The 72,089-nt window shown below is 39.8% G+C and overlaps 3 protein-coding genes across 6 annotated transcripts; 2 read left to right on the forward strand and 1 right to left on the reverse strand.

The window, feature by feature from the left end:
* Positions 1-13,379: 13,379 nt before the first annotated feature.
* hey1 (hes-related family bHLH transcription factor with YRPW motif 1) lies at positions 13,380-16,227 on the forward strand. The gene is made up of 5 exons (XM_059350148.1): positions 13,380-13,536; positions 13,713-13,788; positions 13,904-13,987; positions 14,138-14,219; positions 14,548-16,227. The coding sequence occupies exons 1-5, from the start codon at positions 13,451-13,453 to the stop codon at positions 15,207-15,209; spliced, it is 990 nt and encodes a 329-aa protein (XP_059206131.1). The 5' UTR covers positions 13,380-13,450; the 3' UTR covers positions 15,210-16,227.
* A 2,400-nt stretch (positions 16,228-18,627) lies between these two features.
* stmn2b (stathmin 2b) lies at positions 18,628-29,387 on the reverse strand. Its single transcript, XM_059349308.1, has 5 exons — positions 29,238-29,387; positions 22,697-22,792; positions 22,403-22,575; positions 21,568-21,759; positions 18,628-20,412 (listed from the first exon to the last, which is right to left on the reverse strand). The coding sequence occupies exons 1-5, from the start codon at positions 29,254-29,256 to the stop codon at positions 20,353-20,355; spliced, it is 540 nt and encodes a 179-aa protein (XP_059205291.1). The 5' UTR covers positions 29,257-29,387; the 3' UTR covers positions 18,628-20,352.
* A 4,159-nt stretch (positions 29,388-33,546) lies between these two features.
* On the forward strand, positions 33,547-49,803 carry si:dkeyp-120h9.1 (Y+L amino acid transporter 2-like). Of its 4 annotated transcripts, none has more exons than XM_059349305.1 (12): positions 33,547-33,563; positions 37,437-37,816; positions 37,934-38,109; positions 39,028-39,170; positions 40,322-40,447; positions 40,858-41,002; positions 41,635-41,758; positions 42,502-42,605; positions 42,733-42,829; positions 42,951-43,100; positions 44,783-44,966; positions 46,627-49,803. In XM_059349305.1, exons 2-12 carry the CDS (start codon positions 37,688-37,690, stop codon positions 46,719-46,721), a joined length of 1,473 nt encoding a protein of 490 aa, XP_059205288.1. In that variant the 5' UTR covers positions 33,547-33,563; positions 37,437-37,687; the 3' UTR covers positions 46,722-49,803. The 4 variants fall into 4 exon arrangements, with proteins under 4 accessions (XP_059205288.1, XP_059205290.1, XP_059205286.1 ...); XM_059349303.1 differs by lacking the exon at positions 33,547-33,563 and adding an exon at positions 33,607-33,877; XM_059349304.1 differs by lacking the exon at positions 33,547-33,563 and adding an exon at positions 34,322-34,469.
* Positions 49,804-72,089: the final 22,286 nt, after the last annotated feature.

The raw sequence follows: 72,089 nt of genomic DNA on the forward strand, positions 1-72,089 counted from the left end.
GTGTTGGCTGAGACAGGGTCACATTACACGGTTGACTAAGTGTTCATGTACCATACACCATCTTGAGCATGTCAGCATGTGTGTGTGTGTTTATCTTACATCTGTGTGTGCAGGGACGGACAAGTCATGAGTGGAAATGGTTACAAGGTCAATTCAACACTTGTAGACTGTAAAAAAGGAGAAGTTACAGTAAATACATTTCTTTTACAGCCCGGTTCTTGTTTTCATAGTTTCTACCAACATTCCTGTTGGTTATAATTACAGTCCACACATGTTGTGAACAAAACAAATCTCAGCGACTTATTTGGAAGTCAAATGTAAAAATTTATGTTGTTTCTATATGTGACTGTTTTATTCTGTATCTTTGTGCGTGTTGTAACATTTATTTGTCATCTTGTTGCTGTCATGTTTTGACGTTTTCTTTTTAATGTCATGTTTAGCTTAAATATTGTGTCATTTTCCCCAAATATACTATTGATTGAAAAGCCATTATTCTGTCGTGGCTGGTCAATAATAATAAAAAAACTATTATTGGCACAACAAAGGCTTTTCTACCAACAAATCAATAAATGAAGATTTTATCCTTCCTTTTATCCTTCCGGATTTTGTTACCTTTGTACTGAGCCACGCTAGCCGTTTACCCCTGTTTCCAGTCTTTATGCTAAGCTAAGCTATAGATTTAGATTGATACATAGAGTACACACCCGCACAAGCCCCTGCAATGCAGAACTGGTTTAGGGGATAAAACTACTTGGTTAGCTTTAAGAAAAGATTAAAAGATTGTGGTTTTAGTTAAAATAAAAATGTTTATCTACTTGGTTATGTTAAGGAAACAAAAGCACTTGGTTTGAATTTAAGATCATGGTTTGGGTTTATATAACTTCGTTTGTTATGATTATAAATAGAGTAAACAATAAAGTACGTACATTACATATCACAGGACATGAACAGCAGCCTTTTGGGTGAAAGAGACCCACCAACGTGGGTTTTGTCACTTTTTATATTACGTTACCTGACCAGCCATCAAGGCTCCCGATTCTGTGGATCATATATGTTTTGGTGCACTACTTTTCGTACAAACAGAATGCGAGCAGCCTGACAGACACGACAATGCCGTCAACCTTCTAACTCTCTGCTAGGATGAGCAGAACTTTCAAACTAAGTTGATTTCCTTAAAAATCAGCCACATATTTTGACTCTGTGATTCAGGTTAAAGTGCTGTTTGAACAATTTTTTCTCAGTATTTTCTTCAACAATTTAGAAAATATCTCGCTGTAATCACAATGATTTACTGTATGTTATTACGGAGCACAGACAGGAAACTTGGTGTGGGAGTCTCGGGGTGCGGGGGACAGAGGGAAGAGCGCGACCCCAGTGTTAGTGTTGCTACGGCCACAGGGACCCAAAAAAAACAGAGCTGTCAGGAGCGCTCCTGACTGTTAGGCTCCGTGTCAACCCACAGACCAAATAAACAGCAATCAGCGCTGTGCTAACCACTCTGTGACAAAGCACACACACACACACACACTCACACTCACACACTCAGCAAAGCCAAAACTTGGTGAGCGAACCCAAAATGGAATCATAGCAACCACACACAAAGCACAGAGGAGCATGCATGTGTGCACACACACAAATACACACGTGCATGCAAGCACACAAATGCATACACACGTCACTCACAAGTCCAAAAGCAAACAAGCCGGGGAAGTCTGTCTAATTAATGTTTTGAACCTGGCGTCTGAGTGATGTAATGACAACATGTAAGTCAGACTCTCTCAGCCCGGTGAGTGTGTGACTTCCCACAAACCTGGATCTGACTTGTGCGGGCACAAAGCACCAGCATGTCATCTGCAAACCAGTTTCATATATCATCAGCTGTTTTACATTAAGTCATGCTGTTTCATTTCATTTCATAAAGAAAGCATTAATTGGAGGTCTAGAGAGGATTTTCTTTAAAAACGTTAACAGATTATATTGATTTAATAAAATCTACTTTTTCATAAAATGACAGTACGCCCATTTAATTCTGATTACTAAACATAAGGAATAAATGCACATAAAATATAACCATGGATAAAATAACACAATGTATTCCGCAAGTCATTAAAATATTTATTTTTTTTCTTTTTAAAACTTATTTAAAAAATGTATTCTAACATTTTTTTTCTTTATCTTTTTCAGTTTCTTTACATTTAATAACTTAAACCATCTGAAAAAAAGAAATAAATCATAATTTAGATCAACGGTTCAACATATTAGTAGCTTGTGATCAGACGAGGGGTGCTTCATTTTGTAAAACCTTCTAATGAGATAAAAGAAGACAGAAGAGCAGCTATACCAAACTTTAATATTGCGGAATGGAATATGGCCAGATAACACAGTTGAAATCACAATATTAGGAAAGATATTTTCTGTTATTAATCACAATAGAATCTACTTGATAAATTCCAGCATATTGTGTCTTATTGAGCATAAGGAAAGCACGTTGTTGTATTTTAACACATTTCTCCTCCTCTGCCTTCTATCTCTCTAAATGTGCAATTCTTTCCCTGTGGGTCTGTTTGATGTGACACCTTCCATTAGTATCACTGCCCTTCACATCACAACACAACAGAATATCAATTCTTCAAGACATCCATGGCGTTGCTTCAAAGGGATGGAGAATTCTTGACAAATTTTCTCTCTCTCTCTCTTTTTAGCAAACCTCAAGGAATTTGTGAACGGGGTGCGCCTCATTTTCACGCAGGCCCCATATGCAGCGGAGGGATCAGACATCACAAGTCCCGACTAATAGATCTGATTGTTTCGAAATGTCTGTACAAAGCCTCTGGGAGGGAGCAGACAGACAGGAAAAAAAGCTCATGAGATGCCTCTGTGATTGAATAAGCACGAGGAGGGATTGGTTTTGTAGCTGCCATAACGAGCCTGCAGATATGACTGAAGTGGTCGCATCGTAAATAGGCAGAGCAGACAGACAGCGGAGGTTTGGCCTGAGAGCTCTAAGAAGAATAGCAGATGCTGGAGATGAAAGAGCAGCCAGGCCTTCACTGGAGGGGTCTGACTCTCAGATACCGACACACACACACACACACCACATAAAACAACCTCTTCTCATGTGTCTCTTGCTCTCTTTAACATACAACCCCGACTACCCGTTGTTAACTGATTTTAAAGGTGGTTTAATGGGATTAGATTGTGCGGTTTATGCTGCGAAAACACCAATTAGTCAATATACCTCAATCACATAAGATTCATTAGCAGTGGTGGAATGTAACTAAGTACATTTACTCAAGTGCTGTACTTAAAAAGGTAAAATTTTTAGGTACTTTACTTGAGTATTTCTATTCTGTGTAACTTTATACTTCTAGTCTGCTACATTTTGAGGCGAATATTGTACTTTTTACTCCACTACATTTTGCTGATAGCTTTAGTTACCTTTCATAAAACTTAACCCTTTATTAGGCGAAGAACTATATTTGGTAACTTCAGTAGATATCAAAATGGGGTCGAGAAAAAAGTTGCAAATTTACTAGATTAAAGTGGCAAATTTACAAGAAAAAAAGTAGCAGATTTAGAAATTTAAAGTGGCAAATCTGTGCGAAAAAAGTCGCAGATTTACGAGATTTAAAGTGATGCATCTGCGAGAAAAGTTGCTTTTTTTACCCCACTTCTTTCTCATAAATCTGTGACTTTTTTTTCCACGCAGGTTTGCTACTTTAAATCTCTTAAATCTGCAACTTTTTTTCTTGTAGATCTGCCACTTTAATCTAGTAAATTTGCAACTTTTTTCACAAAATATTTTTATTTTTGATATCCGCTGAAGTTACTAAATACGGTTCTTCGCCTGATAAAGGGTTAAAAAGCATGATATTTTTTTTAATTAAACCTCATATGAGTGAAAATGAGCCCTACCTTAAGAAAATGAAAACGCTGCTTACATAAATGCATCACAAATAATAATCAATTATAATAATTAGTAATTTCACAGTGTGGTATTAGTACTTTCACTTAAGTAAGGGGTCTGAATACTTCTTCAACCAACTGTTAGTAATCTGTAGCTTATGATCCCATCGAATGATCTTCTTCAGAAATGTTCCCAGTTGTGTCCATGTTGGCTTAAAAATGAGATTCTTGATCTAGAAAACAGCTGAAACAGAAAGAGCATACTAAGTAGAGGAACTGCAATTTTACTTAAGTCAAAGTACATCATTATTAGGCAATAAGCCACTTAAGGCTGTAGTTTACAGTGATTTTTAAAAAGCTCTTGTCTTTTGTTGGCACCACGCAGAGGAGACAATTCACATTCATGAATCGTCACTGACATGACTCTTCTTGTCTCAAGGTTACTATCAGAGAGTTTCTGTACAGCTGGGATTCCCCAGCAGTGGTTGGTGTAGGTTGGCTCGGTGCTGACAATCATCAGCATGAAGCCAAGGAGAAAGTTTACAACAAAAAAGCTCTCATCATGTTACAGTTATGTTATAACCACATGTCTGCAACTATTTTGCCCCCTTTTCTTTTCCTGCTGGCACTTACCAGCATCATCATTTTTGTTAGAGTAGCTTGATTGGTTTAAAAAAATATATTTTTTAAAGTGTGTTTAAAGATGCTGTATAGGTAGATTTTGTTGTCTTTTGACAGGCTAGCTGTTTCCCCTTAATGCTAGTCTTTATGCTAAGCTACGCTAACTGGCAGCAGGTTCTAGCTTCATATTTACCTGACAGACATGAGGGCAGTGGTGGAAAAGGTATTCAGATCCCTAACTTAAGTAAAGGTACTAATACCACACTGCAGAATTACTATTAAGTAAAAGTCCTGCATTCAAAAACGTACTAAAGTAAATGTACAAAAGTATCAGCATCATAATGTACTTAAAGTATCAAAAGTAAAAGTACTCATTATGCAGAATGTCCCCATTCAGATTGTCATATATACTCTAAATACATTATTTGTATTGATTTATTTATGTAAGCAGCATTTTAATTTAGTAAGAAAGGGGTCATTTTAACTACTTAATATACGGTTATGAGGTTTAATTAAAAAAAAAAAAAAATCACTTTAAATGTATCACATTTTTATGTTAAATCTTGACCTGAACAGTAACTAAAGCTGTCAGCTAAATTCAAGTACCTCAGAATTGTACTTAACTACAGTACTTTTTCTTAATCTATTTAGTTACATTCCACCGCTGCATGAGGGTGGTATCGCTCTTGTCATCTAACTCTTTAAGCAAGAAAGTAAACAAGTGTATTCCCAAAATGTTTTAAAATGAAAGCTCTGTGCCAGCTTTTGCTATTCTAACTATGAGAAATGCTAATTTGGGGGTTTAATTTGCTTCCTTGCTTCTCTCTGAGGAGACAGTGAGGCATAAAATCGCCTCGACCTTTTCCCTCCGCTGCCTTCTGTCAGTCCTGCTGCAGACAGGCATGCAGACAGGGCACCCTGGTCACGGTAAGACAGGCCAACCGCTGAGATCTACCATTTCCGCTGGTGTGTCTCCTGTCGCGGTCGCTCCCCTCCTACACACACACACACACACAGCCACCACACATAAAAATAAATACACACCACTGGTCCCCTCTGGAGAGATCAATTTCACGGGATCACACGGCGAGCTCTGGTTCCCAGGCGCTCCTCACGCGCTCTACAGACGTAGACGGTTCCTTCACACAACCTGACTCCTGACCTGCTGTCATTACCGGGGTCAGAGGACCAGCAACCCCTCGCTGCAGCAGGAGAGGGGGTTGCTCTCTCCCAAGACTCCAAAGATACTGAAGGCAGACTCGTTTTGGGTCTCTCTGTCTTTTTTTCTTGAGGCCAAATGTCAAACGTTAAAACATGTTTCCACTGTTCAGGCTCGTTATCGAATTAGTGAGTAAAGATGAGTGATTAGAAGTTTGTGTGCTGATAGGTGTGTGTGTGTGTGTGTGTGTGTGTGTGTGTGTGTGTGTGTGTGTGACGAATGCATGAAACCGATGTTGTTTTTCGCCTCCCAGTTTCGACATACCTTCATGTCAGGCCCAGGGATCACACTGCAGCCGTATCAAAGGATCAAATTTGGGGCAATGTGAGTCAGTCTTCAGGCACAAGCCGTGAATTTCTTGCACTACTCGTGACTTCTGTCGCATGCCAGAAGGTTATCCCTGTCCTTTATGCTCTTCATTATATAAAATGTCAAAACAGGACAAAATTCCCAGTTTGCCAGGGGCACAAGGCCAGTTTGAAAGTGTGACTGGGTCAAACTTAAAGCGAATAATTACCTCAAGCTGAGATGAAAGTTAAATAACTGCTTTGTTCTCTATGACTTTTCTCTCACTCTCGCCCCGGAGTGGCCACCCACCAGGAGTTTCACCGACTCCAGACGTGAGTCACACCCAAACCCCCACAAAACCAGCCGCTCCGCTTCCCACTTCACCTCCAGATTAGAGTCAGACAGCGCTGATTGTGACATCTGTGAATATTTGCCCGCAGGTACTTCACTCTTTTTGATTTGATTCGACTGGAAGCAACAAATGGGAGTCAAATACCAAGTTCTGCCTGCAATCCACCTGTTGAATTTAGATATCAAATGTACCAGACTGAGGATTAGCAGAGCATTTAGAAGATCAGAGAATGGCAGATGAAGGGGGTGTGTTCAGGTCGCCATGATCCCTGCAACATATGTCCATCAACTCTGCTGTCTGGGAAGTGCTACAGGTGTCTCAGAGCGCTCACGTTCAGACTCAATGTTTTTTCTTTAGTTGCTTAGCAGCTACACTAATACTGACTGCATAGTTCATATGTACAGTATGTTAATTAATATATTAATAAAAATATTATTAATAATAATTAATTAATATACAGCCAGCGCAGCCAAAGCCTGATGTATCTGATTCCTCTTTGCCACAGACCTCCAGTAGTGTCCAAAAACTATGAAAAATTAATTAATTCTTTAATTCATTCATTTAGTGAGTGAGTTAGTTATTATGCATTTACTTATTTACTCATTTATATTATTATATTAACAATTGTTATATATATCTAAATATCTATGTGTGTGTGTGTGTGTGTGTGTGTGTGTGTATACACATATGTATACCTATATATATATATATATACACACACTCCTTATATTATATTTACTTTTGTTTATCTATAAGTTTATAATGAGCAAGACCATTATTTGTCACATGCAAGTATAATAACAATAAAATTAAAAACATAATAAAAATAAACTTTTACAAGAGCAGATGTTATATGGAAAAGGAAAGAAATATTCTAAATGTACATTTTGCAGCTTAGCAGTTATATTCAACACTTCCTCATTAGGTTAATCACAAAAAAATATTTCTTCAGATGGCATTCATTTTCTCTCAAAAGGTATTTACTGTTGCAAATTAGGAGACAGAATTATGCTAAGTTGCTTCACAGAGTACTTCATGAATGAGATTATTATCAGCTAAGCAGTTAAAACTGAACATAAACCAAACTTTGAGTAAAGTTTGAGTTGTTTTAGAAACAAATTCAACTATCCAACTTGTCAAAAAAAAAAATCCAACAGGTGTTTTGGTGCATTGTTTTAATTAATTGTAATCTGATTTTAAAAATAGATTTAGCTAAAAAATAAATTGTACTTGACTAAAATAATATGCTATTTAGAGCACAAAAGGCAAAAAAAAGGACATTTGTTTTGTGTCATCGAGACAGTTTCTGTGTGTTTGTGTGACAGAGGGAGGCCCTCGAACACTTCCCATGGGGAGACAAGACAGAGATGAGTGTCAGTGGGTCAACTCTGACACATCCTTCACTTCCTCAATACACACACACACACACACACACACACACACTGAGAATATGTTCTGTGTGGAGCCAGTGTGAAGGAGAGGACCCCGTTAACAAAACTCACAGGGGAACTGTCAGGATGACAAGAGCAAACAATGAAACCACTTTCAAACCCCCACCCTCCCGAAGGACAATGCTACGGTGTCTCACACACACAGCCCTCACCCCTGCCCCACAAACATCCCACCCTCCTTAAAGACACACATTTATAAACAATGTCTCTCTCTCCCTCAACCCGTTCTCTCTCTGAGGCACAATGGTCGGGTGTCACACACGTCTGGAGCAGAATTAGCCGTCGCTTCCTCTCCCTGTCAGGGGAAACAAAGTTAGCCTTCCTCAGTGGTCCACACAGCTCTATTTATAAACAATAACAAGGCTCGCCCTCCGCAGGGTTTCACCAGAGAGCGGCTCGCCGTATTGTTTGCAAGCAAACGAACATCTGTCTGTGGCTAACCTGCAGACGCTGAAGTGACTCACTGAGGGTCACACCTTCAAAAACTGAAATATCTGGTTTTTAGTAAAGCCAAAGATAAGCATGTAACGAAATATTGACTATTCTCCTGCATAGAATAGCTCTGATTGATCCAAACTCCATTCAGATAACAAGCATATTAAAAGCTATGTGCTGTGATGCAGGCAGACCTGACAAAGCATGAATTCAGACTTTTTGTAGTTATTCCCGCAGTGAAATTCACCAACCTGTGTGCACCTCCAGATCGTTTTAATAACCCAGATACAACGGTTTGATTTTTGCAACGCCTCTTGGACTTTCACAACAGCTACAAAGCAGCAATAGTAGTTATTTTTGGCCATGGTTGATGATGAAAAGAAGCGGTGACGTTGTTTATACCAGCATAACTCGCGCAACTCAAGGCAACAATCTGCTCCATGTCTGGTGGAAACACATCACTAGTGTGTGATGGTGCTGTATTGGCTTACATGATGAACCAAGACTACTGTCTGTTACTGTTTTAATGGGTTTTTCCAAATTATGGTTAGAAGAAAAGAGGTTACTTTGTACAGAAAGTACAGCCCTGAGGGAAGGTTGTGATTTTTTTTTTATTGATTTTTTTTATAAAAGAAACTGAAAATGTATTATACTGTGCAAGAAAAAAGTTGGACATGGGAGAGAACATGCTAGGATGATGTAGAGGAGAGAGGCAGGTTAGAGTAGCTCCGAGTGGCATGCGCTCACAACTAGACCATCATGAGAAATAGGCCATCAGGATTATTTGAAGCAGTTAACAGTTTAGCATGACTTTGTTTGGTTTATGAGTAACTGAGAGTTCCTGAACACAATATCAACACCATTCATCATCGTCGCTCCGTCAACACTGCAGCTTAACTCACTGGAGTCATGTAGATTTTTGCAGGAAATCAAGTCCAAACAAACCGATACAGCTAAACACCTGATGATATGTGGGCCATTGTGTAAATACTGTATGAACAGCAGAAGTAATTACACTTAATGCAGAAAATATGGACAGTGCTGATGTGAATTTATTGGTGAAATCCGCCTTTAAAAGAACATCAAAGCCTGAGTGTGCACACATAACTGCAACCATTTCCTTCTGGTAAGACAGTCTAGACTCAATTTATGTCTGCACTGATGACATGTTATTGCTGAAAAAAATGCTCTTGTGGCTTAGTAATAAACTGAAATTCAAAACCCTTTTCTGATTGTACAGTGGAGGAAACGTATCATTTTTTGGCCAAAATGTTTTAATGGGTTTCCTTTGAACTGACCCTTAACCATGTGTATCAGTGTTCAGTGTTTGAGGATTTGGCAGCTATAGAAGAGAGGGTTTGAGGGACAAAATTACCTTTGAGTTCAGTCAAAGACTGGCAAGGACACGATTCAAGAAAACAAGACAGAGGAAAATATGTGAAAACAGGAAATTAGACATGAGAGAAAAAGAGAAATGAATACAAGAGCATGGAGGTGAACCGTTGCTGTAACCCTGATTATTTTGGCCCAAGGTTTGAGTCGGTTTGGTGGCCTGATTTGCAGCGAGAGAAGAGGAGAGGAGGGTGGCGAGGAGGCGGAGGGTGGGGATTTGATGATGTCGTGTAGCGGGCCCTCACCTTCAAAGGGCGGCCCCTGAAAGGCCCTACTAATCACAACATGTGATGAGACCGGTAGAACAAAGACAGCCGTGCAGAAAATAACAGCGTGGGAACTCTGGGTTAACTTGAAATACAACAAGAGGGCTCAGCCCCACCTCCCCCTCCCACTCCCCCTAGTCACACACACACACACACACGCACACACAGTCAGACACTAATGTGGATGCACACCTGTGTTTATTGTGACAAAGGCTTCAGGTTGCATGAGCTCGGACGTATGTGAACGCAACTCCCATTCCCCATCACACATACACACACACACCGACACACACACACACACCGACACACACACACACACACACACACACACACCAATAATCAGTTCGATGAATGTGGGAGTGCATCTGTTGCCTTGCCTTGTTCAACAACAATAAGATGAAAACAGCCCTAAGTGCTTCCTCTCATTCATATAAACCAAACAAGGCAGCCTCCTCTCTCTCTCTGATGACTATTACGCCTTTGGTTGCTTTCGGCTCACGCTGATAAGGATCGCCATATCGCTGCAGTGTGTGTGTGTGGGTGTGTGCGAGTGAGTGTGTGCTGGTTAGTCATGACTGATCCATAATTAGTGTTGATCTTTATAAGTACAAGATAAAATCAGAAACAGTACATTCCCAGGAGAATGAGCGGCAGCGTATTTGATTTATATTGCAACATTTTTTTCAGTTTAGATGAATCATAGTTGTGTGTTTCCTTATTGCTTGTTTTCGTACAGTAGTGCACAGTTTTGTGCCTTTCAGTTTTGTCGCCTGGAGTGGATAATTCACATGATTTATAAAAAAAAAAAAAACTGACCTTCACTGACATTTTAAAACGTAACTTTTCTGTACTGACGGAAATTTAGATGAAATGTCAGTGTGTGGCCAATACCAACTGGTTTCAGTGAAGATCGACAGTTAACCCCAAATATGTTTTCTCTTATCTGTAGTGCTATTTGACAATCTAGATTGTTTTCACATGAGTTGTCGAGTGTTGGAGATATCGGCCGTACAGATGCCTGTCTTCTCAAATATAATGGAACTAGCACCAAAAAAACACATTTGGAAAAAAACTCAACAGGTTACTCAAGATAATTTACAGACGTTGTTCTGAGCAGTTTCATGTAGAACCTACTTTCTTTCTACCTTTTCTTTTTCTTTAGAAAGCTTTATAGGTGTTGTTAGAAATAATTTTGAGGCTGTTGAATAGAGTCAGGCTGGCTGTTTCCCTCTGTTTCCAGTCTTTGTGCTGGCTCTGTAAATTTACCAATAACAACATGAGGGTCCAATCCCCGTATATAAATATCTACAGCCACCGGCCACTTTATGAGGTGGAGTGTGTACCCAATAACCTGAAATACTCACAACAGCCCGCCTGGCGCCAACAACCATGCCACGTTCAAAGTCACTTAAATCAACTTTCTTCCCCATTCTGATGCTGGCTTTGAACTTCAGCAGGTCATCTTCACAATGGCTGAATGCATTGAGTTGCTGCCATGTGATTGGCTGATTAGATTTTTGTGTGAACAAGCAGTTGAACAGGTGTACCTAATCAAGTGGATTGATAGCTATAGATATAGATATAGATATAGATATAGATATGGGTATTACAGGGGTCCCTCAAGGAAAAATGTTGAGAATAACTGTTTTAAATGGCATGCTTTTACATGTTGACATAAAATAACTTGAGTTATGTAATAGCCTATCTTTTATGATATTATCCTTTTCTTTTGAATGACAGTCTGTTATGTAAATATGCCAGAGTCCAGTCCCTGCAGGAGACCCTCAGCTGCAGAGCTGCAGCTCCACATGCAGTAACATGAGCCCTCCATGTATACAAACACACACCAGCAGCTCTGTCAAATTATTTGGGGAGTGTGACCATTATAGGAGCCACCAGTCTTGTGGTGGTGATGATGTGGAAACTCCAGGAGGACGGCTTTCATTGCATTATGCTCTTTTGTTGAGAGTCCTTGAAGTCCCCACAGCGTCTTTACCGTGCATGAGGTCTCTCTGTGGGGTAAGATTAGACTTGGTGGCTTCCTCTGGTTGCGGCAGTGCTCCCTGTCTCTCCTCCCGGGCTGAGTTAGTATTGGATTACAGGTTCACACGCTCGCTCGCAGACCGCCCGTCGCCCCGACCAATTGCTCCATTCATTCCAGCGCCGGAGACGGCCGCCGGCCTCTGATTGGTTATCAGCGCCCGTTAGGGAACTTTCCCACGGCCAGCGCGTGCTGACAGCCGGCCAGCCACTCCTCATCACCACCGGGACACACACGGGGGAGGAGGGGGCGGGCATGGGTGGGGGCAGTCACGGACCGAAAGTCCATTGGACCGCTGTCAAAGTTTCTCCAGAGATCCTCTATGTGTGAAGAGGAGTCGCTCCATCAAAAGTCTGGCGGTACAGAACCCCGTCGGGCTTCACTGATCAGGGAAAGGGCAACAACAAGCTTGACACATAATAAGCTTTTATCAAACTAATGAATTAAAACGTAGCCAAAGGAATCAAAATAAATGCATGCAACGTTTGTAATGTAACTAACTTTGAATGTGACTGGGCTTCAATGAAGTTAAATGTTATAATACTTAAATTGAGTATTTCCACATTATGCAACGCAATACTTCTACTCTACAAATTGAAAGTATATGTTTATTAAAGTAGATTTTTTATTATTTAAATTATTATTTATTATATAAATTATTATTGAGAATCTGAATATACATTGACTCTAATAATAATTGCATGAATATTTAATAGTAACAGTCATTTATAAAACATACAAATAAAGCTATACAAAATATACTAATAAGAATACTTTGGTATAAATGCATATTTTTTATTAATACAAATCAAAATCAACTAAAACATTATAATATTGTAATAGGTTAAGCAACCCAGCAGTATATTACATCATTCAAACTTCGCAAACTTTGAAAATCAATAATTATAATTAAGCAAGATAGATAGATAGATTGATAGATGGATAGATAGATAGATGTTGCAACAGATTCTTGGGGGGAAAACTGCCACATTCTTCAAGAGATGTGTGTTATTGACAATGAACTTGAAAAAGAGAGACAGCCTAACAGATAATATTTTCAAGAGATTTAGTTATGGGTGGCATGAATAGTTTTGGTGTGTTTGCTCTTAACAAAAATAATGCGTTTTCATAAAAAAGATACCTGAAGCTAGATCTCACTGACAGGAACACTTTTAAATCACTTCCACAGCTTTCAGTTTTGCCCACAGAGTGACTTATCTTCACTTTTCACCTCCTCTTTGACTTGTCAAAGCGCACTTGGATGTGCTTGGACCAACTGCGCTGTCACTCAAACCCACTGCCGCTCTGTGATTGGCTGCTGCGGCCCGAGCCCCCGCCCCTGTTGGCCGGCACCAGCGTTGAAATGACACCGTGGGAAAGCTGAGCGCTTCAAACGGAGGCTCTCTTCGCAAACCTGTGCAGTCGCACGTCTGGAAGACACAACAGGCACACTGAAGGACTTATTGTGGACGAGTCAAAATGAAAAGGAATCACGACTTTAGCTCCTCGGACAGCGAGCTGGATGAGACTATTGAAGTGGAGAAGGAGAGCGCGGATGAGAATGGGTAAGTTATTTAGCCCCTGGAAGTTTATTTTCTAAAGTGGTTCTGGAAAAAAACCGGATAATGGATACATTGCTTGTAACATTGACCTTAATATAGTTATAGTTATGTAAAAAATAAAGAAAATTTAAAAAATCAATGGTATATTAATTGAGCCTCTGTGTTTCGTCTCTTTGAAGGAACATGAGCTCTCCTCTCGGCTCCATGTCTCCCACAACATCCACTCAGGTGCAGGCGAGAAAAAGGCGTCGAGGAGTAAGTACATTTATTTTTATAGAAAAAAAAAATTGTGCAGTATTGAAATCTTGTGAGTGATCTCCATTTGCACATATTCAGAAATTAACCAAATCTATATTTTGTCTTTCCTCAGATAATTGAGAAACGGCGCCGTGACAGAATCAACAACAGCCTCAGTGAGCTCCGCAGGCTGGTCCCCAGCGCCTTTGAGAAACAGGTAAGCAACAGGCAGCACCACTTAACGCCACTTATAGAATAAACAAATGTACTTTATATCTTTTAAATTAAAAAAACATGAACATAGTTTGTCAATATATGCATTTTTGAATGATTTATATATAATTTGCTTCTCTTCTCCACTTTAAAGGGCTCAGCCAAACTGGAGAAAGCAGAGATTTTGCAGATGACTGTTGATCATCTGAAGATGCTTCATGCTGCAGGAGGAAAAGGTATGTCTGGGTCTATTCATTGTTACAGTAAAACACCTTTGATGCAGAGATTAGAGAAAAAAAATGGACATTAAACACTTTAGTGCCCACTTGGTCCTTACTTTTGAAAAACAGAAAAGACTAAATAAACACATAGATGAGTAAAATAAATTATAAACTTAAACTGGTCGGTCTTGTTTTGACTGATTATTTACTCTTTCACACTCTCAGAGCCAGCAGCGTATTGATTCATGTCAGACACAGATCAGTCACTACTGGATAAACTTGTTTTGAAGCAGCTCAGGTGGTTTTTGTTAACTAATCTCCTGTCTTCCTCCTCTCCCCTCAGGTTATTTTGACGCTCATGCCCTGGCGATGGACTACCGTGGTTTGGGTTTCAGGGAGTGCCTGGCTGAGACGGCTCGCTATCTGAGCATAATCGAAGGCTTGGATGGCACCGACCCTCTGCGGATCCGCCTGGTCTCCCACCTCAACAACTACGCCAGTCAAAGAGAGGCTCACTCTGGCCTGAGTCACCTGGCGTGGGGCTCTGCGTTTGGATCCCCTCCCGCCCACCTGACGCACCCCCTCCTCCTGCAGCACCAACAGGGGGCACCGCTGGCACCTTTACCCCGCAGCACCACCAGCAGCCCTCAAACTCCTCTATCATCCACATCCACCTCTTCCGCCTCCTGTTCTTCTTCATCCTCATCAGCTGCAGAGACTCACGTCCCAGGCAGGCGGAGCGGCAGTGCCACCCCTCACTCGGACCAAGGCCCGATCCGGGTGCCCCCCACCAGTGCGACTCCCACCACCGTCCCACACCCTGCCTTGGTCTCCTCATCGGCATCCAAGCTGTCCTCTCCTCTCCTCTCCTCCCTTTCGGCGTTCCCCTTCCCCTTCAGCGCCTTCCCCATCATCTCCCCCACCACCACCCTCAGTGCCCCGGTCCCCACATCCAGTGTGGGCAAACCCTACAGACCCTGGGGAATGGAGATAGGAGCTTTCTGACTGAGATGAAAACACCACAATCCACATATAGACTCACCACCCAGCTGAGCTGGACTTTCAAGGACAAGACTTTTTATTTTCCCAGCTAAGAAAGTACTATTTTTTCTATGATGTTGCAGAGGATACACCTAGCTGTAGGATTTTTATTTTCTTGCTGATGTATTGTGTTTTGTATAGAAGAGAAAAACAGCGAGGAGGGAGACCACGACTAAAAAGCAACAAGAGTGATTTATTGTGATTGATCTCTGTTCCTGCCCACCCCCTTTTAGAAGTTTCACCCACTGTTGTCAGCCTATCAGGAATGGCTTTTCCAGATGGTCAAGCAGTCGCCGCCCGTCAAGTTCCTGGGCGAAAGTGTCCCCCCCTTTGTTTCCCTCTGAGCTGAAACACTCAGTGTTGGTGCCCTGGTTGCATACTGAGAGGGGGTGTGAGTGAGGGGCTTGAGGTGCTTCAGAGTCACCCCCTTTTTACAGCATTTTATGGGGTGGAATAACCGAAACCAGGTGTTTGTTTGACTAAAAACTGGGAACAGAAGTTAGCTACCAGCTTGGTTGAAATAAACATGATTTACCCACAACCTCTGATGTTCATATGGCGCTCCATTGTTCAAACTTGCTCCCCTACTTCCTCGCTACAGTAAATTTTGTCTTGAGGCTTCACATATGTTTTACCACTTTCCACCAGCTGTTCTATTTTTTTTTTTTTAATTCTCATGTAACTTATGCTTGAGTGAGTTTTATCACCTTGTCTACAAGTTATGCTCTTGTACGTATTCAAAGTAGCATTATAATTATCAGGAAGGAGCTTATTTGTATTTGTCACAGTTAAACAAGGCATTACAACCCTGCTTTCCGTCTGATATTTTGGTGTCTCCTGGTGCACCTCACTGTGAGTTTGTATATTTTATGGTTGTACAAAGCACAAGCAAGCACTGACAAATCAGATTTCTCAGCTTTTCAAAGTTGTTGCTGGTGGTAATAACAACTTCCCTGTAATAAAAGAGTTCTGTTAAATCACCTGTGGCTTTATCAGAGTGTTCATTTGCATGTCTGTTTATTCAAGCGTGTGAATGTGTTTTTGCGTGCATGTGTGTTTGCTTTTGTTGTTTGTGTGTGTGTGTGTGTGTGTGTGTGTGTGTGTGTGTGTGTGTGTGTGTGTGTGCACGCCGTACGTGGCGACGCCTGGTATCAGATGAGGCTGCGTGTTTCTCTCAGCAGCCCTCTTGTGTGTGCACAGGAAACCATTAACAAGGAGGGGATATCCTGGACAATAGCAGCCTGGCTGGGCCCATGTGCTGCGTGGGAACTAGAGGAGGAGGAAAGAAGGAGGGAGGGAAGGTTGGAAGAGGATGAAGAAGGAAAGGAAGGAGGGATGAAGCGTAGGGTGGAATATGGAGGGAAAGGGGTGAAGAAAGGAACGGGACAGGGGGATCAAAGGAGAGGGAAGAAGAGAGGGAGTGAAAAACTGTGAGAAAGGAAGTGTGCGGACAGTTTTGTCCCTCTGCCATCGTTTCAGCTCGCACCAGCTGCACCTTCTGTTCTCAGCCCCTGCATGCCGTCACCTCTTCTGCTGCACCAAAAGTTCACTCACTCGCCAAAACATCCCTCGCTCTTTCATCTATTTCTCCAAAATGTACACTCTTCTCTTGCCCCTTTGATCACTCACGTCATTCTCCTTAACCTTTTTCTTTTATTAGTGAGGATGATGCAGGGCCAGGTGGTGATGTAAGCTTCCTTGCAGCCAAAACCACAAGGTCAGTGACATGTTTAGTGGAGACGGCTTGTCTTTGTCTCCCCCTGCTGGTCATAAATGGTGCTTCACCTACTGAGAGCATGGGACAGGACGAAGAGAGTTACACCTAGTGTAAGTGTATTTTATCAGTCTGAAATAAACATTTTATAGAAGCAAAATAACCAAAAATGTGCATGATAAGAACAATGTTTTGCCTGTAGTGTCTTGTCTCAATATCTCTAGTCTTTTATTCTTTATAGTTCTTTTATTTTTATTTATTTCAGAATCAGAATCAGAATCAGAACCCTTAATAGGGCACTCATTGAAATACTAGCAAATTCCAAATTTTAACCTTAGAGAATATTGGAGGGTATTACATACAGCCAGAATGTGTAAAAAAAAAATGCATAGATTTATGAGATTGAAAGTGGTGAATCTGCGAGAAAAAAGTTGCTTTTTCTCCACTTTTTTCGCACAGATTTGCCACTTTAATCTAGTAAATTTGCAACTTTTTTCTCGAAATGTTACCTGAAGTTACCAAATATAGTTCTTTGCCTGATAAAGGGTTAAAGCTGTTGTGTTGTTGATAATGTCACAGTGAGCAGGAAAAGAGCCTGCAGTATCATGTCGTGGTTGTTCGGTCAGCTGTATGCAGGTCTGCTAGTAGCTGTGAGGACTTAAGTGCCTCTAAGTAAAGTTGTGCTATAATAGCACATACATTAGCTGTAAGACAATGTGTAGACAATGTGTTTGATACCTGTGTTGAAACTTTTTGATGTGGATGCAACTTTAAAATTGCTTTTTGTGTTCAATCTTTTCAGTATTCCGTACTGATCTGTATCTCTGAACATTGTAGTATTGTATATGTTTTAGTGTGCTTGGAAGAGAAATAATAAACATGAGCAAGTCTATGCATGTGTCTATGTGCATCATATGATACAACACCATTTCTACATTTTTAGTTGATGTATTTTGCTGCTTTGCACAGTATTTTCATATACTATTAGTTTTATATATGTCAGTCTAAGATCAGGTTTTTAGGTTCAGGATATAATTTAAATCATTAATTGATTTACTCACTTTTTACCAGCATCTCTTTAACCGAGTTGAGTTTAGAGTCTGTATGCACTTGGTACTAATATCTCATAATTGGTGTCTGCCATCTTTTATGCCACAAGAGGGCAGAGCAGCTATCAGGATGTGCTGGGTTTGAGTGGAGGTAAAGAAATGTATGCTTTTTCAACCAAACTTTTAAAAAACAACCTTAAAGCGTAAAAATATTGAAACGTTAGGAGAGATTGCAAAAAAGGTCTTAACACTTTTATTTTAAAACACCTTCTATTAATGATATCCCAGTGTTTTATTTGTGCTGTTCTACTATTTTTTATGTGTTTTGTTTATTTTACTGCCTATATCTTATTTTTAAGTTGCTGTATTTTGTCATATTTTCTTCATGGTACTTTTATTTTCAGTTTTTTCCTTCATTTTGTTAGGCACTTTATAACATTGTTTGAAAGGTACTATAAAAAAAGTGTATAATTTATTTATGAGAGATCGGATGTAGTGATTTTAGATATGGTATCTCCATGATTGAATTTCTAATCTGACATATTGTTCAAGTGGCACCACTTTAATGCAGCACCAGACATTGATCACAGTATCTGAAAGAAGTCACTCTCAAAGCCAGTTTCATTCACTGAACCCCAAATCTTTATTAACCACTGCTTGCTCACAAAGATATACGTGGAGAGGGGGAAACACACAAATGGACAGAGGAGAGAAAGAGAGAGAAAGAGAAAGAGAGAGAGAGGCAGGTAGGATCGTCTCTGTCTGTGATGTACTTGTTGTTACACACTGTAATGGTGTTGGTTTATACTTCACCGGGTCAAAATCTCACGGCACAAACATTCTGTTATCTACCCGCCCTTTCTGCAATACACACACACTCACACACATCTATGGGCCTATGTGTGACCGTCATTCTGATACTTTAATACACTCATGTACACCTTTACAGATGGCAATACTGTGTTCATTAATCATTGTTGCAGCGATACCTTGATATGGCTTAAATATCTTTCTTGTGCCGACCTCGCGGTGGCGTTGACAGTGTCTTGGAGTGAAGTGCAATGATTCCAGTAGGTGCTGATGATGTTGGGCACTACTCAAGCCTCTATTAAGTGGAGAAGTGTATTTGTTTTTTTCTCCAGGTTTAAGATTCACAGTAACAAGTCTGGTGAAGTTTGTTTCTTTTGCACTCCAGATGCACTTTAACCTCTGTTGTGTTGTATAGTACAGTAACGCGTGATTGAAGTGTGATTTGAAGCTTGTTTCTGAGGAATATAAGAGGCCCCCCCCCCCATTGGTTAAGGGATGGTTGGTGAGCTTTCCGGTGCCAGATGGACAGAATTTAGCGAGCTCCTCTTGAGCTCTGCTCTACGATTGGCTAAACGCCTGCCCATGTGGAGAGCGTGTGAGTGAGTGCTTCTACAGTATGTATGAAGATATGTGGAGAGATGGAGAGGTTGCAGACGGAGGGAAGGAGGATGAGGATGGGCTCATTAAATGCTATAGTGTTCTCCTGTGGCACAGTCACCATCTACCTCACAGGAGTGGATGCGCAGTGACGGCTTGCAGTCCTCACAGAAAGCAAACTGTCCCCTTTCCTTCTGCCAACTCTCCTGCTCATGTCCCTCTCTAATTGGAATATTGGCATAAACTGGATGGAAAATCACTCCGACCAAACACAGATCCAATTTTGTTTTCCAGATCTGCAGGGTCAAATGAGTAAGTGCCCACTCGGAGCGCTGAGGGAACGGAGCCAGGATGCGGGCCTTGTGAGGACGCAACCAGTCGCAGCAAACATCAGCTAGCTGGCAAACTCACAACAAACACCTACGCCTGAAATGAGTCTCAGGCTGAAATGAACAAAAAGGAAAAACATGTAAATGAACAAATTATTACATCAATATTTAAGCAAGGAGAGGAAACTTATATAGAAAAAAATGGCACACTGCAATCAATACTTTTGCTGCTTGTATCGTACTGTATATAACAAAAAAAGAAGTATTTACAAAAACCAATACCCACTGTCAATTTGACTTTTTTCTTTTCACCTCATTTGAAACGGAGCAAAAACATTCTTTTTTGGGAAGAGTGGGTGGGAGACATTAATTTTTCTTTTTTTCCTAAATCATTTTTGCTTTTTTTTTTTACACCCCCCAACCCCATTTGATCCTCCCACTGTCTCGGGGTGGCGTCTCAGGCTGTGGTAGTTTCATAGTAGTATGGGGGAGTATGGCGGAGGGGTGGAGAAGGTGGGGACATGTGGGAGAGGGGAGAGGGGTGTTCCTCAGGGTTTGGGGGGTGGTGAGGGGGTTTGGAGGTGGGACGTAGAACCTGTTGGGGTTTCTCACGCTGTCACTTCTTCTCTCAACTCCTTGTTCCTGCGCACCTCCTGAGCACGCCTCTCCTAGGAAAAAAACAGATTGAGGATGTCATGTTTTTTTCTGCTGCCAGGACTTTCTTGACATTTGGTTCTTGCTCGCTTCGCCATTTATCATCTTTGACCTTTAAAGTGAAGACTTCTGCCACCTATTCTCCTCTCTCCCACTCTTCCTTTAATTCTTTGTCTCCCACCTGCCCAGCACATCTTTATCTTTGTCAAACCTAAATCTTCCCCGAAAGGTGCTCCATAAACAGATAAGTGTCTCGGTTTTTTTTACTTCTGATTCTGAATGGCTGGGTTCTGGGTGAGAGTGTGGGCTCTGTCCTGTCAAGATCACACAAAATGAACAGCAGACACCTAAGTGTCTTTTAGTCCAACTGAACACTGAACAAGACATTTTTAAGCAACCAAAATGTTACAGTTAACTTTGATGAAAACTCACTGAAAAACGATCAAAGTTCTATGAAAATGTGATAACAACCTGGCAATCATTAGGTAGCCCCGCCCTTAATTATACCTTGCTTTACTGTCCATTTTTTCTCTAAACGGAACCATAATTTCCAAAATGAACATCATGGTGTATTGAAGAAGATTTGAAACTAGCAATTGAGACCATAAACTCATTAGGAAAATGTTTACTGAGGTAATAAATCAAGTGAGAAGTAGATTCATTTTCTCAATACAAACTGACTTATTTTTATGCAACCAGAGTCGCCCCCTGCTGATCATTAGAAAGAATGCAGGGTTAAGGCACTTTTCAGGCCTAGAGGTTGCTGCTTGAAAACCCTAAATTGCTCCTGATTGCTTAACCTTCTTGCATGGTCAGACACTAATGTATGAATGGGTGAATGTTGGTTTGCTATGTAAAAGTGCTTTGAATGATTGGTAAGACTAGAAAAGTTGACTGCTAAATATTGTTTTATAACAACCAGTTTACACATTAGTAGAAGTCTTAAGGTTATACATTTTAAGTGTTATTTTTTTCAACCTAATCTACAGTAGTAAATTAGTAGTTTGAAATTAGCAAGTAGAAGCTAATTTAGAATGTACTGTTCATATCAACAAAGCTTACTGTACAGACAATAATATTATTATTAAATGATTATTATTATTAAATGAGAGTTAAATGAGGGCAGGTGACTTGGATATTTGCATATATCTAAAACAATGGCTCCTCACCCTCTCCTGCAGGCGCTCCTTCATGGCAGCCAGGTAAGCCATCCGGTTCTCCTCGATTTGCTCCATCTTCACCTGGAGCTTCTCCTCGGCCATGCGGCTGAAGTTGCTGTTCTCCTCCATGGCCTTCAGGAGCACGTCACGCTCATGTTCCCGCTTCTCAGCCAGGGCCCGGAGCACCTGCGCCTCCTGGGACTGAAAGGAAGGAAGGAAGAAGGAAGGACAAGCAGCAGAGGTAATGAGTCAGAGAGTAAGGGTCGATACAGAGACAGTGATTTACTGAACAATGATTGTCTTAAAATTTAAGCATGAGTCAGAGCTGCGTCAACTAATTGGACTCACACTGTAATGTCAAGCATAAGGGAGGTTAGAGAATTTCTTCTACTTCATCACCACCTTCATCTGCTCTTGGCATGTGATTTTAATTTAAATAACAAACTGTATGTTTAACCCACAGTATTGGACATCTGGTGTAAAAAAAAAGGTCAATCTCTGGTATTGATTTGATGATTGATTTGTTGGTGGGTTGCTGGATTTGTCAGCTGCTTGTATTGACTATATTGACATTCAAATCAATAAGATGCAGGAATTAGCCAGTGTCGGATTAGATTTTTTCGTGGCACTTTTGCAGATGCAGTGGTCAATGTGGCATCCAGACATCAAATTAGATATCAAGGGAAATCATGAAGTAACTACAGCATACCAATATTGTTGAGGTCGAATTTGAGTTTTTGGTCAGAAATAGTTTAGTTTGGGTATCACAAATAGCCTTTTTTGGCTCCTAGCAAAGTGATATGTAGCAGCTGGCTGCAGTGAAAATGATTGGAAGCATTCTTACTCTCCTCCGGTCCTCAGCTGCCTCCAGTTTCTTCTGGATGTCGTCCAGGGAAAGGTCCCTCTTTGGGGGGGTGGTGACGCAGTGGGCAGCGTCAGTCACAGGGGAGGGCGGCTTCAGGATGACCTCAAAGGCCTGGCCTGAGGCTCGCTTGTTAATGGGCTTGATGTCCATGTCTGTATATAAAAACAAAAAATAAAGAAAGACAGACAGGAAAACCCTTTGTCACCTCTGTATGACTTTTAACACAACCTTTTTTTTTTATAAAAAAAGATTAAAAAAGAAATCTTCCTTTACCTTCGAAGTCCCCCATGATGTTTTTGCGGGTCTCCGGGTACAGACAAGAGCAGATGAGCGACAGAACTGAAATCTCCTTCATCTTCTCTTTGTAAGCTGTGGAGGAAACATGACTGCGTGTTAACTGACTGTGTGCATGTAAACTCACACGAGTACACACACAACATATCATTAGCCCACTAACATACAAAAAGATGAAACATCATTAACCCACTTCTACCACCACAGGAGGCCCCTGATGTAAACATCCAGATTTTTAGAGGAATAATTATTCATCAAGTCTTCCAAAAATGAAAACCTCATCAAAGGAAGTCTTGTGGAGCTGAGCTGCTCTGGGTTTTGTCTGCTTTTTGTGGCCTTTGTTTTCCCCGAGCCGCGAGGGGAGCAGGATGGATGTGTCCTTTCTTGGCCTGATTTTCCCAACAGCCAAGATGCTGCGGTCCCCACAGGATTCTCCACACATCATTAGCTATGCATTTCATTTTGGTGTATTATTTATTAACATAGTCAGACCAACGCCCTATTGCCTCTCAGCTATACTGTGCCTGACAGTAAACACATCATGCTTTTCAGGTAATTTAGAAAGCAAAGGATTTATGATAGATGTTGCGATCATTTTTTTCTTATCTTTCTTTATCTGTGGCTTTTGGATAGAGGCTAACAGCCGAGGGTTTAGCTTATCAGAATAACACAGCGATATGACTGTCCACCCCTGCTCCGTTAACGGTCCAGAAAGTTAATAACACTGAAGCAGAGCTGGCATCAATCATAGTGGTTGTGTTTGGCAACCTGCACCCTCCTCAATACGAAGGGACAAAGTGCTCAAAAGGGCAGACGGTGAAAAAACAGAAAAGAAAAGAACAGCCAACCTTGTCTAACCTTGTTTTTTTTTTATTCCCTGTATTTTTGGCATCTACTACTGTGAAATGTGAGCCCAGAGTTCAGCAGCAGTCCCAGCAGGGAGAACGGCAAAAATATCTGCAACGCGCTGCAGCTTGTGAAATATTCTGCTTTTGCACATGGCTGCTGTGTTCTGTCAAGGTACACTGCCTCATGGTGGAGATTTGCATGCCGACTGTCATATCTTGGCATAATCCATCACCCAGAGCACAAGGCCTGCAGGGCTGAAGTGTGCCACGTTGATTCATGATTTGCAGCAGGCTACAGTAGCTAAGCCAGAAATGAGATTTAGTGAGAAAGAGCTTCTCCATGGTGGGGTACGGTGTACAGTATGATTAATCCAAATCCTCCTCCTCACTCATATTCTCTGCTCACTCTCTACTCCTCTTCTCCTCTCTGTGTCTCGCTTTCTGCCCTGCAGACTGGCAGACGCCACGGTAATGTGATCAACTCTCAGAAGTAGCTCTCACTACTCTCTGATGGCCTTGTTAACCCTTTCCCTGAGGAGGAAGTGGGAGAGGGTGGGAGCGTGGAAAGGGGCTGAAGAAAGGAATAGAGATAAAGGTGGTAGAGAAACAGACAGTAGCGAGATTTCTGTCAGATGAAAGGAGAAGAGATGGTGGAGGAAGATGGAGAAAATATTTGCCTGTTGGGTTGGGGATTTACAACCATGGCAAACACCTTTCTGATTTAAACAGAAAGCACAGACAGGAGGATTAAAAACCAGTAAAGGGGGCAGCTCCCAGTGGGACTAGCTGCTGCCATCAACTGCCCGAAGGACAGCCTAATGGAAGCAGCCACCTCAGGTGGATGGCACTTTAATTTGTAATTAGCGGACCGCACCATTTCTCCTGACAAGAGGGGTGGGGGGTTGTCACAGGCTCATTAAGTGTCGTGTATATGTTAAGACCCCAGCAGCCATTTTCTCCCACTCACAACCCCACTTGACAGCTGAAGACTCAAACGGTTAACAATTCAGTGGAGCAGGTAATTTGGGTTAAGTGCTCATGGAGCAGATCAGCAGAGATTTCTGTTCAGTGGCTGCCAAGTTCTGGGCGAGGGCCTTTTCTGTGTGCAATAATGTTTTTATTCAGATCTACATTTCTAGTTTAGGACTAGATTAATCTGCCGATTTCACTTCATTGGTTGATTGTTGTGAAGATCCTTTTCAGAATTTCCTAGAGCTCGTAAGAATGTCATTAAATGTCGTGTTTTGTCTGACAAAAACAGTCCAAAACCCAGAGATATTCATTTAAGAATATATCTATAAGAGAAAGCAACAAATCATCATCCTTGAAGAGCTGCAAGCATCAAATATTCACTTTAAAATGACATAGGGTTAATCAATTTGTTTGAGAAGTTTTCTGACGATAGACTCATAAATTAATTAACTGACAAATCGTTGCATCTCTAATCTAGTTTTAGTTCTAATTGTATTACATCATCATTGTCTTGGGTATATTTATATGCATACCTTGGTAATAAATCCCACTTCAAATATATTTTTGTTTGCGTTTTATCACATATATGAGACCTCCAGGAGGGGGCGGTGTGCATTAAGGGTACTCTTGAGGACAAAAACCATAAGAGCCAGTGCTCAGTACTGGTGAGTGTGGGCCCATTTCAGGCACTGGTGAGCTTGTATGAGAGCAAATTTAATTTCTTGGAAGATAAGCAGTCCCTGAAAATTGAAACAGCTCTCTAACTCAGAGCCCTGCAGATATTTCTTTTATAACCCTAATCAGAAATATATGAGAGTCTCTATTGTGCAAAAATATGAAATTGCCTCTGTATTTCTCCTGAGAGAAAAGATTTTTTTCCCTTCAGTAACCGCCTTAGTAATAAGCTCCTTCTCTGTGGATCAGACACATAAAAATGACAAATGATCCAGAATGACGTTCCACAGCTGGAAGTGTCCAAACACCAGTGTCTGTTCAAAGATAATGGCCGAGTTTCAGACACGCTGGGTCAGGTATGATAATCTGAGACTAGACAAAATAATTTCAGACGGACGTGACACCACTTTAATGCTCCCACTCCACTCCAGCAGGCTGGTTTCAACCAGTCAGCTCTGCATCCTCCTCCTGTCCCGACCACAGACACGCAGCCAGCAAACTGCACTTCCTCTTCCAATCCATCAGCCAAACAGTGCAGATCATCAATATCTACTGTACCTCCTCCCCCGCAAGCATCCCTCTTCCCCAGCACCTAGTGCATCCCCGAGCCTCCGTCTCATCTGTTGCTGATGTATTCTCCCTCTCAATCCCAATTTTCTCTCTCTAGCCCTGCGTCTCCTGGGAGCTCCAGCTCTGCGTTAGCACAAACCACCACACCTCTGTTTGGTACCTTTAAGTCTCTCAACCACACTCTTCCTCCCTGCCTTCTTCTTCCCCTAAATGCCCAACCCCCACTATAAAAATTTAAACAGGCAGTGGAGTCACTTTGAGCAAAAAGGCACAAAGTGAACAACATGAAAGATGTTGTTGACAAGGCTTTGAGGAACCCTGTGTATCACAGCATTTACTGCCTTCCTGGGCGCTGTAACCCGTCAGCAGTATGGGCTCGGTACCTGTGCTCGGCATATGCCGGCCCTTTACAGCCGTGCCACTTGGCAACAATATAATCACAAAATTATGAAGGTATTACTGCGGCAAAATTGGCTATTAAATTAAAACAATATGGGACCCAGATGATCAGAGGTAGGTAAAGTCATTTCATTTAGGAGGGGTGGTTTTTCCTAAACCGCACCCTGTATCCATCCAAGGAGATCAGTGCTGCAACTAGACAGATCATTTTCAATAAATCGGTTATAAAATGACCAATAATTGTGAAAATATGAATCTGAGTTGCCTAAAGCCCAGTGTGATGTCTACAAATGTCTTGTTTCGTTTCACAATCTGCATTTTGGTTCATTTTGTAAAAAGAAAATACAAGTAAAGAGGTAAAAAATGAAACACCAACGTAAGGTTTTCATGGCTTTGCATGTTATTTGAAAGTCTCTTCATCAGTTAAGGTGTTAATTGTAAAAAAGAAATCTGAAGATATTTAGTTTATTGTCACATAAAACCAAGAAAAGCAGCAAATCCTCACAATTACAAAGCTGTATCATTGCTTAAACATGACTTAAATGATTAACTGATTATTATTAATCTCAGTCAACTAATTATTACAGCTCCAGATGAGCACATCAATCCCTGTGTGAAATGTTTGAAAATGCCAGAGAATAACATCAAAGTTGCCAAACTAGATTGCTCAGATGTCTGAACTGTCTTATCTGGATGCTGATGAACAGATCAGGAGCATATGGCGTGCCATCACCGCTGGATTGATGTCACCTCTTCCTCTCAGCCTCATTGTAAAGCGCAACAGTCATCTGAACCCGTAATGGGAGTGTGCTGCACTGATCGATGAGACTGAGTGATAAATCAGCATGAATTATGACTCCAGGAGCCTTTTTGTTCTTTATGCACACGGGCCATTACGACAATAGTGATGCAGATGATAAGTGGAGAAATGTAGCCGGATTCGGACGTGACTTGTTGCTTAAAATTGATGTTGAGGAGAAGCTTGTGCCTCTGTACACAAAGGAATTGATTTTTTAGGGAACTGGCTGAATGACCACACCTAATTGGATATGACAAGTGTCCATGATAAGGATCAGGAAAAGTGCTTAGAGGCCTTAATGCACACGGGAGTGGTTCTGAGGATGAGTTTGTTTGTGGGATAGTTGATTTATATTGTTATGTAAAGACTTTTTTCCCCTCCAAGGAATAAAAAAAAATTCACAGACATAAATAAATATGTATATAGGTGTATTTATCTTGTTTTATAGTCTTTAAATAAAGTACAAAATGTTTATTGACCCAAGTATTAGGGTGTGTATTGGCAAGAATCGGGCGATACAATATGTATTGTGATACAGGGGTTACGGTTCAATATATTGTGATATATCGGAATACTGTAACCAAGGTGATATACTAAGATTTTTTGGGAAAACTGCCATGTAAAGAATACATCACCATTTGCTTTTATGGTAGCAATATCCAACATAAAAGCACTGCCTTTTACTCAATAAAACAAAAGTGTGTCGATATTTTCTCACATCCCGACCATGCAGCCTGAGGTGTTTTCGCTCCTCTATCTCAGTGGAGGTGAATTCCACGCGATTCTAAAAATATTTCCGGCACCATCGTGTTTCTGCAAACCAAATGGAGTCGAAATGAACTCAACGACCCGGCGGGTGCTGACTGGCATGATGACTGCTTTCTCCCAGAGTGTCTGCTCCCTGCCCATCCCATTCTGCCTGTCCACAGCTCAAATCGTGGAGGAGAGAAGGGGAGGCGGAGGAGGCAGGGGAGAAGGAGGAGGAGGAGGAGGAGAAGGAGGAGGAGGCGGAGGAGAGGGGAATAAAATATAACAGTCAGGGTTTAGTTGCTGGAGTCCCTCAATGCAGACACCATACAGGACCCCTTACGGCTGTCTGTCTGCATGCCCCTCCATCCATCAGGTGCCTAGTCAACCAGAAAACAAACACACTATCCCCAAGACTGACCAGCCTAAATACACACCCTTTGAAGCAAACACACTCTCCTTAATGTCAGATATTATTATTGGTTTCTTTCTGATGAAGCCTGCTGGTCACATCCACTTTCCCTTCAGAAAGTGGTATGTTCAAACACTCCAATGCACATAAATAAATAAAAAAGGCTTCAAGCCTTGATATGGAAATCCGTAGGATGACACAAATACAAGGCCTTCTACCTGCCATAGCATGCAACCTAATTTTATTTATAACAAATACTGCCACTAAAGCCTCCCTGATAATACAGTTATCGAACATTAAAGACCATATTCACAACCTGCCTAATAGGATTGGGGTCTGGTGACATTAATTTTCATCGCCGGTCGTAAATTCTTCCATCGACTGCAAAGCAATTCTGGAAAAGGATGCTCTTTTTTCTCCTTCTCTCTCTCTCTCTCTCTCTCTCTCTGTCTCTCTCTCTCATTCATGCCTTTAGCGGTCACCCACAAAATTGGTTGAGCAGGCTTTACACTACAGCTACATAGGATGGCCTAGTTTTTATAAAGAGATTTGTCACGGTGAAATATTCACACCCTGGAGAGAGCGGCTGGCTTTGCTTTGAAGGGACCGGAGATGTTGGGTGGGGTCGCTGGCGCTGCATTATGCTGCACGGCTCTGAGTCAGGTGCGGCAGGCAGGCATCGACTCAATGCTGCTATGTGCGGGGATAAAAACGCATTTTCTCTGTTGCTGTGGGTTCATTCTCTCTAATTCGCATGCTTTAAACAGAATTTTAAAAAATGTGCGTCACTGATATGGCAAACTGAAGCCGAAACTAGCTCATATTGATCTGCACAAATGTGGATTATAGGATCAAGCAATAACCACAAAAATGAATCTTAGAGCAAACATTTAAAATCGTAAAAAAAAAAAAAATGCGACATGAATTTTGCAACTTCATTTTAAAGGAGTGACTTGCAGAGGAGTTTGGCCGCTCCCTCTCATCAACCCTCAGCATCCTTTTGTGCCATGGGTGTCGCCACAGCCTCTCAGCATCCTCAAACCTGCGAAGTCGCTGTTATCTCAGAAATAATAAAAAGCATTAAGTGTAAAAACTCACCGATTGCGGTCTTAGCCATTTCTGTACGGTGGTGGAGCCGGAGGGTTGACCGGAGCGGAGGAGTGTGCGTCGGTTGCTGGATGCGGTATCTCGGGGTGAAGGGACTGCTGGTAAGGCACTGAGTCAGCAGAGAGTGGGACTGCCGGTGCGCCTGGTGGTCTGTGAGGAGCTGCGTCAAGACAGCGGGAAATAACTAGAACACAAGCGGAAGTGTGTCGACTTAGCTTTCAGAATAAAAAACAGACTAAACGTGCCATTATGACGGACCGACACAGTTTCGTGTCGATAATACGATCATTACCTGCTCTAATATGATATTGAGCTCCAACGATTAGTCAGTTTTTTTCAATTGACAGGAAATTAATCTACAATTGGGTAACGCTTTATATTAAGGTCCTTGTAATAACCATTAATTAACAAGTAATAAGGCATTGTTCTCGCTTTAGATCCCTTTAGCTGCAAAAAGCATAGTTAACTGTTAAAAAGTGTATAGTTAACTTATAATACATGAGCAATATTTTAATATCAATAAGCAAACAAAAGATTAATAAAGGCATCGCAAAGACATAATGGGTGGGTTATGGGTGTTTGTAATGCTATTATGAAGAATTATAAGATACTCATGAGGCTTTTATTAATGTTCTTATTATACATCTCTTATAGCCTGCTATTAGCTGTATTATAATGCCATTATTAACACTTATATAGGCTTATAAACACACAGTAATGTTAATAAGCATCTAAGGACTTACAAGGGCCTTTTTACTTGTTAATTAATGGTTATTACAAGGACCTTAATATAAAGCGTTACCTACAATTGTTTGCAGAACTCATTATTTTCTAGCAAAATTGCAAATAAAACAAAAAAACTGGTTTGAGTTTCTCAAATGTGAGGATTTTATTTTATTTTTGTTTTTGTTTTTAATGATGTATATAATAATAAATTGAGTCATTGGGTTTTTGACATTTGGTCAAATAAAACGATCAATATGAAAATGTGAACTCAAGCTGTGAGAAAATAAAACTGGTATGTTTTTCGATGTATTTGGCATTTTATGGACCAAACATTTGTTTTAATTGCTTTTGGAGCAAAAAATGAAGAAAATTTAGTTGCTCAAATGTGAGGATTTCATGTTTGTTTGTTTTTAAAGGCCACATGCAATAGTAAACTGAGTCTCTGTGGGTTTGACATTTGGTCAAATAAAACAAGCTATATAAATATATGTTCTTGAGCTGTGAGAAAATATAACTGGAAAAATTCTCAATAGGCTATATTGTGACATTTAATTGACCAAACAATGTATTGAGAAATTTTTAACTGATGGATTCAAGAAAGGGTTAGGATTATGGCAGAAGCTTATTGCCAAAATGATAGAAAAGTATCTGTCGTAGTCGTCTATGACATGTCTATATTGTTTGTATCATGATGATGAAAAAAACAGCAGCCAAATTGCACTAAGGTAATATTTAAACCATTTGGACGATGCTTTATGTTCTGATCTGGGAGCAAAGCTGTAGGGAACCATAGAGCCATTGTATTCCTATAGCATCAGTAATATGTATACAATTTGCAATGTAGTTATTTCATATAGATTATTTGTTAAGTTACCAGAAAACATTACATATCATGATATATAGGTTATTGTAGGCAAGATATGAAATAGCCTATATGGGGATAGAAAATGTTGTCCCTCTGATGTGTTGAAAACAAAGTTTAATTAACATTTAAATCTCTGTTCTGTTTTGTGGTAGCCTAGCTTGCATGTAAATCCCCACAACACACCCAAATATTAGCCTCAATTCTTCTGCACCGTATTTGAAAAAAGGCTTTATTGTGAAATTAATGGAACCGGAAGTCTGAACATAGAATATGATTGGCTTGACGCTGGGTCAGTAATGAGCGTTTATGTGCCTTCTAGAGCATATTAGCTACCACACTCCCCTGACGCGCCTCTCCTAACCAAAGGCCTGACAAATCCCATGTCCCCTTGTAATGGAGAGTTCAGGCCCTCAACAGTGTGGGTGTTTCCCTCTTTGTTTCTGTGGTGATGATCAGATAGAACAGACACACTCTCTGTCCATGGTGCTGAAAGATAAAAAAAAGAAAAAGAAAAAAAAGAAGAAAAAAAAAGACCCTTGACAGGATAACATTTAGATTTTGGATGCTTTATTTAATTTTATGTTTTCCACAAAATTTGATTTGAGGCCTTACAAGCCTTAAAATGCAACAAGAAGCCATTCTTGAGAGAAGCAGAATTATATCTTTTATTATGAAACTTACAGTTAAAGGCTTCTTATAATCCATGGCAACAGTCAAAAGGCCAAATCATCCCAGCTATCACCTCTTTGTAACCGCAGAAAATACTGATGGTCAAATCATAGTCTACCAAATAAGTGGGTGGAATCATAAAAACAACAATCACTAGGTGGCAGCAAATCTCAGGTTATATGAGCTGCAGGGATGCATGGTCCCTCATAGTAGCTCATACAATCATTCATTGTATATCCCACAGACTAAGCTCCATTCAGACAGACATTAATTCATGAGTTTATGTAGTTATCGGCATGTTTAGGCTAGTGTCATTGACATCTATGTAACAGACTGAAACAGGAAGTAGGCCACCACTATATTGTAAGTTATACCGTCTGTAACGGCATGTTCCTTATCATGAGGCATGTGTTTGCATAGATAACAAAACAGTTGGTACTGTTTATTTAAATCGATACACAAATAACAAAATGACCTTATGAATGGTCACTGATTAACCAGAACAGAGGTTTTAGTTGTGGTTTGTTATAATGATGATGATATGCTATGAACATAGCAACAACTAATTATATCACAGGAGAAATACTCTGCTATAAGTAAAGATCCTGCATTGAAAACCTCACTTAAGTAAAAGAACAAAGGTCGAAGCATCGAAATAAGAAACAAAACTAAAATTGCACATATGCTTAAATGGCCTGGTTCATAAAAATATATGCAATTTCAGGGGATTATAATTACTGATGCATTAATTTTGCATCACTAAAGTAGGCCTATTATTAATAAGGTAGCCTGATCCTCGATTATACATCATGATTTATTAGTTCAATTATATGTTTGTATTGTTAAACTTAAACTACAAAGTTACAAGTAACTAATGTTGTGAAACCAATGTAGTGGATGAAAGGCGACAATGTTGGCTTCAAAATGTAGTGGAGTAGGAGCATGACGTACCTCAAAACTTAATCGTAGAGGACACTTCATCAAGTTTTCTTTAATCTATAGAGACATTTGTTATGTTTTCTCTACTAGAAGGGCACCCTAGATTACACTTTATCATATTTTCTTCATTTAAGGGCACCCAAGGGAGCACTTTATCACATTTTCTCTATTGGAAGGGTACCCTAGAGGGCACTTAATCAAATTTTCTCTACAGTTGAAACATCCAAGATGGCACTTTTGTGGTGAACGGGCACATTTAAATAAGCTTCTAGAAACATAAATTGCTTTCCAAAAGGCCACCAAATGTAACACCAGGCTTTAAAAATTAAAGATAAACATGATTAAAATAAAGTGCAGAAGAACACAAGCTGTATAAGCACATGGCAAAAACGGCTTGAGAAAATGTTCTTCTAATCAGGGCCGGTTCTAGGCAGGCATATGAGGGGGCAGTTGGAAATGTGAAGGGGGCATCATGTGGACACATCATGCTCCAGCACTTTTTTCTGTGCTTATAGTAACGATGCTTTCTTCATTGAAAGGGGTCTATGTGTCCAACCCCAACCTGGAGAAGTAGATTACACATTGTCAGGCCTCTACCTTCAGACCTGTCCAGGTGTCCCACCTGAAGACTAGGCTCCTGCTGGTTTAGCTCTTAAGGTCACTGAGGCACGCAAACCCCCTGACCACAATAAGGTGGGCAATCCCTCAGGGGGGAAACTGAAAAATAAAAATAAAATAAATGAATAAAATAAAAATAAAACACCCTTCATCCAGATTCCAACCAACAATCGTGTATGGGGTGTCCCTTTTTCGGCGGATTTTCCCGCTACTGCAGATAATTTTGTCAAATTGTAATGTATATTAATTTTGTGAGTATATTAAAATGTGCTTTCTCAACTTCTAAAATTTGAGGGGGCAAGACATTTATTGAAGGGGGCTCGGTCCCCTCTTGCCCCAGCGTAGAGCCGGCCTCACTAATATATCACTAATATAATGTGTTTTCAGGAGAGATTTCCGCTACAGATTAAATATTAACCGTTGCCAACTCACAGTGGCACACCTGCGTGACCGCATCACTGCGCACATAATTATGTAAAGATCAATGCGCTGACCTGCTGGTATGTATGTGTGTGTGTGTGTGTGTCGGTTGCGGTCCATTGAGTGATAAGAGAAGCCTCCTGATTGGCGTCATCGCTTAAATATAAAGTATTTGATGATAATTCGTGTTTTCTACTGGTTGTGTAGTTATCTGTCAGTGGTTGGTGTCAGCCATCCTTTGGCGGTTGATGATGATGATGATGATGATGATGAGGAGGAGGAGCTAGCTGCAGATGTTGACTGCCTGACTAAACTAACGAGCTAAAGTTGGTGCTTCAGATCTCAAACACGGCACATGAGTTTCTGCTTGCTCCATTGGATAAAATACGGGAAGGTAACTCGTTTATCTTACATTTCATGTGTGGGGTTCAGTTATTCCTCCACTTTTTAATCCCGTTTTAAGCTAGTACCTGGCGTGTAACGTAACGTTGCTAACATCACATAATGTTAGTTCATACTGACGTTAGCATCCACAGCATCAAGCATGTTCAATCAGTTCGGTAACTCAATTAGCTTTGTTAGCTTTATGTCACATTACAGAGCTGCCGCACAGCGACTTTAAGACTGATACTGTTTAGATGGATACTGGTGTTAGCTAAGGAGTTAATGTGATCGTAGTGAAAGAGTTTAATTGCTCCTCATTGTCCTCTCTGGGTATGTATCAGGCCAGTGCTAAGGGGCTATCAATACACCCGGCGCTAATCATTAACAGCAAGCCGCGTGCTCGGATGGAAGAACAGCAGCACGTAATTATGTTGCTGTGAACCATAGTGATGTCATTAGACGTTTGTAGACGTTAACATTTTAAGTCACATGCGTGACCGCAAAGTAGTCCGTGCGCACGTTTTTCATAGATCCCCATCCAGCATGTAGCTCAGTGTGCAAACTTGTGTCTGACTCTTGACAGGAAGCGGTTTCCTTTATGTGTAAGTAGCTGTAACGTTAACCGCAAAGTTCAATAATTCGGCGACAGTTCGTTTAATAAATGTATCCCTTTTCTGATGAACACAAGGGAAAATAACAGCAAACTGTAGTTGTGAATGGAGGATATGATGACTCCCTCTACAGACATGTCTTCTTTTTGAGCTTATGAACAGGGGCACTTAACTGCAGAAGCCATATTGGCTCAAGCATGCACGCCAGATGCTATCGTAATTTCATTGGCCAAGTAATGGGACACATGGCGCTTGCCCCAGAGAGATAATACAACCATGTTTTTTCTAATGTTTGGCAAACACGTTAGAGAAAAAAAAATCAAGTCTTAGCAAATATGAGTACACAGCTAAGTTAGAAAACTAGATTCAGTTTTGTCATTTGATTAATATAATATGCTTGTGTGTCATTTAATGACTAAAAGTTGGACACTTGTGTCATTCTATGATCAATAATGTCATCTAATCCCCTTTAAGTTTGTTAATAGGTGCCAATCTTGTGAGACTAGGTAATATGGCCCAAATCTATCTCCATAAAAGTAATTTCATAACTTGATGTAAACCAAAATATTGCATAATTTCTTGTTAATCAATAAATACATAGAATATAGGAGTCAAGTCAAAGTTTATTTATAGAGCACATTCAAAAACGACCTCAGTTGACCAAAGTGCTGTACAGTTATTAAAATAGAATAAAATCATACACAAATAGGTATAAATAAAAACAATGAAAACAATAAAATACTAAAAACAGTAAAATCATAAAATAGTAATAAAAACTCAATCCAAAACAGAGTTGGAGATAAAAAAAGACAAGTAAAAGGGTAAAAAAGTAAAAGAAAGCCAAGGATTCTTGCCTAGCTGGGACTGAACACCAAGGAGAATAAATAGGTTTTTAATAATTTGAAAGTGCTCTGACCTGGAGAGGTAGGCTGTTCCACAGCTTTGGGGCCGCCACGAGTACAGAGTCTGGACCGCGGTACCATAGATATATATAAGAAAGGCTGTGTTTATGTTTATATATATATATATCTATGCGCGGTACAACCAGGAGCAGCTGGTTAGACGACCTAAGTGCTCTGGAAGTACTGTGGGGTTTTAAAAGCTCTGATAAATAAGACCATTTAAGCACTTAAAAACAATTAATAAAACCTTAAACTGGATCCTAAATGTACAGGTAGCCAGTGCAAAGATGCAAGGATGGGGGTGATGTGATCACGCCGTTTCTTTCCAGTCAGCAGGCGGGCGGCTGCATTTGGACAACCTGTAGGCGGCACACTGCTGACCGGTCAAGACCAACAAACAAAGAGTTACAGTAGTCTAGGCGTGATGTGATGCATGTATGGATGACTCACTCAAAGTCATTCGTGGGGAGAAAAGCCTTTACTTTAGACAGTAGCCGTAGCTGGAAGAAGCTAGTTTTGACTGTGGAGCTTATCCGTTTGGTAAACTTGAAGTCAGAGTCCAGAATAACCCCAAGGTTTCTTGCAGAGGGTTGACACAGAGATTCAAGGCTACCAATGACATTGTAAAGCTTATTTTTGCAAATGCATTTTTCATTGTTATTTTTCTTGATTTACATCAGCACATGCATCAAATGTAGAGAGATGTCAGAATGATGGGTTGCTGCAGCACAGCACACTGAGCAGTTTGAGGTTGCTCAAGGGTGGAGTGAGCTATTACAACCCCACTCCTTAACTTTAGTCAGATTGGTTTTGATGTGAAATGGCTGTTTGATGTTAGAGTCAAGCACATGGCCAACTCAACCATAAGAAATCCTTTAAATGTCACTGTAGTATATTGATTTTTAGAAACCTGCCATGCAGTATAAACCTTCCACTCTGATAGCAGCCAACCAGAGATATCTGTACACCTCCATGATGTTTGGGACTTTAACAGAACATTTTAGAAGCAACAATGCCTGTTAATCTACAGTGTGGTCTCATCTCATTTATTGTACCAAATATAAAACATTGATTTGGAACCAAAAGCTTGTGTACATTATGATTATCAGAGTTTGTAAAACTGCTTGAAAGCCATGTTTCTGTCAGGCAGTATTTTAGATCTTAGTTCTTTTCCTATTCACTGGGGTTTTGGTGGTTACGTTTAGTCAGTGTGATGTTTCCATGTTTGTGTTTCAAACATCAAAAGAGCACGGGTGGTGGTAAGAATATGAGGGTGTATACTCTCATGGAAAATATGTATGCATATTTAACACACGTTCAAACCTGCAAGCAGACCAGATGACCTTGGTAGCATTTGAGATTGGATCTTCGCATAGTTTAGTTCCGTCTGTGTGGTTTGGCCCCATTCTTAAAACAAACTTGCCTGACAAGTTGTCACCTAACCCTTCCTGCTGTCTCAGAAAGGGAAGAGGAAGCTTGCTACAGAGCAACAGGCAACCCAATCCTCAGCAAAGAAAAACAACAAAATCACTCATGTCCAAGAATGCTTGATAACAGGTATAAATACAAAGGTCTGTGATCGAATGTCATTATTAAGATAATGTATTCAGATGTGAATCACATAAAAATGATAATCAGATGTAACGTTTGTTGCAAAAAACACAAACTTTGTAAGCTGTTGAACCCGTTAAAATAACTAGAAAACCTCTGCCAACGGACCATCACCGCAAGCTCTTTACAGGCTTACAGAAGCAATATATTTTTTAATAAAAACGGTTTATGGTAATATTTGAAGCTGTGCCCTATACATTTTAATTTACACCGTGAAAAATACCAACGGTTTACTTCCAGTTAATCTTCTGCTTCATTGCTTCTTCATTTAGTCATTAGCAGTAACCTTATTGGCCCCTAAGTGTTCATTAGACCACATGGGGTACATAAATACCAATGTCGCACTAAATCAGGATCACCTGCTCTGTCTTTGTTTCCTCTCCACAAAACTACTGAAATGTGTAAAGCATTTCAGTGACATTGTGCTTTCTTGTTTTTCTTACAGATTATCCCAGTGGAGAATTACTCCTCAGATTCAACAATGGCTGTCTGAAGCAGGCTTAGTCTCAGCCTCCCAGTGACACTCCTACCTCCCTTTCTCTTGGTCTACACCCCTCTTTTCATTTTGTTCAATATTTTATTGTTCTGTTCTTTCGCCTCGTCTCATTTTCTGGTGCTGCCAGGAATCAGTCTGTCCTCTTTATCACTCCCTGCTACCTCCTCTCAGTTGAGGCTGAAGGCTGTAAATCCGTCACAATGGTTGCTGAGGCAGACTCAGCGTCTCAGGGCAGCGGTGTGCGGCTGAAGCAGGAGATTTCCCTCCTCCATGGTGTCTGTCTCATTGTGGGAAATATGATAGGCTCTGGTATCTTCGTCTCACCTAAGGTCAGTAAACCTAAAGTGAATGTAAATCCTTCTGTGTTTCTTCTCTTTGTCAGGGGACGGTTTCCTGTATATATAGCACATGTTAATTATTCTCTGCTCTCATTTGTTGTCCTGCAGGGGGTTCTTATGTACACAGGCTCATTTGGCCTGTCGCTTGTAGTTTGGGCCATTGGAGGAATATTTTCTGTTTTTGGAGCACTATGCTATGCCGAGCTTGGTACCACCATCCGAAAATCTGGAGCCTCCTATGCCTACATCCTGGAGGCCTTTGGAGGTTTCTTGGCTTTTATTCGGTATGTAGTTGTTTTTATTGTTCCATTTGTTACTCTTCTATTTGCTTATTTATCACAAGTAATCTTGTTAATGTGATATTCAACAAAATAATCACTAATTTTCCTCGCATCATGCAGACTTACTTGTATGAGTTATCACAATATTTTGCATATATATATCCTCTACTTGTATTGCAAAAGCTCAAGCATACTATAGTATAGTATATGTGGCTTCCTCCAGCTAGTGTTCAATCTCCCTTCTTGGTCTGCCTCATCCTCACTGCATCTCATCCATTAAACAAGTAATGATTTAAACAGTGGCCTCACACATTACACCTACAGGTGCATCGCAATAGATTAGAATATGATGGAAGAGTTTATTTATCTCAGTAATTCAATTTAAAAAATGGAAATAACACATTTTATAGATCCATTACACATAGAATGAAACATTTTATGTCTTAATTTATTTAATTTCTTCTAATTATAATGATTATGGTTTACATTTAATGCAGACCTAAAATTCAGAGTCTCTAAAAAATGTAATATTACAAAAGATCAATTTGGAAAAAAAGTATGTTTAATATGGAAATGTTGGCCTCTGAAAAGTATGTCCATCCATATGCACTTAATACTTGGTTGGTGCTATTTGACTTGAACTACAGGAAATGCACTTTTCAATGATATTCTAATTTATTGAGATGCACCTGTATGTTCTTTGCTATATTAAGATATTTTCTTTCATGAAAACTGTTAAGTCCTTATGGCATTAGTGTGGGCAGTTCAGTAATATCAGAAATTATTAAGATTCAAGCATGTGCAGTTCTGAAATTGAAACTGGGGGAAATAATTCTTTTCAGTGTTAAAGATGTATAAAATCTGATATTCACACACAAAGTTATGTTTGTGCTTCATAATGATGACTTATCAATTCTGTAGGCTCTGGACGTCGTTGTTGATAGTTGAGCCAGCTTGTCAGGCGGTGATCGCACTAACCTTCTCCAACTACCTGGTCCAGCCCTTCTACGCCACCTGTCCAGCCCCCTATGTCGCCGTTCGCCTCATCGCTGCTGTCATCATATGTAAGGCTCTCCCTCTGCTAAACACACCTATACGCTGTACTTAACCTGTTGTGTATGTGTGCATTACTGGTAAAAGGACACTCATAACCTGGGTGAGGCTTTGTGTGTGTATGTGTGACACCAATGTGATATAGGCATGTGTACAGTATCCATAGTAGAGGAGTTTTCACTGTGGAGCTGTTGTTGTAGGAATGTTTGACCAGAATTACGATGGCCTCTTTCAATCCCTGGCATTAACAAATACTGATCCTCAATTATATTCTTAACCAACAGCTTTTTAAAAGACCACCAATCGGATGCAGTACTACTGTTTCATTGCACTGTTGGCTGTCATGTCACTGTCAAGTGTGGTTCAGATACTGTTGCGTTAACGATGTGTTAGTTCATATTAAGGCCCTATGCGACTCTTCTTAAGTCAGTTGCAAACTGTTGAAGTTTGCGAGTCTGACAGTTAATCAGCGGCATGTATTTATAGAAAACGTGTTAAAATGCTCTTTGTAAGTAGGTCTTTGTATTGTAAGCAGCACAACCAGTAAATTATGTTAAACCTGTTAAGCCTGCTGTGTTTAATCAGATGACACACTTTTATCTGGCTACCTTTGGGGATATATCCAAATTTAGCTGCCTAATTTAGTCTTTGTTTCAAGTTCAAGGGATATGTATGTAACTACACATAATACCTGTTGATTTCCTCCTTAACTCTGCCTTAATCTACTGTGCTTTGTGAATGGAAACCCTAAATCTTTGTAATGCTTCTAGATAAAGAAGAGTAATTGCAATGTAAATACAGCTGCTCAATATCAAACCTCTTGGTTTTGTTTAGCTATGATCTACTAAGTCTAAGGTATGTGACTGTGGGTCCTTAAGTTCCAGCTTCAGCTTTTTGGATGAGTAGAGTTTGTGCTTTATTGGATATCAACCATGCAAAACAGTTTTTTTTTTTCTATTAACTAATGGCTCCCACCCCCTTATACACAAATATTCATGGTCTTCTTTTGATTGAGTTTATCATAGAAATTAATTCAATTTAATGTTGCAGGGAAAAAAAGAAACATTTTCTCAGAAGTTCTTGCAATAAATGTATATCCCCTCTCTACCCCTCTCTGCTTGAGCTCACAAGTTAGTATACTCTTCTTCTTTCTCCCCATCAGGTCTGCTGACATGTGTGAACTGTATGAAAGTGAAATGGGGTGCCATTCTTCAGGTCATCTCCACCGTAGCCAAGGTCCTAGCTCTCATCGTGATCATCATTACTGGCATGGTTAAGCTGGGACAAGGTATGGCTCTTAGTTTGCTGAAAATTGAAGGATGAAGCACTACTGCACTATCTGAGAGTAAACCTGTTACATTGAATCAGGGTCCTGTACATGGTTGAAGAGTGAGTCAGCCATTATCAATACATATTGCTATATTGAGGTCAACTTCTGACATTGGACCAGTTCACTCCAACTGCTATCTGTATTTAATGTGATTTGAATGCAAGATACATAAATTGCATCAATAAGCTCTTAACTGAAAATATATAATTTTTGTATATAAAGTATGCATGCATAAAATGCAAGCCAACATAGTTATTGGAGTATTGAAATAACATGAGTCATGAGCTGGATTGAACACTTTTAAAATACTTTGCCTTGGGTGATAAAAGAACATCAACACTTGTGTAACAAACACTGTGTTGTTGTAGGTTTTGATCAGAACTTTGAGGACTCCTTCAAAGGCTCCAAACTGAACCCTGGTGACATGGCCCTGGCCCTCTATTCAGCACTCTATTCCTACTCTGGCTGGGACACACTCAACTTCATCACAGAGGAGATCAAAAACCCAGAGAGGTACGAGAGGTCTTTTTTTTTTTTTTTTTTTTTTTCCAGAAATAGTTTGCAATAAAGTTTATTGATTTACATCCCCGATGGCAGTCTTTTTACTTAACTACAACTTTACCCTTTGCAAATCTAGTATTGCGTCAATCTGACTTAAAACTAAGTGATCTTACTTGGAAATGCCACGAGTCATTATCAGGTCCTCGATTTACCCAGTAGACACTAGAGGTGTCACAATTTCAATTCTGAATTGAAAATCGATGAAAATGGTCTTTCAATGATCAAAATCCCAAGCAGGATCTGATAAATCAGAAATTTTAGCCACATGACATTAGTGTGGTACATTCCAAAAAACATGGCAGTTATATGACACTTGATACAACAACAAGAGCAAAGCCTTCAGTGCTGACAAAAATGTAAAACTAAAATCAAGTTGAATTGAATCTTGGATTTGGAGAAACACCCCTAAAAAAACGACATGCGTCACAGCTAGAAATACAATAAGAAATTGTAGATTCTCTCCATGAAGCTTTTAGCACTGTGTGTGTGTGTGTTGTAACACTTATTTTTCTCAACGCTGATCAGTAATTTTAGATACAACTGAGATCTGTTAGGTTAATAAAAAACACTTTTATCATTTTCAGGAATCTGCCTTTGTCCATCGCTATTTCCATGCCCATAGTGACTGTGATCTACATCTTGACCAACATAGCTTACTATGTCGTTATGGATGCAGATGCAGTGCTCAACAGTGAAGCTGTTGCTGTGGTGAGTATCCTAAGATGAGGGCTTCAGCACGATTTTAGCAAATTCTCCTTGCGTCCTAAAGAAGCTGTAAATGAGCAGTAAATGGATCCCACAGAGTTTATGTGTAGACATTAGTATGCACACGGTCAGTCTATTAGTACATCACAGGACTTGACCAAATTGACAGCATCTGCTCAGCCTCATAGAGGCGACAGGTTTTGATCTTCCCTTCCTGTCTTCTGCTGTCATCTCTTTGAGTCTGGCTGGCAGCCGCTGGCACCAGTGTCTGGTTCGGTACGCTCCCCGTTGGTTATCTGTGACTCTAGGAGTCCAGATGATGGCAGGAACCTCATTTAGCTAAAGAGGTTAGCGCCCCACACAGGAACATGGGGAAGATGATGATGTGATTAGTTCATTGGACCAGGAAGACTTGTGCTGGTATTTGATCATATTTGTATTCATTTTAATGGGTTACAGATGTTCCAGCATTGACCATTCTAAATGTTGCACTTTTTGGGCATAGTGGTCTGCTTATATTATACACCTCAGCACCTAAAATTTGAAATAAAACCTGTTTGACACAGGTACTTTAAAGCACCTCCTTATTAGGAGTTAACTTCTACATACCCACATTATTACCAAGCATAAACTTAGAGTTGTGTATCACAGATTTATATATCACTCTGTGTTTTAACGTTGAGGGCCACTAATCCTATCAATAAATTCATGTGAGCACTAAGGACCTTTGTTGAATTTCTCCTCAGACATTTGCAGACGAGGTGCTGGGCTGGGGTCGATGGCTGATCCCACTCTCTGTGGCCATTTCCTGCTATGGAGGCCTTAACTCCTCCATTATTGCTGCCTCCAGGTCTGTAAATGCAAGCATATCTTAATGCAGCTTTACACTATTCTACAAAATCCTGTCAAAAATGTCAGCAAAGAAAAGAAATGAGCAAACGCAGTGATGCATTTTCACTTTTTTTTTTCTCCTGCAGGTTGTTTTTTGTTGGTTCCAGAGAAGGTCAACTACCTAATATGCTGTGCATGATCCACATAAAGCGTTACACTCCAATTCCTGCCCTGCTTTTCAATGTCAGTATCACATTGATTGATTGAAATGAAGCTGAACTTTGTTGTTTTCACATTTGGATCCCTCTGTCCCTTATGTGTGCTTGTTACTGAACTTAATGGTTTTTTGATCTTCTGTTTTCAGGGTGGCATGTCTCTGTTTTACCTGTCCGTGCCTGACGTTTTCCAGTTGATCAACTACTTCAGCTTTAATTACTGGTTGTTCATCGGCTTATCAATAGCCAGCCAGATCTACCTTCGTGTCAAAGCTCCTGATCTGCACCGACCTGTGAAGGTAAAAAGAGTGATGCAGCATGAATGCTGACATGCCTGTTTTGAACATTATTATGCCTCTGGCTTCAAGGCACATTAGTTTCCCTACATGAGTGTGATGTGAAACATGCAGAGACGTGAAATAAGGTCGGCGGTAACCATAGCAAGGAAAAAAAATATCTCATCAGAAATATTTATAGTTTTCACAACTCTTCATTGTTGTGCATTATGTGTAGAGGTGGGTCTAGTGGTGGGAACACCAGTTCTTTTCAGTGTACTGAATCACTACAATCCGTTCTTTAAAAAGACAAGTACAAAAGACTCGCCCTAGTGGAAGTTTCAACAAACACAGTAGTCCTAAAAAAATATATGATGTTTAAATGAAATAGTTAAGAAGCTATGCATCTAGCCTTCCAGCCGAAGAAGCACTAGACACCTGGAAAAATATAATAGGGTGTGTCTTCGCCCTGCTTCCATCCTGTTTGATTCTGTGTGCTGGGTAAATGGGGCCACCCCAACGGTGTCATTTTAGGACTAGGGATAACAGGCTTAACCGGATTGCCATAACTGTTTCATAACATCACAGATTTATGTAGCTCTAATATCTATGGTGTCCTGTTTCCTGCATGCATGTGGAAAAATCTCATGAGACATGTTTGTATGTGGAGTAACATCCTTTCTTGTGCCTGTAACACCTGTATGTGTGTGTATGCCGGTTTGTTTTTGTGAGTGAGGTATCCCTGACCTTTTCACAGCAAAACTCTGCTTTTTGGCGGATGTAAGACTGAACTGTCAGTGTGGGAGCATTTGGATAACTACAAAACGACCAGTGAGTTTTTCTAAAAGATGGTTATCCAATTTTGGCCTTCACTGCTGGTAAAAGTCACTGGATGATGCAAGGTGTGTGTGTGTGTGTGTGTGTGTGTGTGTGTGTGTGTGTGAGTTGAGCTGACATGGATCACTGCACTGCAGCCCCTCTTTCGTTTTAATGGCACTCTGTTTTGCTACAGTGATGAGAGGGGAAAAGAAATTCCAAACTTGAAACCCAATACTTGCCAAACACAGAATATCCCAGTTGTTGAATCTTAGGATCCAGCCCTATATTGTTGATGCATTTTAGTTCAATAGCTTTATTAGAAATATTTTAAAATGATTTCTGCTATAGGCATCTCAATTTTCTTTCTCTGTCCTTTTGACACAGATAAAGCTTATTTACATAGTGTCATTAATGCCCTCAATAATAATTGTGAAAACTTTTGATTTCTATAAGCGTGGTTATAATCGTGATATAAAAATCTCAAATCATGGCATCTCTTAAAATTTTAATGTTAGAAAACATGCTATCCATAAATTTATTTACATTTGTTTACCCATCAATAGTGCCTCCATTGCTGGCCTGACCACCCTCAGCAATGGCTGAGTTATGACTATGTTAAAGGGCCATGATGCTTTGAATCTGATCTCAGTTTATTTAATTATCTTAGCAACCATACAAGTGACTGCACTGCATACTGGCTGAGCAATAGAACGACAATAAGGGCTACATTAAATCATCATAGGCATATGGTTGAAACCAATATTTGTTAATGTCATTGTCTTAATCTTTTTATTTTTCTTCTCCCCAACCTATGGCTACCTCCATTGCTCTTTTTTCTGATCTTGTTCTTATGTTTCTCCTGCCTGTTCTCTCTACCCTCCCTGCAGCTGTCTTTGTTCTTCCCGATCGTCTACTGCCTGTGCAGCATATTCCTGGTAGTGGTTCCCCTCTACAGCGACACCATCAACTCTCTAGTGGGAATAGCTGTGGCGTTGTCCGGTGTACCAGTCTACTTCATTTGCATCCACTTGCCGGCAAGCTCCAGGCCAGCCTTCCTCGGAAAAATGATCGGTAAGAAACTGCAACTGATGCTATCGTGCCTGTGGTCATGTTTGCTTTGGAAGAACCTCATTCTAGAAACAATATTTGCTTTTGCTAGAATTACCTTTAATATTACATAACCCCGTATACCAATTATGAGAAAACATGGCAGGTTAATCCACCAAGCAGCTGACATAAGGTTCAGAGGTCGACTTTTAATAGCTTTAATGAAGGCTTAAGTTTGTTGGGATTTGTGTTGAAAATTTGCAACTCCTATTTCAACTTAAAAAACTTCATACATTTTTAGCAAAGCAACATTGAATTAAAAGCTTGAATAATAAGGTGGACTGAAATTTTAGCGATTACAAAGCTACATATATTTTACAGTGTCTCGGTTCCATTCATACCGGTTTAGAAGACACGGTTCGATGCAGCTGGGGGGAGGGGAGGCTTAAGGAAACGTTTCTTTTAATTTATTTTGAACACATTAGTGCAAGTGTCTAAGTCAGACAAAATCCTGGGGACTAAGGTAGCATTTTGTCCACTGGCAAATTTTGTAAACCTATATATATATATACTTATAAACTAAACATTTCTAGCACTTCACTGTGTGAACAGTGAACACATACTTTCCCAAAAGGCAACAGGCTATAAAACTGAAAAGTATATCTTACGCAATGAAAAAAAATAGAATAATATTAAATCATATGTGTGCATCAGGAGGAGTGTGACAGTTCCTTCCAACTTGGCCATATATCATTGTAAATGCAAATTGGAAATTTAGAAATGTTTTCATCCCATTCTGCTTTTGCACCTTAATGTTGCTTGAAGGCAGCATTCAAATTCCCGAAAGCAACACACACCCAAAGTCCTCTGTCAGTCTACAGTACATACTATTTATTCTGCGTGCACCAAACCGTGACCCCTGAACTGCGACGGTTGCTACTTGCAGTACAAATACACAAACAGTTGCTAGCCTGATATGGGACAGTAGTAATAACATGAGCACATAATGTAGACAAACACTTTTGATCCAGATCCTTGCCTTTTTTAAAGAGTTCTGACCAAGGTAAACACTGAGCACGAGATTTCACAGTTGAAAAATGATCTTATCAATGCTCGCCTGTGGCTGAACTGTGAAGTGTCTCCAAATTACCTTAAACTTAATTTGGCATTTCTGTGCTGCAATATCGTGGTACTTATAGTACTTATAGACGGATACACCATCAGAGGTACATCTACAACAGGCCAGTGTCGACTCATGTATTAGTTTGGCTGATTAATAACATTCAAAGTCCTGGAATGTAGGCTGTAAAATGTTCCTGTGAATGAATGTAGTTGTTTTCTGTTATTATGGATAACCTGTTAAAGTAGCTTACTAGTCTTACTGTAAGTTGCATGTAGATCAGATACCAGTGGCACATGTAGAAACTTAGTGTCTTAGTGTTAAGAGCTGAAGAGTGATTGAGATTAGTGTCTCAAAGTACAGTGTAATATTAAGCCCACATACTGTAAATGGTTCTGTAGAGCAAATATAGAAACTGCAGTTAAAGAATAAACCCTCCTTCCTATTAATTTTTTATGCTGTAATGTTTGAACTAGTAATGCTTCAGGCTATATTGTTATGGTCTACTGTAGGTTCAAAGATGATTTCATGTTGATTTTTTTCCTTTTTTTCCCTCCACTGCAGATAAGATCTCTCTAATCACCCAAAAACTGTGCATGTGCTGTGTGGCCTCGCCTGATATCGACCTGGACAATATAGACCCAGAGAAGATCGAATGATGAGGCCTTGTGTGGACTGCTGTATGGAGGGATGGAAGAGGAAGAAAGGACACAAAGGAAGCTAAAAGCTGCAGACAATCAGGAATTAGATTAATATAGCTTGACTGATTTAAAGAAGGATGTGAAGAAACTGACGAGGTGAGCTCAACACACCTCCTCCTTCTCTGAGCACACGAGCCATATGTATTAAGGAGAAGGATTTTGCCCTGAATGAATTGTGTACGTGATGACCCTCCAACAAACAGCACTGTACAGATTAACTCAGTGGAACTTGAGCACATTCACATGCTGTTACACAATGCCGTGTTGGCTGTGCAATTCCCTCCACGCATGTGCCCAAACACTGCAACTCGCACACATATAAGCTGACCGTAAGCCTTAGGGTGACACTGCGACAAATGGAAACCTGATCTAGAAGGTATTGATTCAGCAAAGAAGTCTGAGGAGATTTACAAACAGAAGGCTGTCACAGAAAATACACAGGTGGATTTGAAAATGTTAACACCTTACATGTTACATCACATCTCTTATATTATGTCTAAAACATGAGCCTGGATGGTTCAAACCCTGTTACCCTTTTAAAATGACTTATGTGACCACCTCATTACATGTTATAAATGTGACAGGATGTTGGCAAAGTCAACTAAATGGTTATTTTCTTTCTTATTTGAACATTATAAGGGTCCTTAAGATCATAAAATGCCTCAGTAGTCCCCAAACAAAAAACATTTATTCAAAAAAAGAAACGTTTTAAAGTCTGATTACATGCAACCCCTCATTTTTGTCATGCAAGCCAGTGGGAAGGGTCCACACCACTGGGTTAAATGCAGAAGGTTGTAGATATCAAGACCCTCCCACTGTTTGTTAGGGATGGGAATTGATAAGATTTTATTTATTATAATGCCATTATCCATTCTGCTTATCACTTCTTTATCGATTTCTGATTAGTTTTCTGTGTGGTTAAGAAAAAAGAACACAGGTTTTCAGCTTGAATGCAGCTGTTTTGTAATCTTTGGAGTGGAGAAAGGTGGAGAATATGATCTTTATGCAAGAAAACCAAGGAAGCTGTGTCAAATACATGACTTTCCTGGAGTTTAATCCCATGTTGCATAGAATGATGTTACAGCATATTGTTGGTCCACCCTTGCTGAAATGGTTTTACAGACATTACATGTTAAATGAAGCCACACTTTGTGTCGTTTATCCCTCCGCCATGACTACTTTTTAAAAGTTTTTCAGCAGCGTAGAGACATAAGTATGAAGGTTAAAGTTTTGCATTGTAACACTGTCAGAAAAACATGCGGGCATTGATTAAAGGAGAGGCATGTAATTACAATGGATCGAATCATTTGAAACCGATTCTCAATTCCCATCCCTACTTCTTCTGTGTCAAGGTGATGGTTTGTATGACTTCAGATAGGTAATTGGCCAGTGTTTGTGGTACTTACAATTGTATTAACAGTTGTGATTATTATTACATTATCTTTGAACTTCTTGACAGACCTCTGTAAACTGCAGTAACTTTGCACATGCCACTTGCATTCCCTGTTTTGTTGCACATCTACTTCGGTTGTAGAAGAGCTTTATTCTGATCTATTTATGAACTGAAGGACCAAATGGACTAGTGCAGATGTTGGGTTTTTTTTCTAATTAGTTCAGAAAGAGGAATAGATTATTTTAAAAAGTGCTGTTATTTCTTGCAGTTCGGGTAAGCATAAGTTGACTGAATATGATCATAAATCCATCACTATGTGCATCCTGCTTTTGATCCACTTCTGTTATATATGTGAAATGTTTTCTTTGTCTCATCTAAATCCTTTGAATGCATCTTCAGGGCTATATTTGACGTCTGGTGCCTCCTAGTGGTAGCTAATATTAACTTCCAGGGACAAGCTACAAGATTTTCCCAAGTGTCATTCAAGAGTCCATCTACAATTTGCATGTTTTTGTTTGACAGGTGTTATGGGTGTCAAAAAGGTTTTAAAAATGTAAACTCGTGATTGTTTCTGGATTAAGCAAATGTACCTGCCAGACTCCTCTGGCTAATGTTTGTCTTTTGAATGGGGTCTATGTAGAAACAAACCTCAGGATCAACCATGCTGATGTGCACACGTTGTTGCTGATATTTATGGTCTTTCCCTTTTTATCCTCTCTTGTCTTAAGAGTTTGTATCACAAATAGGATATTTAATGTAATGTTGCCTTGTGGATATAGCACCAACTTGGACCATTTATTCACCATGCATAGCCAAAGGTCTTAAACAGGCTGATAGTTGAACCATCTTTGTGCTCAGAGTGCAGTGAGCCTGTAGCAAAGTGTCTTTCAAGTGAGAACATCATAGCTGTAACGTGTTCAAGAAACCGGTAGAAACTAGTAGAACTTTGGTGTTTGTACTGTAGTCCTGATGAACTCTATGTGCCTTCTGTGAGTGTGGTCTACATAAGGCCATGTCTATTTTTGATATTGTAATTTAGCTCTAGTGTTTAGTGTCTTGAGCACAATCATATTGACACCTTGCTGTAGGGTTTGCCAAATGTTTTTCAGGTGGTCAAACAGCTTCAGATGTTGTAGTGAAGGTCAGTTAATGTCTTGACTCCAACACTTCCAACAACACCAGCCAACAGAAGCACACAGATATGTTTAGTTCAATGTTGCTTTCTCGGAGGCCAGTGTCATGTAAACCAAACTGGTCAGTTTCGTGTGTGTTGTCGAGAAATAAAACCAACAAATATATCTGCAGTAGACACAGACTATTTTCAATGTATTTCCATATATTGTCATGTTATGAACATATATACTCAGAAATCACAGGACTTGAATGTTGCAGTATATTTGATGTATTTCGATGGGTACCAAATACTGAATGTGTGTTCTCTGGTTGGGCTGTGTTTGACAAAGTTGTGTTTTGTGTATTTGTGGAGTTGTGTCTTAAGTGCTTGCTTTGTTGACTGTTTTTATTTATTATGTATTTGACATAGATAAACCAAATGGCAAGACATGCCTTTCAGTGAAGGACGTGTTTGCTCAGACTGAGATAGGAAGGGGCTGTGTTTTATTTGAATAAAGACAAGTACAGAATGTGTGTTTCAGTGACTTTGACTGTTCTTATCCTTTGTCCTCTACTTGAACTGGAAACATGGATATCTGGAACCTCTGGACCACTAGAGGTCATAGTCTTGTTACAGTAATGAATTAAATCCTGTCATATCGCAGTTTAGTGATACGTTACTGTAGATGTATGGCTAACCAGTTGTCAAATATTTTCAAGATTCAAAAATGTGTCACTATGGTTACACAGTACAATCATGCCTAGCACTTTGAGGTGAGGTTTATGAAAAGCCCAACCAATATGGGATTTTTGAGACTTCTAACAAATTTAACAGATATTGCAGATATGTTGGCTGACTGTTTTTTAACAGCAACCTTCATTGACCATTTACACATCTTCAGAAAAGTACAGTGCTCGAGTTGGCCCTTCTCCAAACTTCTGCTGCCTGAACAAATGGGGAAAAACAAGATACTTGGTTTGATAGTTTGACTCAAAACCTCAAGTGATTCGATGTGTTATGAGCTGGTGAGAAAATACAAGCTACTACAGGCTGGTGGAACACTTTAATTATGTTACCCTCTCCTGCAGTGGCAGCTGTGCATACAGAGTTTATTAATACACACTCAGACACTTATTCTTAATGCTGAGACCCTTTAGTGTGACTGATGGTTATCTAATCAAATTCAAAAAGGGCAGTAAATATTCTTCTCACCCTGTCTCCCTCCTTATCTCATTCACTTTGATATAAATTGATAGAAAAACTGCCTTCTGTTAGGACATTGAGTCTTGATATCACAGTATTTTTTATCCTTATAAATTATTTGATATATCACTGAAGCCCAGAGAAAAGTTCATTATCTTGAGCCCTCTGGTGGGGAAAGAGAGATAGTTTAACTCTGGATGATGCAAAGGTCCTTCAGATTGCTGAAATATGGTGAGAGGTCAGATAATAATAATGCATACGCTCATTAAATCAGCAGGGTAGAAACCCTCCAGTGGCTTTGGAATGACTGAGGCTTTATCTAGATTGCTAATTATACAGCACATGCTTTTTCTTTAATTTAGATCAATTTTAGACCTTTTCTTTGACTTTAATTATTTCTGTGTAAAAACATTGAACAACTAGAAAGTTCCTCAGTTGTTCCACGCTCCCTTTGGCCACACTTGAGCTCTTCATCACTGGACTGCTGTGACTCGCGTGTGTTCACAGAAAGGGGTAGTTGTATTTTAAAATCACCCACTTGGATTGAGTGACTGATGGAGCCAGAGAGAGAGGAGCTAAAGGCCTTAAAACACAAATATTTGACCAGGTAACAAGTTATACATTTTATCTGCAACGCTGTATTCAAACTCAAAATTAGCACTCTAAATGTAACTAGTCGTAGACTTGTGGCTCGGCAAAGCAACCTATTTTTTTATGTCCACACAGACACACTGTCCATGTCTTGGCGTCATTGACTGACCGTCTTCCTTCCAGCCTCCTCAGGTGGCTGACTAGGCCCCACCTCCTGTCCATCCATCCACCTTGCCTCCCCGGGGGCTCGCTGCAGAGGCATCACATTTCAGCAGGGTGTGCACTCTTCGCTTCAGATGCTGCCCGTCGATAGGTGCTCGTTCCTGGGGAGAGTCCTGCCTCTGTTCCTCCCCAGGACTGAGGGAGTTGGGTTCCACTGACTCATGCATAAAAGATAAAGCAGTGGAAGGGAAATGCAGCTGAGCACCACAACAGCTACTATAACCGCTCTCTCTCACAGAGTACAGGACGAGCTGCAGGCAAGGTGAATTATTAGCTTTAAAAGGTCCAGGCTGCTCAGGGTGGTAACTGGCACCTCTCATGCCCTGCAGGGAGCACCCATCCTGGGGATGGGCAGAATCACCGGGGAGCTGCTCTTTGATGGTTGAGTGGCCGTCACACACCGGCACCAGCTTGGCGTCATGGAGCTGCCTCGACGCCTGAACTGGATACGAAACCGACCCTGGAGGCCTCATGTCAGCCGCAGGGAGTTCAACCGTAAGTGGATTAAACAAGAGAATCCTAGTCCTGATAGTTTGGCTTTTTTGTCCTCATAGTTTGTGTTTCTTTCAAAATGTCTGTCTTCTTAGTCAGCCTTAATTGTGTAAGTGCCGCTGTGAACCTGAGAAGCTCCCAGTGAAGTCATCTGTCTTGCCAAATGAAGTGTTGATAGTGACTCCTGCAGACTGTGTGTTACTGCTGCTCTAATGTGCTTCATGCTGTGGTGGATAATAGACGCTGTAATCTACTGTTTCAGATCGTACTTCATGTAAATATACTGCACAATCTTCAAGGTTTTGTGTTTTAAATTAGTAATGTGACTCAGTGAGTGGTACTCTCTCTTTTTCCGCCAAGCAGGCGCCATTTACATCCCCCGCAGTGGAGCAGGTGTCAGATAAGATTGATGAGTGTGGTTCTGTACAGGTAATGTCTCAGTTTTGGAGTAAAATCATACATTTACTGTATGTAATTTCATGACATAAACTCCCTCCAATAGTATTAATCTGGATTAATCATAAGATTTTTAGTTTAGTTTATACACCAACATGGATTTTTCATACCACCCATCGCACCTGGTTAGTGGCATGTTCAAATAGGGATGGGTACTGTACTGTGATGGTACTGCACTGATATTATTGATTCCAATACTTATCAATACTCATAGATACTACTCTTCATAATTTGTTTCACAAATAAAGAATAAAATTAATATAGTTAACAGTTAAAATTAGCCCACACATTTGAATTTTCTCATGGGGGACGTTTAGAAATTTGAAATGCCAACAGTTTAAGAATAAATTATTGTTTCGTAAATACAGATGGCGGAACCATTTGTCCACAATCTTATTGATATTTTGGTTCCAGTACCAATTTCGGTTCGGGTTCTCAACACCCATCCCTCAAGTCAAATTAGATGAAAATGTCTCCATATAAAATGTGAGCACTTCTGGCTTGATTAAGAATTCTTACATGTAAACTTTGAAACCTTTTTTAATAAAATCGCATCAGTAACAGGTTTGGCTCATACACACACAGTAACAGTAGTCAGCTGACACTGCAGTCTATTTGATCAGACTTAATCAGTGAATGATTAATTGAAATAGCATCTGTGTTGATTGTGTAGGATCAGATTGTAGGGAGAATGGGTTACAGCTTTGTGTGGCCGTGCCAAGTGAGTCTAGTGGTGTAATATTTGGATCTGGTGTTACTTACAAACTGTAATGTCCCGAAAAAAGAAAAACATGTCTTTTTATGGTTTTTGCTGACAAATCTGAACTATGGATACACACACACACAGGGAGAACATGTGCATAGTGTAAAGTGCAGACCACCACGGTACATTAGGAGTATGGAAGAGTTGGAACTTAAGTGCACACTGCTTGTCTCAATGTTGCTGAGCTAAAAGGATTCAGTCGCTTCAACTTGTGTCTTGAGTAAAGTGCAGTTTCGTCCTCATCCCACATCCTGTCAGCTCCCTTTTTATGAGGATGTTTTTGAAACGGGGACGAGGATGGTGGGAGAGAATAATGTGTTTCTCTGCATACTAATGTTTTTAATTTTCTCCCTGGGGATCAATAAAATGTCTCCACAAAGCATAAAAGCTTTGTGTTCACTTGTTAAGAGAGGGTATGCATGATTGTGTGAGATAGATTTGATAATTGTGTGCTCAGCATTGAGTTGTTTCAGCCTGGTGGCAGTGTGTGTGTGTGTGTGTGTGATCAACCAAGTGGAGAGAACTTGCTATGCTGATGCTTTTAAGAGAACATGGCCTGGCATTTGATCAATGTTGTTTATTAGAGGCGCCAAAACCAATTAAGCTGTAGAAGGCAGGTTCTGATGACCGGCAGAATAATTTACTAATGACTCATTTTAAAGGAAATCTATGAATATATATATATATATATATATATATATATATATATATATATATACATAGAGAGAGAGAGAGAGAGAGAGGGAGAGAGAGCGTAAAAAAGAGAGAGAGAGAGAGTAAAAGAGAGAGAGAGAGAGAGAGAGAGAGAGAGAGTAAAAAAGGCCTCAGACTTTTCCCTCATGACTCTCAGTAGTGGTAATAGACTGGGGTCAACAATAGAACAATCTGGATGTGAGGATAGCATCAAGTAACTGAAGCTAATTTCTTGCTGTGTAGTAGCCATTACATAGACATGAGCAGTGGCGGAAGAAGTGTTCAGGTCCCTTACTTAAGTAAAAGCACTAATACTACACTGTGAAATAACTCCACTACAAGTAAAAGTTCTGCATTCAAAACTTATTGAGCTAAAAGTACAAAAGTATCAGCATCAAAATGTACTTAAAGTATCAAAAGTAAAAGTACTTGTTATGCAGAATGGACTCAGTCAGATTGTTTTATATTCTCTAGATATGTTATTGATTTATTTGTATTTGATGCATTTATGTAAGCAGTGTTTTCATTTTGTAAAGACGGGTAATTTTAAGTAATTGATTTACTATTATTAGGTTTGATTAAAAAAAAATAAAAAAAGTCTAATCACTGTAAATCATATTTTTTTATGTTAAATCTTGACCTGAAAAGTCACTGAAGCTGCCAGCTAAATGTAATGAAGTAAAAAGTACAATATTTGCCTCAAAATGTAATGGAGTAGAAGTATAAAGTTACATAAAATTGTACTTAAGTACAGTACTTGAGTACATGTCGACCGCTGGACATGAGGCACTTCAAGTACCAAACTAATCACTGAATACAAGGCTCCCTCAATCTAAAACATCCCACTAATAGCAGGAAACTCTGAGATCATAGAACTCCACCAAGGCCAGACTTTGTCAAATAAAATTTAATTAAAAAATAATTTGCGTAGCTGCCCCATGATTCAGATCTTCTTGAAAATGTATTGGGTTCTTTCTCTGCCCATGATTCACCCTTCCACCACGTTTCATGAAAATCAAGCGAGTAGTTTTGCTGTAATCCTGCTGACAAACAAACCTCCTCCTTGGTGGAGGTCGTGAGACACACTGTGGGATCTTAGAGACACAGCATCATTTTACACCGGCACAATTTTGTGTGATAATCTCATTTATTATCTTGTATTTCCTCTGGTAGTGAACATGTTCCCTCAGTCTTTTTAATCAGACTGTCAGCAGCAGCATGGTTGGAGTCCGACGCTTCACAGAGGAAACACTGAGGTCAAAGGTTATTGGTTATTTCCTCAGAGGTCTTTGAGTGGCTTTATCCACTGCTGAATATCTCTGAGTTGTGGAGTTTAACCGGCTGCCACCACAGAGTAGAGGCCTTGAGAATGCATTTAATATTTTTATAGCTCTTCTGAGCAGAAATACAAACACTTGAGCTTTTATTGGATTAGCTCTGTCAAGCACTACAAATAGGATGACTTTAATTAAAGTTGTATGACCTCCAAACTACTAATAAAAAAACTAAAATAATAACTTGACTAGAAGAGGAAGTTGAAAGAAGTTCCAGTTAAAAGCCATCCAATTAACTGTACCCTTAAGATCTCTAATGGCACTTTGAGCAGCTGACAGGAAACCATAATGATCCTTTGAGTGGTTGCCTTGTGTTTTGTGCCTTAATGCACATTTTTGAGTGAGATATTTACCGTCCTACATAAAGCCTTGTTGTGTTAGTGCAGATAAAGTGCAGGTATAATCAGGCTGTCTTGTCAGGAGTTTTCTTATCGATCCATATTTTGTTTTTAACCCTTTATCAGGCAAAGAACTAAATTTGGTAATATTTCAAGAAAAAAGTTGCAAATTTAAGAGATTTAAAGTGGCAAATCTGCGTGAAAAAAGTGGGAAAAAGGCAATTTTTTCTCCGAGATTCACCACTTTAAATCTCATAAATGTGCACATTTTTTTCTCGTAGATTTGCCACTTTAATCTCTTCAACTTTTTTTCTCAAAATATTATTTTCGTATGTTTTTTTTTTTACACATTCTGGCAGTATTTAATATCCTCCAATATTCTCTAGGGTTGAAATTTAGAATTTGCAAGTATTTCAATGAGTGCCCTATTAAGGGTTAAAGTGTTGAATCTGGGAGAAAAAAAGTTGCTTTTTTCCCACTTTTTTCTCGTAAATCTGCGACTTTTTTTGCGCAGATTTGCCACTTTAAATCTCTTAATTCTGCGACTTTTTTTCTTGTAGATTTGCCACTTTAATTTAGTAAATTTGCAACTTTTTTCTCGAAGTATTACCTGAAGTTACCAAATATAGTTCTTTGCCTGATAAAGGGTTAAAGGTGGTCATCTTGCTTTCTTTCTTGCCGGATCAATAAAGTTGATCACCTCTTATCTAAGATGTTGTTTAAACTTGAATGGGTCTGTTCTTTTGGAGGTCACTGCATTTCCTCGTTAAGTGTTGTGTGTTCATTTTAAAGAAATCCTCACGTGTTATGAGCAGTAGCCTTGCCATCCACACACTAAAATACAATGAGTTATTCATATCTACAAGTGAGATGAGTCACTTTGACATCCCACTCTTCTTTTGTTGTTGCCTACAGAGCTGTGTGCTGTTATCCACTGTAGTCTGACTGTCATTTAGTGTGTAACTTACTGTATGTGTGTATCAGGACATACGCCTCACTGTTGTGTGGAAACACTGAGGAGAAAAGTTAAATTCTACCCTCAAAAAATTGACTTAATCTTACATCATCTTGTTTTTTTACTCTGGAAACTGGAAACTGTGCTTATGTAACACAGCAGTGATTCGGTCTTTAACGGTGGGTTGTGTGTTTGTGGCTTTGAGCAACACGCTGAACTCGGAGCTGCTCCTGATGTTTGTGTATGGAAGAAAATATAGGTTGCCCTGAACAAAAGCATCTGCCAAATAAATGTCAAATGACAAATGCTCAGACTCCAACTTCAGTGCTTGTAAATTGCAGGGATGGGCTTTAATCTCCTCCTAGCATGCCCAACTGTCCGTAAGAAAGACATTAAACTCCAAAGTCGTCCAGATTTGGGTACGTTATAAAGGTCGCATCAAATGGAGTGTCATAAAAAAAACAAATCGGTAACGCTTTATAATAAGGTCCTTAATAACCATTAATTAACAAGTAATAAGGCATTGTTCTCGCTTTAGATCCGGTAGTTGCAAAAAGCATAGTTAACTTATAGTTAACTTATAATAGATGAGCAATAAAGTATATTTTAATACCAATAAGCAAACAAAATAAGATTAATAAAGGCATGGCAAAGACATAATGGGTGGGTCATGCGTGTTTGTACTGCCATTATTAACACTTATATAAGCTTATAAACACACAATAATGTTAATAAGCATCTAGTAAGGACTTACATGGGCCTTATTACTTGTTAATTAATGGTTATTACAAGGACCTTAATATAAAGCGTTACCAAAAAATCTGTAAAATAAAATAAATGTGAATAAATGAAGATGAATAATAATAATAATAATAATAATTGAAAGTAGCTGTATATATTTCCATATATTTTCACATTTATTTGTTCATTTGTTTCTGTATAGTTTTTTTGCATTTCAATTCTGTCTTTTTATTTATTCTTTTATTCTTTCTCTTTAGATGTCCACCTTTTCCATTTACTTAATTAGCCTTTCTTTTTTTTACTGTTTTATTCTCTTGCTAAAGAGAAAATGTCAAATAAATGTAATGTAACGCTGCTTTGAGAGAATGTCTCTTTTCCTAACTGTGAATGACAGCTAAACTTAAAGATATTTTATTTCGTTACTGTCTTTGACATTGTGATGCATCACAGAAAGACACTTAAGGCTGTTTTGTTTTGGTTAGTTTTTGCAAGAGAATAAACACTATGAATACATTTCCTGTGTTCACTGGGACTGCAGTAGGTTTTGAAGCTCAAGTCAGATTGTGTTTTAGTTTAAGGCATTTGATTCTCCATTATGTAAAGTGCTTGTCACATCAGTGCTTTTCTACATTTTGGTGCAACTTGCTTCTTCTAACTTGTGAACCTCTAAAAGTTAAGAAAGTGACACCATTGTTGTGTCAGTTTCCATCCTGACTGAAAACTTTGTACTCCCAGCAGTCACCAGTAGGGAGCGCCCACAGTTTGATAATGATTTGATTGAATGCTGAATACTGTCTTCATTTCACTGCACCACACACACAACACTGTGTTCCTCTACTTAGCTCAGAGGGAAGTGAAGCAACACAAAAGATTGCACTTGTTCTCCACTCCACAGTGTCATAGTGTGTGATGAAAACGTCTCTCTTCTTCCTCTGAAGATAGCAATTTATTCTTCCTGTTTCTGGCACCACGCTGAGGGCAAAGTGCTACTCAAAGGATCATCCGGCTGATTTTATGAATAATGCAAAAGCTAAAAAACAGAAATACACAATTTCTAGTGGCGAGTTGCTCAAAACCAAATGCACGGTGAAAACTGTCTCGTTAATTATCTGTCAGGCCGTCATTTTTTACTTTAAATGGAGGTGAGGCCTTAATGGAGGGTGTCTGAATAAAACACTTTACCAGATTGTATTGTTCTGTGTCTGTGACCTGCCTGCACATTTTTCTTCTGCTTTATTCTGCTCTTGCCTCTTTTCTGCACCTCTCTGTCCCTCACCTCTGCCCTTGATGCATTTGCTTTATTGCTTTCTTTCTCCTCTCTCCTTCAGCCTCTCTTCTCACTTATCGTGCTGGTGCCCTGCGACCTCCCTCCCTCTCTCCCCTCCCCTCCCTCCCTTCTGATCTTCATTATCCCCCTGCCTCTCTTCTCCTCTCCAACCAGATTTGTAATGGTGCTCACTCTCTGAAAATCTTCCCACTCCATAGCAACGCGCCTCCTCACTACTGTAGCCTCTGCTGCCACTGATGCAGGAGGCGGCGTTGGGAGGTAAAACTACATCAGAGGAGATTACATATTGCCTCGGCTCATTTTCCAGTTGTCAGCTGTAGCTGCAAATGATTCTCTCTGTCTCCACTCGCTGCACACTTTCTCCCCCCTCTCATTTCCTTTTATTTCTCTCACACTCTCCTTCTCTCTTTCTTGTTGCTTGCTCATCTGCATGTTTCTCCGTCCCTCTCTCATGCTGAAAATAATTCAATTCACAAGCTTTTAGGGCACATGTGAGCGTGGAGTCGTGTTGGCCCTTTCTCTGTAATTTCACACAATAAAGTCAACAAGCGGGGCTGCTGCGTGGGCTGCTTGTGAACACAGAGAGAAAGACTAATGGAAAAAGAGAAAGACAAGGAGAGAGTGAGAGACCGAGGGAGGAGAGAACAAAATAAAACAGTTTCTGAATTTCCCAAAGAAGGAGGGCACGTGTTGTACGTGTTCCTTTCTGCTGTAGCTCTGGTTTCCATTTGTGTTTGACAGCATATATGCAGCGTATATCCATATTGGCCATGCTTAAAAAACTAGACATGTAGAATGTACTCATGTTGTCATAATATATTTAGTAGTAATAAAAGAAGTGTTAAACTTCGCCCTGCAGATAGTTTTGGTTTTGCGATGTCTGAGATTTTTGCCATGTTCTCAAAATGTGAGAATAAATTTAATTTATGGAGCAAAGAGCAATTAAAAATGGGAAAATCTGTAAGACAGATAGGACCGATAACTATCTGCATGGCTCCAAACCACTGATGAAAATATGGTGTTTTTCTTTTTGTGAACTGAGCTGCAATACATACTTTTTTGTGCCTTTGGGGGCCGCAGAAACAAGCTGTAAACTCTAGTGATGACAAGAGCGTTATTTTAAGTAACATGGTTCTGTTGTTGTTCCATGCCACAGTTGTATGAACACAAGCATTAGTCGTCTGCACAGAATGGAAGTTTGTCTCAGTGTGTCCCAGTAGGATAGATTGGGATAAAGAAGAGTCTGGAGGTCAACCTGGCTCTTATGCACTGCACATGTATCATACAGAAGCAAAAATTTTGTATCAATGCCACTTGTGAATTGAGTTAACTTGGTGCTCTTTTAGACCACGTTTACACTTGTTTTTTAAATTTGTCTTGGGCGATCAGATCACAAGTGGTCAGCAATAAGTACAAATGTAAACAAGACACATTGTGACTGGATCACTCAAACCACTTGCAGAGGGGACATTTGACCACAAATATTTTGTAGTGTAAACGCTAATGTGTGCTGATGCGTCCCTGAAAAGGCTGTAACAGGAAAATATGTCATCAATGCAGGCAGTGTGGTGGTTGTTTCAATGACAGCGCCACCAGTGGTTGTAAACAATGGAGAATGTATGCAAGAGAAACCAGATGTCTAATCTCGATTTGAGCAGAAGATTCAGTCCAAAGAAAACTTGACGACTCATATCGCAACCAGGCCGTTACTAGGGTGTTGCTAGCAAGATAGCAACTAGTGACTTGAGTTGTTGTTTTCGTTGTTATCCGACGTAATAAATGAGCACGGGGCAGTCTCACCTTCCAGTGGAAGAGGCATAGGTAGTAATGAAATCTGAAGTGTAAACAGTGATGTATCTTATCTGTCCACTTGTAATCAGATCGCCCTAGACACATTTAAAACCAAGTCTGAACAGGGTTTTCCAAAAAGAGTGATTTATTCTCTCTTTATTTTGTTCTCCACCAACTCCTGAAGGAAAACATGGATCTCCTGAATGCTCCATTATGTTCACCATTGATTATCTAATTGATATGAGCATAAAACAGATGTTTAGAATTGCATTTAAGTGAAGAACGAAGTCTTCAACACCCACAGTGCTGCTGCACCAGCCGGCCTGCTGCAGAGCCTGACCTCTGACAGCACCGTATAATGGAGCGAGAGCAAATATAATCAATGAAGAAGCTTGTTGTTGTTGTTACAATCCAAAGGAAATTAAAGAAAAGTTCAGGTTGACCTTGTCTTCCTTTTCTTGTTATTGTTGTTGCGTTTCATAAGCATCATTCATGATGACTCACAAGGCAGCATGTTTGAAAGAAAACTCACTTTGAAAGAGCTTCACGATGGAAAAACACGACACGGTCAATACCAGGAAAAATGCTGAAGAATATATTGTGATAAATACAATGAGCAGATGATTTTCACTTTTCATGGATGTGTTTCTTTAAAATCCCACTGCAGCAAGACAATGTACTTTGACTGCTGTAAAAAATAAATTGAAAAAAGCTCTATCTGAAGTAATCATATTAGGGATTTGTTACCACATAAAATAACTTGATCTCTTTATTTCCCAATACTTGTTGGCTCTGTTTTCTCCTTTTTTTTAGTGTGTCCACATTCTTGTCTCAGGATTTATTGTGTACTTGCCAGATCGAAACTTTGTTGTTGCTGTCAGACACCAGAAACGGCCCCCACCATCTCATTGTTCCTCTGACTCCTTCGGGACACACATGAGAAGTTGTTTCTGAATAGCATAAGACTGACTGATCAGAAGTTTCAGCATCTCGGGGCCAATGCTGGAAGATTTGGCATCCTTTGAGTACATGGCAACACTAGCTCATGAGCTCATGGTTCCCATGTCACTGGGTTTGGACCGGGGTGCCAGTTTGTTCTTTGTGCTTCTCAGTGGAACTCCTGGGTTTTCATGGTGGCCAGGATGTGGCTTTATTGAGCGTCCATTCCCCTCAGAGGGATGCCAGACAAACATAATTGTGTGTGTGTGTGTTTGTGTGTGTTGTTGCGTGCTAGATGTTGGCCTTAGTTAAACTCATGCTGGCTTCACCAATGAGAAGAAACATTCAAATGCTGATGAACCGGAAAGACGGACTTGATCCGACTCTCCAATGCTGTGGGAGAGTCTCGGTCTGTTTCTGTCAGCTAAAATAATTTTTTTTAAACAATACTTAAATATATGTACAGTATATGCTGGGCTGGGTCTCAAACCTGAGTTCTTTCTGAGTAATTGTTACTTTAGCAACAAGTCTCAAAAATCGTCAAATGCTGAAAGCTTGCATTGTATGCTTGGTCTGAAGTCTTTTTTTACTTTTTATTTGATCAAAATAAGTTAAATAGTATATATATATATATACTATAGTAAGTAGTCCAAATAAAGTAATTTAATGGTGTGTTCATAACAAGTGCGAAAACATTTGTTACATGTATATGTTTGACCACTGGACCATATTGGGACCATTTGTGTTTATTTGCGTTACTCACACAAAACATGCCAGTCTAGCCACGAACAACGTTCCTTTGCGGCATTCCCATATTCTGGAATTTCTTTCCGACATGAAGTTCAGATCGATCAGGCAGGAGAATCTCAACGTTAATCGGCTTTCAGGATGCAGCTTCATGCAAATTCCTCCCTTGAGTTGAGAAACTGCAACCTTTCTTCTTTGCATTGACTTTGTATGTGATTGCTCACACATTGGCCGTTACATTTTATATGAACCTTTTTGATAGTTCAGAGAAAAAATATGCACATGATGTTACTATTTATTGCTTAGACACTCTGTGGTAAATTGCATACCTATACGTCAAGCCTTTTGTCCTTTTGTACCAGCAACTATAGCACTAGATCTGCTATTATTATTGGATTATTATATCATATTGGATGCACTCAGAGCTTGGTTTCTTTTTTCATGCACCATGGGCATGGAACGAGCAGCAAAATACCATCTCCTCGGTGATGCTCCCTTCTTTATATACTTTTAAAGTTCTTATACATAAAAGATGAATTAAAGATTGAATAAAAAAGATTTGCATGTAATATCTGAAATAATAACTTTAGATGTTGTTTAATCCAGTCTCAAGTATAAATGTCTATTTGACAAAGATGTAAATGTATGTAGGTCATACAAGGTTTGTGTAACTAGTACACACTCCAGGGAGAAGGACAGATGTGTATTCATGGCAGATGCCATCATTCTGAAGTGGCTTGATGCAAAGCCAGACACTGGGAAAACACACCCACACATACAGAGCTTCTTCAGTTGTTTTTTTCTATGCCCTCATGCGTGATGATGAGCTGTCACTACAGTTTCCAGCCCGGCTCTTGCTGCCCCTGTTCCCCTGACCATCGGGGCAGAAAGGCTACATGTGTAACACTTTCATTGACCAGTTCTGCCATCCTCTGACTCGGGATATATCCTCCACCCACTTCCTAACTGTGACACTCTTTATGGCTACTGTGACACATTTGCGCTCTGTTGTACTCTCAGAGATATGCAGCTGCAATAGGCACTTAATGTTATTTTACACACTATTGCCCAACCTTTTCTTCCACATCCCCACCCTATTTCTCAGAAGCTGTGTTGTGGCATCCTCCCTTCCTGTTCTCATTGAGGCATTTGTTTGAATCTCTAAATGTATCCCATCGCTGCCTGCTCACTCTATCTCTTGAATCCAGATGTTTGATGCGTGTCAACACACCTTTTGACCACAGGAATAATGCATCATGCCACACAAATTTATAGCTCAAATAATAACAGCGAAGGTCAAATAATTGTGTAATGAACCCTTCCAGCGACATTGCATCAGTTCCCTGTGTTTTCTCATTTTGAAAGTTCACTTCCCCTTGTAGTCGGCAGGTGTTGGCTCTAATAAACGTGTAATGTAATGCACACACAGTGATGTGCTGGGTGGCGTGGGAGAGGAAACTGTGGTTTTCAGAGTTCTTGCCACTCTGCCGCCCCACCCTGCTGTAACCCTCCTCATCTGGCTTCTGGATCTCCCCAACAAGAACATGTGTCCCTGTCAAAAATAGTACTTACATTATGCAACATTTAATGAACTGCTCGGGGCTGCAGAGAGATATTAACTGTCAGAAATCTGCTCAGTCATAACAAGATGATTTGATGGTATGCATGTACTTTAATAAACTCTGAGCTGCTGTATAATAATGGTGGAAGATTTGCTTGGAAATTCTTATTAATTTGTGTAACAATAGGTCCTCCGTTTCAAACAGAGGTACAGAAGACGAAAGTAGCCAGCAAATTATAAACATAAGGCGTTGACAGGTTATCTTTGGGGCAGGGTTTCTGGAGTTTTAACCTCCCAGAATCTTATAATAAGCAAAACAGAGTCAATACTGCCGTGTTTCCACTGAGTACTTTTTGGAAAATGGCTAAGTGTTTTGGCTACGCTCACTAGTTAGTTCCCCTCGGCCTCTGTCCCCATACAGGTGCTTTTGTAGCGGCCAACCAACAGATTTTGAATGTGACGTAAATAGTTCTGTGACACTTACGTGACTATTCAGCGACAATTTTGACCGTGATGTCAGTGACTCAACGCTGACAACAGACCGAGGCAGCAAGTCCAAACAGTCGAGCCGCCAACATCGTCTTCTCTTCTTTGGTTTCTTGTTCTGGATTCTCTCGTCTCAGTCTGCTCTGCTTATTTATTTTGAAGATGGCGCTGTTATGTTGTGGTTGTGTTGAGTTCTTCTCACGTCATATTCTGCCCCAACCGTATCCAGTCAGCATCGACTAGTTAGTAGCAGCTCAGAGAGTACCTGCCTCAGGTAGGTACTCTCTGAGCCGCTACCTGAGCCGCTAACCAGTGAAGTTGGGCGGATCCTCTCTCCCAACCCACACCCATAGCGGCTCACTAGAGGGAAAAATAACGTAAACGTGCCTATTGCTAGTGTAAACTCTCAATGCATCCAGGACTGGCTTTGAAAAATAGATGTGCTTGTCATGCATGTGGCTTTTTCAACATAAACTTTACCAAAACTAATGTAATGACGTGCTCCTTTGACCTGAAAATAATGCTAGAAATGTACTGTCGACTGGGTTGTAAGCTAGATAGACATGCTAATGATTAAACTTAGAGCAGATAAACACAGTTAAATCTGTTCCTTACACTCTCGCTGTTATGTTTTTTGGTTCGGAAAGGCTAGGAGAAATGAAACCATCCTCCAAAGTCTTTAAATGCAGAATATTACTTTTACTTCTGCATTTTTTATGCACACAGCTTCAGCATTGGATTTATATGCCAATTACACCTCCTTGAACAAATCCCAAACAGATCTGAACAGTGGAACACACTTTGGTGCTATTAACATTGCTTTGTATATTGAGGGTCAGAGACAAATGAACACATATAAGGCTGTGCTTGTTCATTTGGTTGAGTGCTTCAGCCGCCTGTTATCTCTTCCCTTCAGGTGTAGCCGGCAGCAGCAGGGCACAACACGGCCGCTGCTGTCTCTGCGGTGCCAGTCTGCACAGCTGGCGTGCAGCGGCTGTATATTGCGACCATTGTCTGATGCCCTCTGTGCACTCTGGGACGGAGACAGAACGGCAAAGAGTAAATGAGCGAGAGAGAGAAAAGGATCCATTTGTGGAACAGAGAAAGACAAAATACAATAGGGACAGGGGGAGACAGGGAGAGAGCACAGAAATAGGAATTGGTGACAGCACAAAAAGAGTTGAAGACTTCACACTGAAAAGAAGGCGTCTGCTGGGATTATTCTAAAACAAAATGTACCGCAGAGTCAGGACATACAACCACATAAAGATGAAAAGATATCAATATGCGTACAGTAGGTATATCTACCAGTTGTTCCTGCTTTTTATTAACACAACTTGGTTGTTTTCTTTTATCTCACATGCTTTATAGTGCACACTAAACCAGGAAAAGATTTACAGTCTGCCTGTCTGTCCAGGTGCTGTTTTCCTGAATAATGTAAGAGTGGATGCTGCAAACTGGGAAGTCTGAACTAAATTCAGGACTCATTTTTCTGGTTAAATACCTCTGACTCCAGATCTTCCTGTGGTATTTAAATCACCCTGATTGCACCGCCTTCTGCAGCAGCTCTCATTCTCAGTTCTTAGATTTGAATAATTTAGGCGTTTACCTGCTTGTGTCTTTGGTGTGGCTATGATCGACTGTCTTGTACTATGACTTGTTGGAAAGTAAGAAGATCCTCTGTGTGTTTATTATTGTTTCTTTCAGTAAGAAAAAAAATGTATAAGCATGTGTCTTTACTAGATCGGCTGATATTGGCCTAGAAAAGGCATATCGGTATCAGTGTTCGATATATGCCGTTATAAAATATTTTTTTACACAATATATAATGTAGAAAATGTTGGTTGGCATGATTTTTTAAAATTCCTTTTTTAAATAGTCAGCAATTGACTGAAACTGAACAGTAATAATGTTTATTTAGCCTTTTATATTATTCATTTTTTCAGTTATCATTTATAGAATATCAGTATAGATTTGCTGACAATCTAATAAATTGTTTGTATAATGTATAATAATATATAACATTGTTAAATATTATTTAATAAGGTTTTATGTTTGAGAAAGTAGCTCTCTGGGTACATTTACAGAGAAATCGGTGCACAAGCCACATAAAAAGGTCTATTTTCATTTCAGCTAAAAAAAATAACTATATCAGCCACTATATCAGTTATCAATGAATTAATTTCCCCCTCTAAAATCATTATAGGCATCAGCCTAAAAAATCATCTTATGAGACATAATTGAGCATTAGAATGAACTTCATATGCTAATTTCATAATGTTCTACACTTTAAACTTTCAACATTTGAACAGGCACCTTACCAGAACTACACTTTTACTACAAATGAGCTGCATCTCAGATTAATCTTCAGGTTCACAGCTTTCATCTGATGATGTCACTTCTACATGGCATCTACACTGTAATAAATTATTCTGTAGTCATTTAATTTTACTTAACATATTTGATAAAATGTATTAAATATAAATGCATCCTTGATTTTGAGGCAGTTGCTTAAGTAACTTTAATATAAAAATGTTTGAGATAGAATCTACTTATTTTGATCACATTAAATATAATCTTTATGTGTATGTAATTCTAAATCAAGAGCATTTTGAATGAATCCAACACAATAGGATTAGTCAGTTTTTAATTGACAGGCACTTCCTGTTAAGGTGTTATTAATACAACTAATTAATAATATTGTGTGCAATCTGTTGCCTCAATTTTATTAAGTAGCTATTGTTTATCTTTTTTTTACAGTGTACTGTTGAACTTTTGTCTTCCCCTGAATATCCTCTGTCCCTCTCAAAAGTACAAAACTTGTCTGTGGTGGGTCTCTAAAGGGTCGTCTGCATGCATGAGTCTGTGCAGAAAGGGCTACAGTATGCTACGTTATGGTCATCCTCCATCACACACACGAAGCCCCCAGCGTGTCGTACGCACACGCTAACTCACACACGTGCACTCTCACATGCGTCAGAGAGTGGCACTGCAAATTGGATTTATCACGCAATGCCCTCATTATTGTAACCAGGGTAACCAGGCGCCCCTTCACAATCATCCCATTTTGTCATCCTTCTTAGAGGGAGAGAAAAAGAGGCAGAGGCCTGGAGGAGAGCATGTCCAAAGAGGTCTGTCTCTTTCTTTCACCAGTCTTTTTCCCAGCCGTCATCCTCTCTGACTCTCTCATTAGTCTGTGAGGATTAGAAAGGTGAGTTGAACTGCACCGTCCTCCAAAAAAGGACATTCTGTTTGCTCTCCTTTGCCATCACCTTAGACTGATGGTCAGGCAGAGGAAGTCATGCTGACATCAAGAACTTTTCCAGTAGTTTTCCCATCTGTCTCCTCCTTACACCTCCCCACCTGCTCCCCTCACCGTGTATCTGATATCTCTGAGCAGAGCAGGTCGACGTGCTGTTACAACACACTTTCACTCAACTTCCCTTTGTTTGGAAATCGAGTTTCCACTGGATTTATGAATTGCCTTTTTGTGTCGCAACAATATCCTGTTGTGTGATGAGTGTGTTTTCCACTCTTCATTCACACTTGTGATCTTATAGTTTCATGTCCTGTTTAATTGTGTCTTTATAAGTTATAAGTAGTGTTTTCTGCAGTCCTGTACAGAAAGCAGCTTCACGCATAAATATATTTTTATTATAATTATATCAGCAAGTACGCGGTGGCCCATAAAGTTAGAATTAAATATATATTTTTTTACCTCTTTCCATAAAATGATTGTAACAATGTGATATATTCTTGACAGAGAAAGTGTATATCTTCTCAAAACTTTGTGAATCAATCTCTTCCGAACACTTCATAATGAAAATGAAACCACAATTAACAGAGGATTATGTCTTAAACAAAGTTATTTCAACTTTATGGGCAACCGTGTACTATGTATTGGCTTGAATTCATGCTTCGTTTTGGTCTGTAAAATAAGTTCAATTTTATTATCTGTAAATTGAGTTTTCCAATGAGAATAATCTAAATAATTTAGATTAAGTTTCATTTAAACTGTAAAATAAAACCCTAATGGTGAAATGAAGGTTGAAGTTAGTATTTATTAATGTATTTTGGTAGCCTAAATTTAGTCATATTTAGTTATTAAGGTTGTTATGATGTTAATAATAATAAAAAAGTATTGCAGAACCAATATCATCATAATAATCAATATAATAGTAATAACAGAATCAGCCTCCTAAATATGATATTTTTTCATTTGTATAATTGAATAATTAAATGGCCTCCAGCAGTGCTAAGGGTAACTAATTACATATAACAGAGTAACGTAATTTCATTACTATTACTAATATTTAACAAAATCTCCACTAACATTACTGTGCAGTGTAACGCTTGTTTACCATTGGTGAAAATGTTCTAAATGCTTAATTTCAATTAAAAAGTAATCAAGTGTTATGTCACCATTATGTCACTTATAGCATTCTCAGGAGGGTAACTAGTAATCTGTTTCATGTTATATTTTAATAGTAACACTGCCCGACAGGTTGCTAAAAGCCCCAAAAATTTCCAGAAAGAAAAATCCAGGACACGAACTCAGTGACCTCAGTGGTAGCTTCAGCCCTGCAGTGCAACAGATAGCATGAATAACCTGCTGTGAACACTGAGCATTTTCATGCATGAGTCAGTTTAGACAGAGCAACTGAGCTCAGACCCTTTCTAAACAGGTGATCTCTGGCAAAATATACTAACCTTTGAAGGATCAGGGATGGATTATGATAAAATGTATGATTTGTGCAGCTGCTCTTTGAATGCTTTCCTGGCTAAATTGTAATTTTCTCTGTTCTCATGTTCTTTGAACATGTGGTTTTGAGAGTTTTCCAACAGTAAATTAGGTGAGCACACCTAATGTTAGGGTTATTAATAAAGCATATTGCTGTTGATTACTTCCTCTAGATTTCTAGTATGTTGTAGCATCTGTGCAAGAAGATGCATACTTGCAAATTAGCTAGCACCATAGAATTAGCCTGGATGCTAATGAGCTACTGCTTCCATGCTAATAACGGATATTTTAGTCCACAGTAACAGGCAGCGCACTGATGCATATTATCAGGGCCAGAGGAGCGAGTGTGTAGGAGGCTGAAGCCGCCTATTCAGCCTCCTGCGGGACACTCATCATCTGGCTCGATTCAGATGCCAAAGAGCTCCATTGTTTGACCCCATTCAAACAACACCATTGTACCAAGCGGGTCTGATTGTGCTACTCTTTGCAAAGCCGGAGTAACAACTGTGTGTGTGTGTTCTTGTCTGTTTGTCTGTGCAGTGCTTCTGTGGCATTGTTGAGAATTATTATATGGACGTGCGCGTGTGTGTCTGCGGCATTGTGTGTTTGCGTCCCAGCAGCATGCGTTTGCATTTCCCGAAGCAGGGGGTTTTTCACTGCTGGTGACAACAATGTACCCAGTCATTGAAATGCAGCAGGGCAAATTCAGCCCAATCGTGACCCCGTTTTCTGGCACTGCTGCCTGTTAAGTAGCTCGTCGTCTGAAGCTGCTGCTGAGAGAGAGAAAAAGTTGCCAAAATGTCTATAAATGCTTGGATTTGGAACTTTTTATAGCTGCATGCACCATTTTTTCTTTTTTGCTGCAGAACCGTTTTAATCAGTGCAACATGTGATCATTGTAGCAGTGAACAGATGGGAGTGGGACGTATCTGCATAATACAGTGGGCTTTGCTTTGCATGTGTCAGTGTTCTCTGTGTGAGTGTTTACTTGCCTGCATGACCAGTGATTCTCTATTACCCGCATTGTGTTTTTAGGATCAGAGCAGCAGGTCAAAATAGTCCCGCTGTCTGCTGTCAACCACCATATTGTTAGATTAATTATAATGTTCATTTAATCACTGTTTTGTTGGACAGCTATGACTAAAACATTTAAATTCAGGGTTTTTTTTGCAAGTTCATGTGGTTCTTCTGCATCCTCATGGTTCTAGATTTTTCTATAGTGCAGTTTATTTCATCACTTTCTGTGATTTCCTGTCGCTGCTGGGAAAGTTGATCCTTCAATTTGATCAGGAAGTTTCTGCCTGTGTGATTTCCTCAATAGTTTCTGCACTTTAAAAGCTGTCCCTTCCTTGATTTTAAGATGCATATGCTGCCACTTCTCATTTTTGATTAGTCAAATCTGTGAACAGTGGTTCTTTCCATGCTGTCAGCAGGGTGTTTTCATTCAAACAGCTGTGTCACACCCAGTCCAAAAGTTTCATTTTGCGGGTGAAGTATTCCCTTTAAACTGAACTGACTATGAGTCACCGTTGTCACTGACTGAATGAGTAACTTTTAGCAGTGGAGCTCATCACTGCTGACTGAAAGCAGCGGTGTCAGCTTAGCGGGGGCCGTTGACATTACTTCCTCATTAGAAATGTATTAAAAGGCTGAAAATGCCACAGATTAACATGAAAATGCATTAAAACACATGTAACAAACACCTCACTGCAGTCTTTTTGTCACATCATCTTCCGCAGTGACCTCAGACAAATAAAAATCCTCTCATCCTATAAATTTGTAATCGCTGTTAACCCAACAAGTTACACAAACCGACTTCCAGTCACATGTTCTTCGTGTGTCTTCAGAGTCCACATCCCACCTCCTGATAGATGTGATGCGTCTGAATTGTCCAGACTCGCCTGCAGTGAAAATGAGTTTGTCTCCAGGTTCGATCCCTTGAGTTTTGGATTTAAAGGGAGGCGGTGGCAGGGGAGGGGAAGTCTGAAGGAAGAAGTGATAATGAATTGACTTGAGGCCTAGTTTCTATTTTGGTTTGGGATTGGTTTGTGTAAATGGGGAGTGAGTCAGAGAAACTGCACAGTGAAGACAGATGGAGGCACAGTGTGAGACAGAGGACCGAATTCTGTGTCTGGCTGCTTTTTTGACTTTTTTCATCTCAGAATAAATTAGAGGTCAAAAAGAGACAAGACTACATGCGACCAGTAATTTGGAACTGGACATGAAATGCTCAAGAGGCACTGGTAAGGGCCCCCCTGGGGATGCTGCAAGACTCTTTAAAAAAAGCTGCATGAAAACTATTTCAAAGTAGAGTCATGCTGCTCATGACTGGCTGGAAAGTTTGTCATTACACGTGATGAGAGTTTGGAGTTAGGCCACAAGTTGCACCCAGTTTGCTTCGGGTGCTCAGATGGATGAAATATGTGACTGAAGCTGAGGTCATTCCAAGATACACTCACTGGCCAATTTATTAGGTATACCTTTTCAACTCCTCGTAAATGCAAAAATCTAATCAGCTAATCACATGGTAGCATCTCAATGCATTTTGTCATGTAGATATGGTCAAGACAACCTGCTGGAATTCAAAGCGAGCATCAGAATGTAGAAGAAAGGCGATTAAAGTGTCTCTGAACATGGCATGGTTGTTGGTGCCAGACGGGCTGGTCTGAGTATTTCACAAACTGCTGATCTAACAACCATCTCTAGAGTTTACAGAGAATAGTCTGAAATGGAGAAAAAAATCCAGTGAGCCAAAATGCCTTGTTGATGCCAGAGGTCAGAGGAGAACGGTCAATATTGAAGCCAGTGTTGGACGGATTCCTATGACATTTAATTCATTCATTCTTCAGGCCAAAATTTAGATTTATCCAATATGATAAAAATGCAAAACTGATGAAATTCCAATCAGCCTTAGTTGTACATTGTCTGTAGTGCAGATTAGGACATGTTATAACACATAATAACATACTCAAAAAATTCTGTGTGTAAATTTGAAATATTCTGTTAGTACATTTCTATGTCGTACACTGTACACGGATTCCGACAGTGTTGTCTCAAATCGAACAAGGCTGTTGTGCACTTATCTGAAATGATCATCTCAAAAGCTGAAATCAATCTGATAACACTTTGCAGAAGCATCATTGAAGGCAACCCAAGAGGTTTGTCATTTCTGGATACCATCTTTGTTTGGCTGAATAGAAGAGTTGCAGCTTGGAAACCTGTTAAGAATCTGCTCGATTGTGCAGCAGGTGGAATATTTGTTATTTGAGGGGAATAGAAGAGTCTTTGTAGTGGGGCGGATTAGCTCAATATTTTACAACAATCGTTCACTTTGTGATAAAAGCATGAAATTTGGTAGATGTGTTGGTGAATATGTTTCGAACAAATCTGGATATTGGGCCACCTCAAAAGCGCCCCCTAGTGGCCGTGGCAGGCATTTGTTATACAAATAAATCAATGATGAATAAAAACTGCCCTT

The sequence above is a fragment of the Centropristis striata genome, chromosome 14 (genome assembly GCF_030273125.1).
Source record: "Centropristis striata isolate RG_2023a ecotype Rhode Island chromosome 14, C.striata_1.0, whole genome shotgun sequence".
Classification (NCBI taxonomy): Eukaryota; Metazoa; Chordata; class Actinopteri; order Perciformes; family Serranidae; genus Centropristis; species Centropristis striata.

Bases quoted from the DNA above. Each gene is read 5' to 3' on its own strand.
- hey1 (XM_059350148.1), top strand. From the start codon at position 13,451: ATGAAAAGGAATCACGACTTTAGCTCCTCGGACAGCGAGCTGGATGAG. The intron at 13,537-13,712 runs GTAAGTTATTTA...GTCTCTTTGAAG, and splicing joins GAGAGCGCGGATGAGAATGG to GAACATGAGCTCTCCTCTCG. The intron at 13,789-13,903 runs GTAAGTACATTT...GTCTTTCCTCAG, and splicing joins CGAGAAAAAGGCGTCGAGGA to ATAATTGAGAAACGGCGCCG.
- stmn2b (XM_059349308.1), bottom strand. The intron at 22,576-22,696 runs GTAAAGGAAGAT...TTTTATATACAG, and splicing joins CATCATGGGGGACTTCGAAG to ACATGGACATCAAGCCCATT. The intron at 21,760-22,402 runs GTAAGAATGCTT...CCTTCCTTTCAG, and splicing joins CAGCTGAGGACCGGAGGAGA to TCCCAGGAGGCGCAGGTGCT.
- si:dkeyp-120h9.1 (XM_059349305.1), top strand. From the start codon at position 37,688: ATGGTTGCTGAGGCAGACTCAGCGTCTCAGGGCAGCGGTGTGCGGCTG. The intron at 41,003-41,634 runs GTACGAGAGGTC...TATCATTTTCAG, and splicing joins GAGATCAAAAACCCAGAGAG to GAATCTGCCTTTGTCCATCG. The intron at 42,830-42,950 runs GTCAGTATCACA...TTCTGTTTTCAG, and splicing joins TTCCTGCCCTGCTTTTCAAT to GGTGGCATGTCTCTGTTTTA.